Genomic DNA, 72,089 nt, shown 5'->3' on the forward strand with positions numbered 1-72,089 from the left:
ATCTTGCCCTTTATATATATATATATATATATATATATGTTTTGATATCATGTGCTATCTTCAGGACATTCAGTAGTTATTTTCTTTGTTTCTTCATTGTAGATTTGTTTGTTTCATCCTGGTTTTTTGCTTTATTTGGTTATGTCTGAGCAGGCAGGCTGTCCATTTTTGTTGTTTGCTCATCTGTGGGCATGATACTTTTTACCTTCTGGTCCAATGGGCAGGAGCTGTCACTCAGCTATGGTGCAGCAGGACAGGTCCAGCCAAAGAGGAGGGGCTGTTATGAGTTTTTTTGTGGCACATACTAGGGCCAATAGGGTAGGCTGGGAATCAGTGCTGGGCAGGTTCCAGTAGGCCATGTCTGTACTGCTCTGGGGTGTGATGTTCAGCACATGGTGCACATAGGCAAGAAAGAGGGGAGATTTTGTGATGTGTGGTGCTAAGATGGGTATGGGAAAGGAGAGAGTGAGGAGAGGGATACAGGAACCAGAAACAAACAAACAAAAAAGAAACAAACAAACACAAAAAAATGAGTGCTGTGTGAGCTTGCCATTGGAGTGGAGAGATGAGAAACTGAGAAATGGGGAAAAACAAATAGGAAAAGGAAATGGAAAAAAAAATAAGAATTAGAAAAAAGAAAAGACCCAAGGGATCTCACCTGTTGGCTGAGAAGACCAGGGAAGTGGCTTCTAGCCCTGGCTGGAATGGGCTCCCAAGCCGAGAAAAGAAAAACAAACAAACAGAACAAAAAGTCCCTGGGGATCCCATAAGCGTGGTGGTGTGGTTTGGGCAAGCAGTTTCCCAGTGAAGTGGCCCTTCACAGCCTCTCAAGAAGAAGCAAAGCTGGCAGTGGAGCCATATGTTCAAGAGAAAGAAGAGGAAGGAGGTGAGAGGTGGGGAAGAAACCAAAAGAAGCTTAAAAAAAGCAACACAAGCAACAAACAAATAGTACTGATGGAGCTGGCCAATGTGAACAAGGCAAATCCAAGTGGCACGGACCCTGCAGTTCCTGGCTGCCTGAGTGATCACAGCCAGCTAGGAAGCTGCAGGGGCTGAGCAGGGGTGAGAAGGATGGGGGCTAGGAAAACGTGTATCACTGGTTACCGGGTGCTCTGTCTCCTGCTAGGAGCTCTGTGAAACTGCATGCCTGTCTGCTGATCTCTGACAGTAGTCCAAGATGGTGAATCTGTGTTGCATTAGCTGATAGGGGACCTCCTCATGTATCTCTCCTCACTTTCGCTTCTCTGCCAATTTCTTATTCCATTTGGTCCTTGGCTGAGTTCTTAATCTCTTCATTTGATGATTAGGGTTCCAGGATTGATGCTTGACTCTATTTTACTTAGTTTTTCAGGTCTTTGCTATGGAGTGATGATGTGTTGATTCTGTCTATAGCACCATGTTGGTTTCACCTCAAGCTCCATGTATTTTTGTTTGTTTTATGGGCCTGCCTAATCTTTGGCTGAAGGGTGTACCTCAAGAGTGACTTCAGTACTGAGTTAAAAAGTTGTCTGGGACCATATTGTCAAGGTTACTCCAGTCTCTGTCAGACCAGTAAGTCTGGTCTGTTTTTGTGAGTTAGAATTTTGTTCTACATTTTTCTCCAGCTCTGCCTGAGACCCTCTATTGCGATAGTGGTGGCAGCCAGGCACCGTCTAGTTGTGCTGGACTTAGTCTGGTGGAGGCTGTGGTAGTTGTAATCCATTAGTCCTTTGGACTGGTATTTCCCTTGTGTCTTTGGTTTCTTTCATTCTCCTTGCTCCTGTCAGGATGGGACAAGTGGAGTATTTTAGAAGGCTGCTCAGTTTTTAAGACCCCAGACACTACACACCAAAGTAGGATGTAGAACATTTTCTTTATAAACCATGTTATGACAATGGACTAGATATCCTGCTTGATCATGGTCCCCAGCAGCCAACCTACTAATTAGATCCCTCAAGGAGTTTGGATGTGTCTATGAAGCTTTTATGTACTGTACTGTGTAGTCTTACCCTTCCCCAAAGTTTCTACTTATCTACTGTGCAGTGTTTTTCCCTCCCCACCACTCTTATCCTTGTAAACATCAAAGTTTTTTTTTTTCTGTGTGTAAATCTTTTCATGTATTTTATAGTAATGACCTCATACAGTATTTTCTCTTTTCTGATTATTTCACTCAGCATAATGCCCTTCAGATTCATCTGTATTCTGTGATGTTTTACAGATTCATCATTTTTCTTTATCATTGTATAGTATTCTATTGTGTGTATGTAACATAATTTGTTTATCAACTTATCAGTCGGTGGGCATTTAGGTTGTTTTCATCTTTTTGCTATTGTGAATAACGCTGCAATGAACATGGGTGTGCATATGTCTATTTGTGAGATGGCTCCTATTTCTGTAGGATGTAATCCTAGGAGTAAGATTGCTAGATCTATGGTATTTCAATTTCTAGCTTTTTAAGGAAGTGCTGTGTATTAGGGCCTCTAGCAATGACCTTTTTTTTTTTTTTTTTTTCCTGTGATCTTTATAGTTTTGGGTTTTATATTTAGGCCTTTGATCCATTCTGAATTAGTTTTTGTGTATGGTGTGAGGTATGGGTCCTGTTTCCTTTTTTTACAGACAGGCATCCAGTTTTGCCAGCATCATTTGTAAAATAGACTGTCTTTTCCCCATTCAATGACTTTGAGCCTTTGTTGAAGATCAGGTAACCTTAGATGGATAGATTTACATCTGGGTTCTTGAGTTTCTTCTATTGGTCATTGTGTCTGTCATTTTAGCAGTACCAGGCTGTTTTGACTACCACAGATGCATAGTAGGTTCTGAGGTAAAGTAAGGCGAGTCCTCCTACTTTATTCTTCTTCTTCAAGAGGCCACTTTCCTTTGCATATAAAGTTAGTTACCAGTTTGTCCATCTCATTAAAGAATTTTGTTGATATTTGAATCAGGATTGCATTGTATTTGTAGAATACTTCAGGTAGAATTGACATTTTCACAATATTGAGTCTATCTATACATGAGCAGAACAAGGGATATCATTGCTGATGTCATATGGATCATGGTTGAAAACAGAGAATACAAGACAGGTGTTTATCTGTGTTTTAGTGACTAGGCAAAGACATTTCACTGTATGGGTCATAATGAATTATGGATGATGTTGCAAAGAGAGGGAATTACAAAACATTTAATTGTGCACATGCAGAAATTGTACTTAGACAAAGAGGCAGTCTTTCAAAGAGAACAATGGTATACTGTGTAATTTAAAGTCAGGAAAATGTGCATCAGGGTTGTATCCTTTCACCACACTTATTCAATCTGTATGCTGAAAAAATAACCTGAGAAGCTAGACTATATGAATAAGAAAGTGGTATCAGGATTTGAGGAAGACTCATTAACAGCCTGCGATATGCAGATTACACAACCTTGCTTGCTGAAAGTGAAAAAGACTTGAAGCACTTACCGATGAAGATCAAAGACCACAGCCTTTAGTACAGATTACACCTCAATACAAAAAAAAAATCCTCACAATTGGACCAAAAAACAACATCATGATAAATGGAGATAAGATTGAAGTTGTCGAGGATTTCATTTTACTAGGATCTGCAATCAATGCCCATGGAAACAGCAGTCAAGAAATCAAACCACACATTGCATTGGGCAAATCGCCTGCAAAAGACATCTTTAAAGTGTTAAAAAACAAAGATGTTGCTTCAAGGAATAGAGTGTGCCTGACCCGAGTCATGGTGTTTTCAATAACCTCATATGCATGTGAAAGAGGGACAATAAGTAAGACATATCAAAGAAGAATTGATGCTTTTAAATGGTGGTGTTGGTGAAGAATATTGAACATACCATGGAGTGCCAGAAGAACAAACAAATTTGTCTGGGAAGAAGTACAGCCAGAATGCCCCTTAGAAGCAAGGATGATGAGACTTCATCTCACATACTTTGAAGCTGTTATCAGATCAGTGAAAAAGAGGAAGGCCCTTAATAAAGTGGGTCAACACAGGGACTGCAACCATAATAGGCTCAAGCCTAACAAGGGTCTTGAGGGTGGCACAGGACCGGTCAGTGTTTTATTCTGTTTTACTTAAGGCCCCTATGAGTCAGAACCGACTCAACAGCACCTAAAAACAACAGCATCCATGAGGATGGTACGTTTTTCCATTTATGTAGGTCTCTTTTGATTCCTTGCAGTAATGTTTTGTAGTTTTCTTTGTACAGGACTTTTACATCCCTGGTTAGATTTATTTTTGAGTATTTTATTTTTTTTACGGGCTATTATAAATGGTATTGCTTTCCTGATTTCCTTTTTTTTTTATTAACTTTTATTAAGCTTCAAGTGAACGTTTACAAATCCAATCAGTCTGTCACATATAAGTTTACATACATCGCACTCCCTACTCCCACTTGCTCTCCCCTTCTTGAGTCAGCCCTTTCAGTCTCTCCTCTCGTGACAATTTTGCCAGCTTCTCTCTCTCTCTATCCTCCCATCCCCCCTCCAGACAAGAGTTGCCAACACAATCTCAAGTGTCCACCTGATATAATTAGCTCACTCTTCATCAGCGTCTCTCTCCCACCCGCTGACCAGTCCCTTTCATGTCTGATGAGTTGTCTTCGGGGATGGTTCCTGTCCTGTGCCAACAGAAGGTCTGGGGACCATGGCCGCCGGGATTCCTCTAGTCTCAGTCAGACCATTAAGTTTGGTCTTTTTATGAGAATTTGGGGTCTGTATCCCACTGATCTCCTGCTCCTTCAGGGGTACTCTGCTGAGCTCCCTGTCAGGGCAGTCATCGATTGTGGCCAGGCACCAACTAGTTCTTCTGGTCTCAGGATGATGTAGGTCTCTGGTTCATGTGGCCCTTTCTGTCTCTTGGGCTCTTAGTTGTCGTGTGGCCTTGGTGTTCTTCATTTTCCTTTGCTCCAGGTGGGTTGAGACCAATTGATGCATCTTAGATGGCCGCTTGTTAGCATTTAAGACCCCAGACGCCACATTTCAAAGTGGGATGCAGAATGATTTCATAATAGAATTATTTTGCCAATTGACTTAGCAGTCCCCGCGAACCATGTTCCACAGACCCCCGCCCTTGCTCCGCTGACCTTTGAAGTTTTCATTTTATCCCGGAAACTTCTTTGCTTTTGGTCCAGTCCAATTGAGCTGACCTTCCATGTATTGAGTGTTGTCTTTCCCTTCACCTAAAGCATTTCTTATCTACTGATTAATCAATAAAAAACCCTCTCCCACCTTCCCTCCCTCCCCCCTCGTAACCACAAAAGTATGTGTTCTTCTCAGGTTTACTATCACTCAAGATCTTATAATGGTAGTCTTATACAATATTTGTCCTTTTGCCTCTGACTAATTTCGCTCAGCATAATGCCTTCCAGGTTCCTCCATGTTATGAAATGTTTCAGAGATTCGTCACTGTTCTTTATCGATGCGTAGTATTCCATTGTGTGAATATACCACAATTTATTTACCCATTCATCCGTTGATGGACACCTTGGTTGCTTCCAACTTTTTGCTATTGTAAACAGAGCTGCAATAAACATGGGAGTACATACATCTGTTTGTATGAAGGCTCTTGTATCTCTAGGGTATATTCCCAGGAGTGGGATTTCTGGGTTGTATGGTAGTTCTCTTTCTAACTGTTTAAGATAACGCCAGATAGATTTCCAAAGTGGCTGTACCATTTTACATTCCCACCAGCAGTGTGTAAGAGTTCCAATCTCTCCACAGCCTCTCCAACATTTATTATTTTGTGTTTTTTGGATTAATGCCAGCCTTGCTGGTGTGAGATGGAATCTCATCGTAGTTTTAATTTGCATTTCTCTAATGGCTAATGATCGTGAGCATTTTCTCATGTATCTGTTGGCTGTCTGAATATCTTCTTTAGTGAAATGTGTGTTCATATCCTTTGCCCACTTTTTGATTGGGTTGTTTGTCTTTTTGTGGTTGAGTTTTGACAGAATCATGTAGATTTTAGAGATCAGGCGCTGGTCGGAGATGTCATAGCTGAAAACTCTTTCCCAGTCTGTAGGTGGTCTTTTTACTCTTTTGGTGAAGTCTTTAGATGAGCATAGGTGTTTGATTTTTAGGAGCTCCCAGTTGTCGGGTTTCTCTTCATCATTTTTGGTAATGTTTTGTATTGTGTTTATGCCTTGTATTAGGGCTCCTAGGGTTGTCCCTATTTTTTCTTCCATGATCTTTATTGTTTTAGTCTTTATGTTTAGGTCTTTGATCCACTTGGAGTTAGTTTTTGTGCATGGTGTGAGGTATGGGTCCTGTTTCATTTTATTGCAAATGAATATCCAGTTATGCCAGCACCATTTGTTAAAAAGGCTTTCTTTTCCCCAATTATTTGACACTGGTCCTTTATCAAATATCAGCTGCTCAGACGTGGATGGATCTATGTCTGGGTTCTCAATTCTGTTCCATTGGTCTATGTGCCTGTTGTTGTACCAGTACCAGGCTGTTTTGACTACTGTAGCTGTATAATAGGTTCTGAAATCAGGTGAAGTGAGGCCTCCCACTTTCTTCTTCTTTTTCAGTAGTGCTTTGCTTATCCGGGGCTTCTTTCCCTTCCATATGAGATTAGTGATTTGTTTCTCTATCCCCTTAAAATATGACATTGGAATTTGGATCGGAAGTGCGTTAAATGTATAGATGGCTTTTGGTAGAATAGACATTTTTACTATGTTAAGTCTTCCTATCCATGAGCAAGGTATGTTTTTCCACTTAAGTATGTCCTTTTGAATTTCTTGTAGTAGAGCTTTGTAGTTTTCTTTGTATAGGTCTTTTACATCCTTGGTAAGATTTATTCCTAAGTATCTTATCTTCTTGGGGGCTACTGTGAATGGTATTGATTTGGTGATTTCCTCTTCGGTGTTCTTTTTGTTGATGTAGAGGAATCCAAGTGATTTGTGTATGTTTATTTTATAACCTGAGACTCTGCCAAACTCTTCTATTAGTTTCAGTAGTTTTCTGGAGGATTCCTTAGGGTTTTCTGTGTATAAGATCATGTCATCTGCAAATAGGGATAATTTTACTTCTTCCTTGCCAATCCGGATGCCTTTTATTTCTTTGTCTAGCTTAATTGCCCTGGCTAGGACTTCAAGCAAGATGTTGAATAAGAGTGGTGATAAAGGGCATCCTTGTCTGGTTCCCGTTCTCAAGGGAAATGTTTTCAGGTTCTCTCCATTTAGAGTGATATTGGCTGTTGGCTTTGCATAGATGCCCTTTATTATGTTGAGGAATTTTTCTTCAATTCCTATTTTGGTAAGAGTTTTTATCATAAATGGGTGTTGGACTTTGTCAAATGCCTTTTCTGCATCAATTGATAAGATCATGTGGTTTTTGTCTTTTGTTTTATTTATGTGATGGATTACATTAATGGTTTTTCTGATATTAAACCAGCCTTACATACCTGGTATAAATCCCACTTGATCAGGGTGAATTATTTTTTTGATGTGTTGTTGGATTCTATTGGCTAGAATTTTGTTGAGGATTTTTGCATCTATGTTCATGAGGGATATAGGTCTATAATTTTCTTTTTTTGTAATGTCTTTACCTAGTTTTGGTATCAGGGAGACGGTAGCTTCATAGAATGAGTTGGGTAGTATTCCGTCATTTTCTATGCTTTGGAATACCTTTAGTAGTAGTGGTGTTAACTCTTCTCTGAAAGTTTGGTAGAACTCTGCAGTGAAGCCGTCCGGGCCAGGGCTTTTTTTTGTTGGGAGTTTTTTGATTACCGTTTCAATCTCTTTTTTTGTTATGGGTCTATTTAGTTGTTCTACTTCTGAATGTGTTAGTTTAGGTAGGTAGTGTTTTTCTAGGAATTCATCCATTTCTTCTAGGTTTTCAAATTTGTTAGAGTACAATTTTTCGTAGTAATCTGAAATGATTCTTTTAATTTCATTTGGTTCTGTTGTGATGTGGTCCTTCTCGTTTCTTATTCGGGTTATTTGTTTCCTTTCCTGTATTTCTTTAGTCAGTCTAGCCAATGGTTTATCAATTTTGTTAATTTTTTCAAAGAACCAGCTTTTGGCTTTGTTAATTCTTTCAATTGTTTTTCTGTTCTCTAATTCATTTAGTTCAGCTCTAATTTTTATTATTTGTTTTCTTCTGGTGCCTGATGGGTTCTTTTGTTGCTCACTTTCTATTTGTTCAAGTTGTCGGGACAGTTCTCTGATTTTGGCTCTTTCTTCTTTTTGTATGTGTGCATTTATCGATATAAATTGGCCTCTGAGCACTGCTTTTGCTGTGTCCCAGAGGTTTTGATAGGAAGTATTTTCATTCTCGTTGCTTTCTATGAATTTCCTTATTCCCTCCTTGTTGTCTTCTATAACCCAGTCTTTTTTCAGGAGGGTATTGTTCAGTTTCCAAGTATTTGATTTCTTTTCCCTAGTTTTTCTGTTATTGATCTCTAGTTTTATTGCCTTGTGGTCTGAGAAGATGCTTTGTAATATTTCAATGTTTTGGATTCTGCAAAGGTTTGTTTTATGACCTAATATGTGGTCTATTCTAGAGAATGTTCCATGTGCGCTAGAAAAAAAAGTATATTTTGCAGCAGTTGGGTGGAGTGTTCTGTATAAGTCTATGAGGTCAAGTTGGTTGATTGTTGTAATTAGATCTTCCGTGTCTCTATTGAGTTTCTTACTGGATGTCCTGTCCTTCTCCGAAAGTGGTGTGTTGAAGTCTCCTACTATAATTGTGGAGGTGTCTATCTCACTTTTCAGTTCTGTTAAAATTTGATTTATGTATCTTGCAGCCCTGTCATTGGGCACATAAATATTTAATATGGTTATGTCTTCCTGATCAGTTGTCCCTTTTATCATTATATAGTGTCCTTCTTTATCCTTTGTGGTGGATTTAAGTCTAAAGCCTATTTTGTCAGAAATTAATATTGCTACTCCTCTTCTTTTTTGCTTATTGTTTGCTTGATATATTTTTTCCATCCTTTGAGTTTTAGTTTGTTTGTGTCTCTAAGTCTAAGATGTGTCTCTTGTAGGCAGCATATAGGTGGATCGTGTTTCTTTATCCAGTCTGTGACTCTCTGTCTCTTTATTGGTGCATTTAGTCCATTTACATTCAGCGTAATTATAGATAAATAAGTTTTTAGTGCTGTCATTTTGATGCCTTTTTATGTGTGTTGTTGACAATTTCATTTTTCCACTTACTTTTTTGTGCTGAGGCATTTTTCTTAGTAAATTGTGAGATCCTCATTTTCATAGTGTTTGACTTTATGTTAGTTGAGTCGTTACGTTTTTCTTGGCTTTTATCTTGAGTTATAGAGTTGTTATACCTTTTTGTGGTTACCTTATTATTTACCCCTATTTTTCTAAGTAAAAACCTAACTTGTATTGTTCTATATCGCCTTGTATCACTCTCCATAAGGCAGTTCAATGCCTCCTGTATTTAGTCCCTCTTTTTGATTATTGTGATCTTTTACCTATTGACTTCCATGATTCCCTGTTATGTGTATTTTTTTTAAATTAATCTTAATTTGTTTTTGTGATTTCCCTATTTGAGTTGATATCAGGACGTTCTGTTTTGTGACCTTGTGTTGTGCTGATATCTGATATTATTGGTTCTCTGACCAAACAATATCCTTTAGTATTTCTTGTAGCTTTGGTTTGGTTTTTGCAAATTCTCTAAACTTGTGTTTATCTGTAAATATCTTAATTTCGCCTTCATATTTCAGAGAGAGTTTTGTTGGATATATGATCCTTGGCTAGCAGTTTTTCTCCTTCAGTGTTCTGAATATGTTGTCCCATTCCCTTCTTGCCTGCATAGTTTCTGCTGAGTAGTCTGAACTTATTCTTATTGATTCTCCCTTGAAGGAAACCTTTCTTTTCTCCCTGGCTGCTTTTAAAATTTTCTGTTTATCTTTGGTTTTGGCGAGTTTGATGATAATATGTCTTGGTGTTTTTCTTTTTGGATCAATCTTAAATGGGGTTCGATGAGCATCTTGGATAGATATCCTTTCGTCTTTCATGATGTCAGGGAAGTTTTCTGTCAGGAGTTCTTCAACTATTTTCTCTGTGTTTTCTGTCCCCTCTCCCTGTTCTGGGACTCCAATCACCCGCAGGTTATCCTTCTTGATAGAGTCCCACATGATTCTTAGGGTTTCTTCATTTTTTTTAATTCTTTTATCTGATTTTTTTTTCAGCTATGTTGGTGTTGATTCCCTGGTCCTCCAGATGTCCCAGTCTGCATTCTAATTGCTCGAGTCTGCTCCTCTGACTTCCTATTGCATTGTCTAATTCTGTAATTTTATTGTTAATCTTTTGGATTTCTACATGCTGTCTCTCTATGAATTCTTGCAACTTATTAATTTTTGCACTATGTTCTTGAATAATCTTTTTGAGTTCTTCAACAGTTTTATCAGTGTGTTCCTTGGCTTTTTCTGCAGTTTGCCTTATTTCATTTGTGATGTCTTGCAGCATTCTGTATATTAGTTTTTTATATTCTGTACCTGATAATTCCAGGATTGTATCTTCATTTGGGAAAGATTTTGATTCTTTTGTTTGGGGGGTTGGAGAAGCTGTCATGGTCTGCTTCTTTAAGTGGTTTGATATGGATTGTTGTCTCCGAGCCATCACTGGGAAACTAGTTTTTCCAGAAAATCCGCTAAACAAAAATGCAGTCAGATCCCTATCAGAGTTCTCCCTCTGGCTCAGGCTATTCAGATGTTAATGAAGCCGCCTGGGGAGGGTGGGGGAGGGATCAGAGAGATAGGAGAGTAGCACCTCAGAATATAGCCAGAGTTGCTTGTCTTGCTTGGAATGACTATTATATCTGAGATTCCCACGGGGCGTGTCGCCTGTGTGTGCTGGCTGTGTGGAGATTGCCCCCAGGGGGTCTGGCTGGCTGGAGTCAAGGTCAGATCCTCCGCTTCCAGCCCCACGCCCAGCATCAAGGCTCCCCTACTGGGACGATGCACTCTCGACTCCAAAATCAGTCGCTGCCTCCCAGGGACTTCTCGTCCCTCTAGCTGCGTTGCCTTGCCGCCTCTGAGAACCAGTTGGGCCGCCTCCCGGGGTTAGTTCAGGTGGGTGGAGCAGCTCCCCGTGCTTGTGCCATGACCGAGTGTCCTGGCTGGGATGCTGTTCTCCCCACTCCAATACCAGTCGCTGCCTCCCGGGGACTTCTCCTACCGGCTGCGTCCCACGCCGCCCGCGCGACCCAACTGGGCCCCCTCCCGGGGTTAGTTCAGCGGGGTGGAGCAGCTCTCCTTGTTTATGCCATACATGCGTCCAGTCCAAATCGCGGCGGGATGGTTCCCTGGCTGGGACTCTGCTCTCCCCGTTCCAAGACCAGTCACTGCCTCCCGGGGACTTCTCCCATCGGCTGCGTCCCACGCCGCCCGCGGAACCGGCTGGTCCCCCTCCTGGGGTTAGTTCGGGGGGGTGGAGCAGCTCTCTGTGCTTGTGCCGTACCTGACTGGTACGCTGGCTCCAGGCTCTGAAAACAATTGCTGCTTCCCCGTATTAGTTCGTTCTCCGTCTCTAAATCTGTGTTTGTTGTTCAGGGTTCGTAGATTGTTATGTATGTGATCGATTCACTTGTTTTTCCGTGTCTTTGTTGTAAGAGGGATCCGAGGTAGCGTCTGCCTAGTCCGCCATCTTGGCTCCACCCTCTCCTGATTTCCTTTTCATCATTCACTTTATTGGTGTATAGGAATCCAACTATTTTTTGTATGTTTATCTTGTATCCAACTAATCTGCTAAATCTTTCCATTAGTTCCAGTAGTTTTCTTGTGGAGTCTTTTGGATTCTCTATGCATAGTAGCATATCATCTGCAAAATAGGGATGGTTTTACTTTTTATCAATTTGGATGTCCTTTATTTATCTTTCTTACCTTATTGCTGTAGTTAGGACTTCTAGCACAATGTTCAATAGAAGTGGTGATTAAGGAGTCAAATGTTTTCAGCCTCCCTCCATTGAGAATGATGTTGGCTTTTGGTTTTGTATAGATGTCCTTTAATTTGTTGAAGAACTCCCCTTCTATTCTTGTCTTATTGAGAGTTTTTATCAGAAATGGGTGTTGGACTTTATTGAATGTCTTTTCTGCATTGATTGAGATGATCATGTGATTCTTTTGTTCTGTTTAATGGTGGATTATGTTGATTGATTTTCTAATGTTGAATCATCGTTGCATCCAAAAAAACCAAAGCCAGTGCCGTCGACTCAATTCTGACTCATAGCAACCCTATAGGTCAGAGTAGAACTGCCCTATAGAGTTTCCAAGGAGTGCCTGGTGGATTCGAACTGCTGACCTTTTGGTTAGCAGCCATAGTACTTAACCACTAAGCCACCAGTGTTTCCCATCCTTGCATACCTAGTGTGAATTCCACTTGGTCATGGTGTATTTTTTTTTAATATGATGCTGAATTCTATCGGCTAGAATTTTGTTAAGAATTTTCATCTATGCTCATGAGACATATAGTTGTGTAACCTTTTTTTGTGTGATGTTTTTGCCTGTTTTTGGTATCAGGGTGATGCTGGCTTCCTAGAATGAGTTCGGAAGTATCCCATCTTTTTCTATGTAGTGAAATAGTTTGAGTACTTGTGGTATGAGCTCTTCTCTGAATGTTTGGTAGAATTCTCGTGAAGCCATCTGGGCCAGGAATTTTGTAGTTGTTGATGGGAGTTTTTTTTTTTTTTTTTTTTTAACTTTTCAATCTTTCTCTTGTTATGGGTCTGTTCAGATTTTCTACTTTAGTTAGTTTAAGTAGGTAGTGTGTTTCTAGAAGTTTGTTTATTCCCTCTAGGCTTTCAACTTTGTTAGAGTGTAGTTTTTCGTAATACTCTGTTATGGTCCATTTTACTTCAGTTGAGTCTGTTGTAATATCCCCCACGTCATTTCTTATTTGGTTTATTTGCTTCCTCTCCTTATTTTCTTTTGTCAGTTTTCAAAGAACAAGAACCAATTTTTAGTTTAGCTGATTCTTTCTATTGTTTTTCTATTCTTTATTTCATTTATTTCTGCTCTGACCTTTATTGTTTCCTTTCTTCTGGTAGCTGTGGGCATCTTTTTACCATCCTCCTTCTGTTTGTTGGAGTAGTATAGTTAACATTTGATTTTGTCCATCCCTTCTTTTTTGATGTGTGACTCTATTGCTATAACTGACCTCTGAGTACTGCCTTTTCTGTGTCCCAGAGGTTTTTCTATGATGTATTTTCAATCTCGTTTGATTCTAGGAATTTTTTAAATTTCATCTTTCATTTCTTCTATTATCCAGTGGTTTTTAAGAAAGGTAGTATTGTTTCCATGGTTTTCATTGCTTTTCCTATTATTGATTTCTACTTTGATGGCATTGTGATCAGAGAAAATGATTTGTATTATCTCAATGTTTTGGATTTTATTGAGGATGGCTTTGTGGCTTAAGATATGGCTTATTTTGGAGAATGTATCCTGTGCGTTGGAAAAGAACGTATACTTTGCTGCTGTTGGGTGCAGTATACTATCTATGTCTATGAGGTCATGTTGGTTGATTGTGGCCTTTAGATATTATGTGTCATTGTTGAGTTTCTTTCTAGGTTATCTTTCCTTTACCAAGGGTGCTGTGTTAAAGTCTCCTACTATGTTGTGAAACTGTCAATTTCTTTCTTCAGTACTGTTAGAGGTTATTTATTTATTTATTTTTAATACATTTTATAGCTCAATCATTGGGTATGTAGATATTGATTATGGTTATGTCCTCATGGTGGATTGTGCAATTAATCATTATATAATGCCCTTCCTTGTCTTTTACAGAGAGTTTTGTTTTGAAGCCTGTTTTATCAGAGATCAGTATTGCCGCTCCTGTTCTTTTTTGGTTGATGTATGCTTGATACATTTTTCCAACCTTTGATTTTTAATAGATTCATGTCTTTATTTCTAACTTGTGTCTTGTAGACAGCATATTAATAGATCCTGTTTTTTAAATTTGTTCTGTCACTGTCTGTCTCTTTATGGGTGCATTTAAGCCCTTTACATTCAGCGTGATTATTAACAGGCGTGAGTTTATTTTTGTCATTTTGTAGTGCTTTTTTGGGGGGTAGGAAGATGGAGGGCTGATGTTTTCTTTGTTCCTCTTACTCTCCTGTGCTGAATTCTTTATGTTTGTGGGTTCTTTTTGTTTGTTTGTTTTATTCAATTTTGTAAATTTTGTTTTTATTGAGGCCTTACATTTCTCTTCCTTATATTTGATGATTAAGTTTGTTAACTTTCTTTGTGATTACCTTGAAATTTACCTCTATCTTCCTAAGTTTAAACCAGTATTTTATAACTTACTATATCCTTGACTTCTCTATTTGAAAGTTTTATACTTACACCATTTTTTCCCTCTTTTGTTGTTCTGATGTCCTTTAAAGATTGATATCTCTGGTTTCCTATTGTAAATCTTTTAGTTTTGTTTTATCCCTGAGTGTTCATTACCTAGGTCAGTGTCTGGCTGATGCTATCCTTTCTAATAGATTCAGGATGTTGTCTGATGTTATTTGTTCTCTGACCTAAGGAGTCCCTTTAGTAATTTTTGTAAATTTGGTTTGGTTTTTATATACCCCCTTAATTTCTGTTTATCTGAAAATGTCCTAATAACTCCATCTTATTTGAGCCAGAGTTTTGCAAGATATATTATTCTTGGTTGGCAATTTTTTGTCTTTCAATGTTTTACATATGTCATTCCATTGCCTTCTTGCCCGCATGTTTTCTGTTGAGTAATCAGAGCTTAGTCTTATTGTTTCCACTTAGTGCATGTCTTTTTGTTTTTCTTGAAATGCTCTCAAGATTTTTCTTTTTCTATAGTTTTGGCAAATGTGATTATAATATCTTGGTGACTTTTTTGAGGGGTCTATCCTATATGGGGTTCATTGAGCTTCTTGGATGGACATATTTTCATCTTTCATGATATTAGAGAAGTGTTCTGTCAGCAAATCTTCAATGATTCTCTCTGTTTTCCGTTTTTCTCCCCATGTTCTAGAGTTTCAATCACACAATGTTTTGCTCTTGATTGTATCTGACATCATTTTCAGCTTTTCTTCATTCTTTTCTCTCTGATTTTTCCTCAAAGTGGTATCCAAAGCCCATCGAGAAGAAAGAGGTCAGCTTATGGGGACACCTGGGCAGGAGAAAGGAACAGAATGAAGGCAGATAGGGAGAGGAAACAAACAACAGCAACAACAAAATGATGCTGAAGGGGCCAACCAGTGACGGTGGTGCAGACCTGGGGAGGCCGTATACCAGTGGCTCTATATACAAGCAGTACAGCATGGCTAATTGAGGAGGGGCAGGGGCAACACTTGGGGCTGGGTGGGTGAGAGAAGGAAAGGAACAAAGGGAGAGAGAGAGAGAAGAAAAAATAAAAAATATGTGATGCTGAAGGAGCTGGCTGGTGAGGGTGGCATGGACCCAGGGAGGCCTCATGCTGGTGGCTTTCTGCCCAAGTGATGTGGCACAGCCCATTGGGGTGAGGACAACACGTGGGGCTAGGTGGGAGGCAGACAGCAAAGGAAGGAAGGGAGAGAGAGAGAAGAAACAGTTAAAAAAAAATACTAAGGGGAATAAAATAAACAACCAGACCATCCCATACTATTTTCAAATAGCTGTACTGTGATTTGGGACAGTTCTGTGGACTGAAAAGAAAAAGTATCTACTCCTTTCTATCTATACACACCTACTTGTATTTAGTGATAAGTCATCCCACTTCTATCAATGTGTATGTATGCATGAATATACCAGAAAGATGTTTACCTGTGGTTTATTGACCATGCAAAGGCATTCAACTGTGTAGATCATAACAAATTATGGATAAAATTGCAAAAAAATGAGAATTCCAGGACAGTTTATGTGCTCAAGAGGAACCTGTGCGTAGATCAAGAGGGAGCTGTATGAACAGAACAAGAGGATACTGCCCGGTTCAAAATCAGGAAAGGTGTGTATCAGGGTTGCATTCTTTCTTCATACCTATTCAATCCGTACACTGAACAAATAATCTGAGAAGCTGGACTATATGAAGAAGAACATGGCATCAGGATTGGAGGAAGATTCATTAACAACCTGCAATATGCAGATTGCACAACCTTACTTGCTGAAGGTGAGGAGGGCTTAAAACACTTACTGAAGATAATCAAAGACTATAACCTTCAAAATAAAGAAAACAAAAATCCCCACAACTAGGCCAATAAGCAACCTCATGATAAACAGAGAAAAGATTTAAGTCCTCAAGGATTTCATTTTACTTGGATTCACAATCAACACCCATGGAAGAAGCAGCCAAGAAATCAAACAACAGATGAGGAGCCAACATGGCACTATAGACAGAAGCACCATGCCAACCCTCCACAGCAAAGACCCAGAAAACTAAGTAAAACATACAAACATCAATCCTGGAAATGTCATCAAATGAAGAGATAAAGAACTCAACCAAGCACTGAATGGAATGAGAAACTGACAAAGAATCAGAAGAACTATGGAGTGGAAGCCCCAATCAGTTAATGTGGCACAGAGTAGCCATCTTGGACCCCTCAGCCACCAGGAACAGCAGACAGGGAGTAAAGGAAGGCAGAAATTAAGGGAATATGTAAAGACCAAACCAAACTTCCAAGAATTATTAAAAGGAGTCCTTTGGTTAGAGAACCAACAACATCACACAACAGCCTGAATCTAGGATGTAAGACCACATCAGCCAGATACTGACCTAGGTAATAAACTCTCAAGGATAAAACAGAACTCAAAGATTTACAACACGGAACCAGAGAGATTAATCTGTAAATGACAACCATATCAGAACAAAAAGGAGGAACTAAATGGTGTGGGTATAGGACTTTCAAATGAAAAGGAAGTCACAGCAATACCAAGTAATAAAAGACTGGTACAAACTTAGGAAGATAGGGGTAAATTTCAAGGAAACCACAAAGTTAACAAACCTACTTATCAAAATAAAAAAAAGAAATCATAAAGTGGAATTCGGTAAACATAAAATCTACAAAATCAAAAGAAATGAAAAAAAAATCCACAAAGTAAAGGAATTCAACTCAGGAGAGTAAGAGGAGCAAAGACAATGTCAGCACCACACAAAAAAAGCATGACAAAATGACAGCAATAAACTCACAACTGTCAATAATCACACAGAATGTAAATGGCTTAAACGCACCATAAAGAGACAGAGTAACAAAACAGGTAAAAAACAAGATCCATCAATATGCTGTCTACAAGAGACACAGCTTAGAGCACAAAGACATAAATTTATTAAAAACCAAAGAATGGCAAAATAAATAAACCAAGCAAACAGCTACAAAAAAGAACAGGAATAGCAGCACTGATATCAGAAAAAAAAAAGACTTTAAAACAAAATCCACCCATAAAAGACAAAGAAGGGCATTGTGTAATGATTAAAGGGCTAATCCATAATAAGGACGTAGTCATAATAAATATATACGCACCCAATGACAGGGCTCCAAAATACATAAAACAAACTCTAAAAGCACTGAAAAGAGAAAGTGACTTCCACAATAGGGGAAGACTTCAACACACCACTCCCAGTAAAGGACAAAACATCTAGAAAGAAACTCAACAAAGATGCAGAAGGTCTGAAGGCCACAAACAGTTAGACATCATAGATCTATATAGAACACTAACCCCAATGGCAGTAAAGTACACATTTTTCTCCAATGCACATGGAACTTTCTCCAGAATAGACCACATTTTAGGCCACAGAGGAACCGTCAACAAAATCCAAAACACTGAGAGAATACAAAGTATCATCTCTGATCACAACACCATTAAAGTATAAATTAATAAGCAAGGAAAAAATACTAAAATATGGAAGCTGAATGCCATCTGCCTAAAAACCACTGGGTAATAGAAGAAATCAAAGATGGAATAAAAAAAATTTCCGAGAATGAAAACACATTATAGCAAAAGCACTGGGACACAGCAAAGGCAGTGCTCGGAGGTCGATTTATAGCAATAGATGCACACATCAAAAAAGAAAGAAGGGACTAAATCAAAACACTAGCTACATAAAAAAAAAAAAAAAGACATCAGTTAGAAATTATGGTGGCTTGGACTAAAGGAGTGGCAGTGAGGATGAAGAGAGGCTGAGGGAGTAAAAGTAGAATCAATAGGTTGTAGGGATGAATTAAATGTGGGAGGTGAGGGAGATGGAGGAACATATTGTTTGGAATAATTTGGAAAAGGACAGTGAGAACAGCTGAACAACTTGAAGAATGTTAACTAAGGTCACTGAATTGTCCATGTAGAAATTGTTAAAATGGTGTATCTTTAGAAATGCATATTTTCGCCAAAAAAATAAAACTTAAAAAGCCAGTCACAGAACAATGTATGCATTCATTTATGAAAAAGATATATTTGTTAATAAAGTTCTCAAAAGATATACAGTCTGAATTTGATAAATTTTGACTGTGAGAGAAAAACCCCAAATGACCACAGTATACAAAAGTATGAGTATTTCTCTCCTGTATGCACATAAGGGGTTGGAACAGGGGCTCTAAGATCGTCAGAGACTCAGACCCTCTCTACCTATGGCTTTGCCCTCTTTAGTATGCAGCTCCTGCTTTGTGGTCCCAAGTAGCTGCTCTGGCTCCAACCATTGAGCAGCATTCTAGCTAGTAGAAAGAGAAAATGAGAAGGGAAGGGTGTGTTCCTTTGCTTTGTAAGGTTGTCCCTGAAGTTGCACACACCAAATCTACTTCTCGGCTATGAGCCAGAAGTCAGTCACAGGACTGTACAGGGCTGCAAGGGAGGGAAATGCAATCTTACTTCTGGGTGGCTAGACTAAAGAAGGTAAAAGGGAGAAAAAATATTGGGGAGCAACCTGCATTCTCTGCTCCACATTCCCAACTGCTGGAACAAATAGAAAGAGAAAAGCAAGAAGCTCACAGCTACCAGAAGAAAGGAAACAATAAGATTACAGGAGAAATAAATAGAGAATAGAAAAAAAATAGAATCAACAAAACCAAAACTTAGTTCTTTGAAAGGATCAACAAAATTAACAAACCACTGGCCAAATTCACAAAAGAAAAACAGGCGAGGATGCAAATAACCTAAATAAGAAATGAAATGGGAGACATTACAACAGACCCAACTGAAATAAAAAGGATCATAACAAAGTACTATGAAAAATTATACCCAAACAAATTTGAAAACAAAAAGTAAATGGACAAATTTCTAGAAACACACTACCTACCCAAACTAATGCAAACTGATATTGAAAAGCTGAACAGACCCATAATAAGAGGTTGAAAAGGTAAAAAAAAAAAAAAAAGAAATCCCAGGCCCAGGTCGCTTCACTGGAGAATTCTACCAAACATTTAGGGAAGAGCTTACATCAGTACTACTCAAACTATTTTAGAACACATAAAAGGAAGGGATACTTACAAATTCATTGTATGAAGCCAGCATAACCCTTATACCAAAACCAGGCAGACACCACAAAAAAAGAAAATTACAGACAGATACCTTTCATGAATATAGATGCAAAAATTTTCAACAGAATTTGGCATCATGTGAAAAAATTATACACCCTGACCAAGTAGGATTCATACCAGGTATGCAAGGATGGTTCAACATTACAGAATCAATCAATGTAATCCACCACAGAAATAAATTAAAAGGATCACATGAGCATCTCAATGGATGCAAAAAGGCATTCAACAAAGTCCAACACCTGTTACTGATAAAAACTTTCAGTAAAATAGGTATAGAAGGGAGAGTCCTCAACATAATAACAGCATCCATACAGACAGCATCATTCTTAATGGAGAGAGGCTGAAAACTTTCCTCTTGAGAACAGGAACAGGACAAGGATGCCCTTTATCACCACTCCTATTTAACATTGTGCTGGAAGTCCTAGCTAGAACAGTAAGGCAAGAAAACAAAATAAAGGGCATTCAAATTGATAATGAAGAAGTAAAATTGTCCCTATTTGCAGATGATATGATACTATACATAAAAAAAAAAAAAACCCATTACTGTCAAGTTGATTTCAACTCATAGCTACTCTATAGGACAGAGAACTGCCCTAAAGAGTTTCCAAGAAGCGGCTGGTGGATTCAAACTGCCAGCCTTTGGTTAGCAGCCATATGCTTGACCACTGTGCCACCAGAGCCACATATTATACATAGAAAACCCAAAAGACTCTACGAGAAAACTACTGAAACTAATAGATTCAGCAGAGTAGCAGGGTATAAGATAAACACACAAAAATCACTTGGATTCCTATACACCAATTAAGAGAAGTAAGAAAAGGAAATCAAGAAAACCATACCATTTATAATATTCCCTAAAAAATAAAATATACTTAGGGGTAAATCTAGCTGTGGATGTAAAAGATCTACCCAAAAAATACTACAAAACTCTACTGCAAGAAATCAAAAAGAGACCTACATAAATGGAAAAATATACCATGCTCATGGACAGGTAGAATCAACATTCTTAAAATGTGAATCCTACCCAAAACAATCCAAAAATACATTGCAATCCTGATTCAAATACAAACAGCATTTTATAAAGAGATGGAAAAACTAATCATTAACTTTACATGAAAAAAGAAGAGGCTCTGGATAAGTAAAGCACTACTGAGAAGAAGAATTAAGTAGGAGGGCTCATACTACCTGAACTCAGAACCTACTATACAGCTAAAAAAAAAAAAGGCCTTGTACTGGTACAACATTAGACACATTGACCAGTGGAGCAAAATTGAGAACCCAGATGGAAATCCATCCACCTATGGTCTTTTTTTTTTTTTTTGTGGTCACCTGATCTTTTTCAAAGTCCCAAAGTCCATATAATGGGGAACAGCCTTTTTAACAAAAGGTTCTGACAAAACTAGATGTCCATCTGCAAAAAAATGAAATGGGATCCATACTTCACACCATACAGAAAAACTATTCAAAACGGATCGAAGACCTAAATATAAAACGAAAAACTATAAAGATCATGGAAGAAAAAATAGGGTCAATGCTATTGCCAACATACGGCATCAACAGGATACAAACCATAACTAACAATATACAAACATCAGAAGATAACCTAGGTAACTGAGATCTTATAAAAATTAAACACTTTGCTCATCAAAAGACTTCACCAAAAGAGTAAAAAGAGAACCTACAGACTGGGAAAAGATTTTGGCTATTACAAATCAGAGAAAGGTCTAATCTCTAATGTCTACAGGAAAATCCAACACCTCCACACCAAAAAGACAAATAATCCAATTAAAAAAGGGGCAAAGGATATGAACAGACACTTCACCAAAGAAGATAGTCAAGCAGCTAACAAACACATGAGGAAATGCTATCTATAACTAGCCAGTAGAGAAATGCATACCGAAACCACAATGAGCTACTATCTCAACCTGACATTACTGGAACAAATCAAAAAAACAGAAAATGACAAATGTTGGAAAGGTTTTGGGGATATTGGAACTCTTATGCACTGCTTGTGGGAATGCAAAATGGTTCAATAATTTTGGAAAGAGATATAGCACTTCCTTAAAAAAACTAGAAATTGAAATTCTATATGATCCAGCAATCCCATTCCTAAGAATATATCCTAGAGAAATAAGAGGTGTCCCACAAATAGACATATGCACACCCATATCCATTGCAGCATTGTTCACAATAGCAAAATGATGGAAACAACCTAGGTGCCCATCAACAGATAAATGGATAAACAAACTATGGTACAAACACACAATAGGATACTATGCAACAATAAAGAACAATGAATCTGGGAAGCACCTCACAACACAGATGAATCTGGAGGGCATTATGCTGAGTTATATAAGTCAATCACAAAAGGACAAATATTATATGAGGCCACTACTATAAAAAATCATGAGAAGATTTACACATAAACAGAAACAATCTTTGATGGTTATGAGGGAGGGGAACACGCAAGAGGGAAAAACACTAAATAGACAATAGATAAGTGGTAACTCTGGTGGAGGGTAAGACAGTACAGAATACTGGAAAACCAGCATGTCTTGTCCAGGGCTAGGTCCATAGGCACATCCAAACTCCCTGAGGGACTAAATTACTGGGCTGATGACTATCGGGACCATGGTCTCAGGGAACATGTAGCTCAACTGGCATAACATATTTTTAAAGAAAATGTATATTTTACTTTTGTGAGCAGTGTCTGGAGTCTTAAAATCTTGTGAACAGCCATCTAAGATACTCCACAAGTCTCACCCTGTCTGGAGTAAGGGAGAATGAAGAAAACCAAAGACACAAGGGAAAGATTAGTCCAAAGGACCAATGGACCACAAGTACCACAGCCTCCACCAGACTGAGTCCAGCACAACTAGATGGTATCCGGTTACCACCACTGACTACTCTGACAGGGATCATAATAGTGGGTCCTGGACAGGGATGGAGAAAAACGTAGAACAAAATTCTAACTCACAAAAAAAAAGACCAGAATTTCTGGTCTGGCAGAGACTGGAGAAACCCAGAGAGTATGGCCCACAGATACCTTTTTAGCTCAGTAATGAAGTCACTCCTGAGGTTCAACCTTCAGCCAAAGATTAGGCCAGCCCATAAAACAAAATGAGACTAAATGGGCATACCAGTCCAGTGACAAGAACAAGAAGGCAGGAGGGGACTGTAAAGCTGGTAACGAGAAACCTAAGATGGAGAAGGAGTGTTGACATGCCATAGGATTGGTAACCAATATCACAAAACAATATGTGTATTAATTATTTAATGTGACTCTAGTTCTGTAAACCTTCATCTAAAGCACAATTTAAAAAAAGCAAAAATGAGAAGATAAGGGGACAAAAAGCAAAAATGAGAAGATAAAGGGGCAGAAATACTAGAGTACTGGAAATGGAGCAATTAAAGAGAATGAACACAATTAAAGAGAATGTTAACACATTGTGATACATGTAACTAATGGCAATGAAAAGTTTGTGTGAAAATTGTCAAACGGGAACCAATTTGCTATGTAAACTTTCACCAAAAACTAAATAAAATATTAAAAAAAAAGTACCTGTTCCTCCTCCCCAACCTTGTCCTCCTTCTCATTCATCTCCTTCTGCAAGATAGGATAGCCTGAGTTCTGAACTGTACTTATGTCTACTTGAAAAATGTTTACCCATAATTTGATTAACTTATGGCACTGATTTAATGCTCTCAAATTTATTGGGCTCTATTATAAAAAAAAAAAAAATTTTTTTTTTATTATCAAAAGAATTTTGTGCTATTATTCTAGGCTTCATTTACTCAACATGTATTTATTGGGCATCTACTATGTGTCAAACACTATGTACTTGATCAGAATTCAACAGTGAATGATCCTATTGCTTCATGGAGTTTATTTTCATAGTCATTCTTTCATATTCCATATGACTTCCTCTTTGATCTATGGATGACTTACAAATGTATTTCCAGGCATCCAAAAAATTTCTGGTCACTTTTTTGTTATTGATTTATAGCTTAATTCCATTGTGGTCAGATGATCTACCCTCTATGATTTTAATGTTTTAGAGATTAATGTGATTCATCCCAAGTATGACTGAATATTTGTCATGCCATTGTATTGAGCAATGTTTTATATTTTTCCATCAGGTCAAGTTTATGAACATTGTTGTTCAAATTTTCTACATCTTTTTATTGTTTTTAATTTTTCTGCCTACTCAATAGGTTACTGAGTTAAAAAACCAAAAACCAAACCCACTGCCATCGAGTTGATTCTGACTCATAGCAACCCTACAGGACAGAGTAGAACTGCACCATAGAGTTTCCAAAGAGCACCTGGTGGATTCGAACTGCCGACCTCTTGGTTAGCAGCCATAGCACTTAACCACTACACCACCAGGGTTGCTGTATTACGCATACTAATTTCTCTCCCCCAATTAATGTAATTTCTCCTTGAGATTCTATTATTTTTTTCTTTATTTAGTATGACAAGCTGCTATTGCTGCTGTTGGGCGTCATCGAGTCTCCTCTGACTGATAGCCACCTATGTAAAACACAACAAAATGCTACCAGATGCTGTGTCATCCTCACAATCGTTAATATGTTTGTGCCCAGAATCTGTTATTAGATCTATACAAATGTAGAATTATAGGCCTTCTAGTGAATTTAATATTTTATTGTTATAAAGCATCCTTCTTTATTAATACTAATGTCTTTTGAATAAAGTCTACTTGACCTGACATGCTTTAGGCTAATGGTTGGTATATTTGTAAAATCTGGGAAAACTGAAACCTGTGTAAGGTGGAAACTTGTCAGAGAAGGGGAACTCAAATATTTTCCACTAATAGAGAGTGGTAGAAAAGTGGTAAGTCTGCACCCTGTCAGAGGCAAATAATGTGCAAGACCTGGAAAAACAAGGCAGTCCTGTCGAGTTCCAGCTTTCACTGTATATATATATGTATATATATATATATATATAATGATAATAGAGCCAAATAATGGGTATTAGATAATTGGTAATAGAGCCCATAGGTATGAGAGCTTTAAGTGAGTGCCATAAGGTAATCAATATTGGGTAAATATTTTCAAGTAGACATAGAGTTTGGAATTAGAGTTATCATATTTTGCAGAAGAAAGATGAAGAGGAGGATAAGGTGGAGGAGGAAGAAGAGGTACTATCTTTCTTTATCAGTCTCGGGACAAGTACAGCCTGAACGCTCCTTAGAAGTGAGGATGGTGAGACTTCGTCTCACATACTATGGACATGTTATCAAGAGAACTAGTCCCTGAAGAAGGACATCATGCTTGGTAAAGTAGAGGGTCAGTGAAAAAGACTCTCAACCAAATGGATTGACAGTGATTGCAACAACAGGCTAAAACATAGAAATGATTGTGAGGATGGTACAGGACTGGGTGGTGTTTTGTTCTGTTGTACACAGGGTTGCTATGAATCAGAACCAACTGGACGTCACCTAACAACATACATATGTGTGTGTGTGTGTTTATGTGTCTGTTTTTTTATATATGTACATGTGAAGATTACAGCCTAGAAAATGCTATGGGGTTGTTCTACTCTGTCCTGTAGGGTTTCTATGAGTTGGAATCAACTCAACAGCACATAACAACATACATGTATATGTTTTTGTGTGTGTGTGTATTCCCGTGGCCATTGAGTTGATTCATAGAAACCCTACAGGACAGAGTAGAAATGCCCCATTGGGTTTCCAAGAAGCAGCTGCTGGATATATACATACATACACACACATATATATGTGTATGTATGTATATATATATACATATATATATACCCATTACCATCAAGTGGATTTGACTCATAGCAACCCTATAGCATAATGTAGTTGAATTTTCTTTAAATTCAAACTTTCCTTATTTTTAATTGATTAGCCCATTTGCATTTGGTGCAATTACCAATGTATTTGGGTTTAAATGCACCACTTTACGATCTTTCTCTAGATTTATTTCTTGAGCTATGTTTCTCTTTCTCTCCTTTCTTGCCTTCTTTTATATTGATTAAATTTTATTATCCCCCTTTTCCCTTTCTTTGCTTGACATCTATTCATTTTCCTTCCTGCTATTTTATAGTCATCCTAGAGATTACATTACAGTTTATGATTTATCAACTTTTTATATACATTAGTACTTTGGTGATCATTTTGTAATTATTTTAAGCATTTGACATCTTAACATCCTAAAATAATATGTTGTTATATATATATAGGCATTTTACTCTGCTTCAGGTATATTTTAGGAAATTTGTTGGAGACTATATGTTAATATATGTGTTGGTTTCTTAGGACTACTGTAAGAAATTACTATAGACTAAGTGGCTTAATAAAGTAGAAATTTATTCTCTCACAGCTCTGGAGACTAGGAATCTGAAACCAATATGTCAGTAGGACCATGCTTTCTCTGAAGGCCTCTTTCTAGCTTCCTAGCTTTTGGTGGTTGCTTGCAATTCTTGGCATCCCTTGACTTGTAGGTGCCTTACTGCAGCCTCTACCTCTATCTCCCTGTATTATCTTTGTCTCTGTGCACAAATTTCCTTCTTCTCTCAAGGACATCAGTTATACTAGATTTAAGCCCCACCTACTCTAGGAGTCCCTGGGTGGCACAAATTGTTAAGCACTGGATTACTACCTGAAAGGTTGGTGGTAGAACCAACCTCTGGGTTCTGCCCAGAGGTGCCTTGGAAGGCAGCCCTGTTGATCTGCTTCCAAAATGTCACAGCCTTGAAAACCCTATGGAGCTGTTCAACTCTGCCCACATGAGATCATCATAGGTCAGAATAGACTTGATCAAAACTAATAACGACTAACCCATTATGACCTTGATTGCATCTGCAAAGACCCTATTACCAAATAATGTCACATTCTCAAATTCCAGGTGAACATACATTTTGGAAGGACCCTATTCATCCCGGTTAAATGTGTATGTAATGCAGGTATTATTTTAGTGTAAAATGTTTGAGTGTTAGGAATGGGTTATTGAGTTTAAGCATGAGATACCTATATTTCAGAATAAATTGTCATGAAAGCCAGGATTTGATCTACTTTTTATTTGTCTCTTGGCATGGCACTGTGAGTTCTCTTTAATAATTGTCAAATATTCAAAACCTGACTTTATTTTTATTTTTCATATGGATGTTTAGTATGTCGACCACACTTCCAATAAAAACAAGAAGCAACCCTAATGTGATTTAAAATTCAATAAAAGGAATATGATTACACTCTCTAAGATTATAATAGAAAAAAATTATCTGGTCATAAATAATTATTTTTTAAATGTGTCCATAGTTTAAAAGGGAGTAGTAATGGTTCAGTCACAGAATTTTCACTTTCCACGCAGAAAACTCAGATTTGGTTCCCAGCCAGTGCACCTCAAGCACAGGAACCACCCATCTGTCAGTTGAGGTTTACAGAGCTTCCAGATTGAGAGAGATTAGGAAGAAAGGTATGGCAATCTATGTACAAAAATCAGCTAATGAAAACCGTATGGATCACAACATTCTGATCTGCAGTCGATCATGGGGATGGCACAGAATCGGGCAGTGTTTCATGTAATTGTGCATGGAACTACCGTGAGGCAGGGGCCAACTTGACGGCAGTTAACAACAATAACAAAGTAGTCTAAAACAAAACAAAACAAAAAGTATTGATTGGTAAGAATTTGATTAGTAACTCAGTAGCTTTCAACTAGTCTGATAATAGGAAATTTCTAGAAATATCAATACTAGAGTGAAGTCGATGGCATAATTCTTTTTTTTTACCCCAAATTATTATCTTTATAAACCTTTTTTTTTAATTTGTAGAGAACAGCAACACCATAATGTAGCAAACACCTGAGTCCTCTCTGTCTTATCATTTTAGGACATTTCTGGAGAATTTCAATGGCTAACGTCTGAATCTCTCTGCCTGATGGTGAGTCTGTACCACTGGAGATAAAATTGCCTCTGTACATGACAGACTTCATGCCCCAGAGAATCAATGATCCAACAAAAAAGTCATTAGCCAATAACTGATAGAAGTTGGTGTATAAATACCCCAACTCCTTTATCCTTCTGGGGAGATATCTTTGAGGTTTCCCCATGTGATTTAAGCTGCATTTGTCCACAAGATAACTTGCTTGATGACACACCTTTTTTGGTTCTTTTACTTCTCCATATCACTGTCTGGTCCTACTCTTGGTATTTGCTGAAATACCTTGCAAACAAACTACTGGCACTTGCATTTTTATTTGCTTCTGTGGGAACCCAAATTAAGACAAGTGGTAGTGAAATTAGTTTTAGAAAGCAGATCCTCAGAATAAAACTCTGAAATTAGATCACTCATTGGCCAGGTGCTTCTAGGATAGCATTAATGGTGGGGTAATGATAAATTCTAAAATCCTATAGCATTGTGATATTTGTGATGAATTGGGACAGGATACAATGGAATGATGCAATGGAATGCAATGGCTTATGCAACAGAGGTATGGAAACAACATACATTTATTTCACCGTTTCTGTTGATCAGCAGTCTAAGCATAGCTTAGCTGCGTCCTCTACTTTGGGGTCACAAATCTGCTATAAAGGTGTCAGCCAGGGCTTCAGTCTCAGCTGAGGTTCAACTGGGGAAGTACCTGCTTCCAAGTTCATATATTTGTTGGCAGCATTCATTTTTTTGTGGGTTAAAGGACCATGGTCTCCTAAGAATTTTTCTAAATTTATGTAATAAACACAAATACAAAATGAAACTTAAAATCAGGTGAACGAAAGCCTCATGTTAGCCTCCACAATGCAAAATAATAACTGTACACTGATTTTCAGATCTGAGCCTATTCTCAGACCCATTGTATATTGAAGAAGAGGTTACTTCTACTTGAGGAAGGACTTCTGTGGTGTGAATGATTGTTGTGTGGTCTTTCTCACCATGGCCTTGTAACTCTTACCCAATTAATTGGGTGGGACTGTGCAAATAGGGTAATTGTGGCCCACCAAAGGGATTGGCTAGTTTCACCATCCTGCTGGACTTGAAATGAGCCAACCCAGGGGCAGCAAAGAGAGGATCCTACCACCACAAAGGAAGAACAACCAGGAGCAAAGATTTTGTCCTTTGGACCCAGGATCCCTGCACTGAGAAGCTCTTGGAACCAGGAGACCTACAGAAAGAGAGGCTATGACCCTGAAGATGGCAAGAAGCGGTGGCAAGAGAGACGGGCAAGAAACCACTCAGAGGTCTTCCTGGCCCACAGATAGAGAAAGCTGAGGGTCTTTGGGCTGAGGCTTATTGGTGGAGTGGGGTGCCTCTGGGCACTTACTGGCAGAGCTAAAATTGTTTCGTAACACTTGCCTGAGCAGGGCAGAGGCCTAGGGCCAAAGAAAGGTGTGCCTGCAAGCACAGCTGAAAAGAGGCTGTCCTGATGGAAGAATTGTATCCTGAGTGTTCCTGAACTTGAATAGTAACCTATTACTTCTCTAATAAACCCCATAATTATGAATATTGTCTGAGTTCTGTGTGTGGTCATTATCAAAACCAGGCAGGGAAGTAGAGTGCCATGGGAGGGACAGTTATTGTCAGAATTGGTAAAGATGGCAGAAAGAGGAGGTATGTCTGACTTCTGCCTCATAGGAATCAGTCCACATTAGTAAATCCCCCAATCTTTCCCCAAAGGAACCTAAAGAAATTTACCAGAGTAACTGTACGCTAGGGAAAGGGCTTATTTCTATCTTTTGAGAGCTTTTGGATACAGTGTCTGAGTTGACACTGTACCAGGAAGAAAAATGTCATTATATTCTTTCAGTCAGAGTGAAAGCATGTGGAGACCAGAGGATACATGGGATACTGGATTAAGTCATCGCATATTGTTCAATAATTCCAGAGATTCTCCCCTAACCCCTGCTTTCTGGGGTTCTGAAGTGCATAATAGGGATGTATATACTTAATTGGCAGAAGCTTCATACTTGAAATCTGACCTATGGAGGAGTGCAATAATGGAAGGAAAGATCAAATATAAGGCTCTGAAACATGTCCGTTCCAGATAAGTTAGTAAATTAAGAGAAATATTGCATCCCAGGTAGAATAGTAGGATAGCAGAGACCTAAAGGATGCAGTGGTTTGTGGTGTGTGTGTTTCTGCTTTTTCTTAACTCTGTTTAATACATCAGTCTGCATATACCCTCCAAAAAAAAAAAAAAATTGGAGTGTGGCAAATAATAGTAGAACAGGTTAAACCTAACCAGGTGTTATTTCCAATTGCAGCTGCTATGCCAGATGTGTAACTTTACTAGAACAGATCGATACAACCTTGAGCATTTGATATGCAGTTATTGATCTGGTGAATGTGCTCTTTTCAATGCTAATCAGGAAGGAGTGCTAGCATCAGTTCACATTCACTTTCAGTGGATGGCAATATACACTCATAGCCTTGCCTCAAAGCAACATTAACTCTATAGCTCCTAACCAAGTATGACAAGGAATCTTGGTCACTTGGTCATTGCATATGGCTGGTCAATCATATTAATGTCATCATATTAATTGAGTAAGGATTGCCAAGGACTCTGGGTGCCGTATGATCCAGAGAGTGGGAGAAACATCCTATGAAGATTTACAAAACTTCCAAATGAGGGAAATTTTTAGGGATGAAGTAAACTAAAGAATATTAGAATATTTCCTTTAAATTGAAAGGCGGGTTTTCTACCTAAAACCTCCTGTAATTATCAAAATGTCATTACTCTTCACAGGTCTGTTTAGATTTTAGAGACAGCATATATTTTCTTGGTAACACTACTCTAATACATTTATTACGTGACTCAGAAATCTGTTCAGTTTGATGGGCCCAGAGAAAGACAGGATTTTGCAGAAGTTTCAGGCTGCCATATTAACAGCCCTGCCATTTTGTCTATAAGGCCAAGCTGATTCCATGGTGTTGGTTCCTAGAAAAGAGAGTCATCTAGAATCTCTGTGATATAAGAGAGTTTGCAGCAGAGAATTATTCCTCATTAGAAAATCAGTTCCTGGTATTTACTGGGTTTTTGGAATAGAGACTGTCCACCACCCATCTGTCAGTTTTTTTGTACTGTGGTATCTTGTATGTTGCTTTGATGCTAGAAGTTATGTCACTGGTATTTCAAATACCAGTAGGGTTACCCATGGTGGACTAGTTTAAGTGGAGCTGCTAGACTAAGACAGACTAGGAAGTAAGGTCTGTTATCTAATTCTGAAAATTAGCCAATGTAAACCCTAGAGATCACAGAATATTGTCTGAGACTTTGACTCACTTACTTTGGAGATGTCTTCAGGGGAACAATTGCCAGAAAAGGACATCACATTTGGTAAAGTGGAGGGCCAGCAAAGGCAAGGGAAACCCTCAATGAAATGGACTGACACATTGGCCGCAGCAATGGACTTAAACATACAAACATTCATGAAGATGACTAGGACCAGGCAAAGTCTCAATCTGTTATATGTGGGGTGGCCTTTACTCTGTGCTGACTTGACAGCAATTCATAAATTCCTGACAGCAACTACCAAAAATAAAGAACAAGAGCCTATTCACAAGGCATCAGGTGACTACTCATCATGAGCTGAGTATCATCAGACCTACCAAGTAAAAAAGTTGTGTAGGTACAGCATAAATCCATCATGATAGAAATGACACTCAGGATCATGTGTGAAGTGATACAGAGGGCAAAATAATTTACACAAACAGGTAGTGCAGACTCTATGTTACCTGATTCCATTATTTTAGTTCCTCTCCCTCAGCTCACACCTATGGCTTGGCATGGAAGCCCTATATTAAGCTCGTGGAGGAGGATAAATTTTATCCTGATTCATAGAGAGGTTAGTTGTTGAGAGCTATTACATTGCTGTTAGCCAAAAATAGACTGTCACAGAGGTGGCCTTAAAAGAGAGCAGCAAAGGGAGATCTTCCTTATATGCAGAGGTTTGAGCAATGCTCCTGGTCATTGATATGTTGGCGAAACAGAAGGTGCTTGAGATAAGAAGATTCATAAATTCCTGGACAGAGGCAAATGACCTGCGTTGCTTGTCAAATACCTGAAAAGTGCAAGATTGGAAGGGCAGAGATCTGAAGAAAAGCATGCAGATTGCCTTATGAGAAAGAGCACAAAGTGTGGTGATATTTGTTCCTCATGTCAGTGCCCACCAAGAGCATCCTTCACAGAGAAAGTATTGAATAACTAGGCAAATGGAATGACTCATCCAGTGGTGGTCAGTCATCCTTAGATGAGTTTTTGCAAAATAAGCCCATGAATGGAGTAGTAGAGTAAGAGAAAGAGAGGCTATGCATAGGACTTGTACCATGCATGGGCTCAAAACTGATCTAGCTACTGCTGCTACTGAATGATTGATGAATCAGCAGCTTAGGCCAATGCTGAAGCCTTGACAACATATTGGTTATCAGTTCATTGTCCCTCAGCTCCTATTCTGGAGCCCTGGTGGTACAGTGGTTAAGAGCTTGGCTGCTAACCAAAAGGTGCAGTTTAAATTCACCAACTGCTCCTTGGAAACCCTATGGGACAGTTCTACTCAGTCCTGTAGGGTTGATATGAGTTGGAATCTACCTGATGGCAACGTGTTTCAACTCCTATTCTACCTTTCTTAAGCCTGCTCTATGATACTGTAATTTGACCTTATGAATGTCCTTCCTTTGCCAGCTGGCTAATGGTAGGCTTTGTCAACAGGGGGTGCTGAAAAAACGCTTTAAGGTCATAGCAAGAGGAAGTGGCTTCTCTTCCTGGTTCTGGTGTGTTTTTATTTTCCTATGATCTTGCTAAGGAACCCTAGAGGGGCAGTGGTTAAACAGTTGGCTACTAACCCTAGGACTGTCAGTTCAAACCCTCCAGGCTCTCCATGGGAGAAAGATGTGGTAGTCTATTTATGGAAAGATTTACAGCCTTGGAAATGCTATAGGGCAGTTCTACTGTATTCTGTAGGGTTGCTGTGAGTCTGAATCAATTCGATGGCAAAGGTTTTTATTTTTTATTGTTTTTATTTTATGATGTTGCTGCCAGGAAATTGGTGGGCAAGCACACCCTCTCCAGTGAATATCTTGGCCACTCATAGGTAGAACAGTTCCAGCCCACACCCTCTAGCAAATTTCTTCCCCACTGATCATCTGCATATTTGTATGGTAGCCACACTGTCTCCAATAAATTATGAATCTCAGCCTTGGGGAAACAGAGGTCTCTTCTAAGATCCTAGTTCCTCCTTTGTTTACTCTCTCAGCTCTAAATGTAGGAGATCCTTTCTGCAATTGTTTTTTTTTTCTGTATTCTTCAAAGTCCTCTTCTGCTCCTTTTAGTAGTTAATTATCTTTTACTAGTTAATAATACTTTACATTAAATGTTTCCTGTTTAAGTTACTAATATGATTTCTGTGTCATGACTGGCTCCAGATTAATACACATACCGTCCGTCAAAGAAATAAAGCAGCTGTTCTACAGTTAACCTATTACATTTGCCACCTTCCATGGTGGAAAAACAATGATTCATCCTTATTGGGATTCTTACATTTTCCAGGGGGAGGTTTACATTTCCTTTTAGCAGTAACTTGGACTATCTATGGGCTCACAGAGTGTCTGATTTACTGTCACTGTATCTCATAATATAACCTTAAATAAAAGATCACAGTATATAGCAAAGGAGATGAACAATGGGCACATGAACAAGGTATCCACTGGTCCTACATATATTCATAACTTAGAAGCTGCAAGTCTAATAGAATGTTAGAATGGCCTCTTAAATGCATAAGTGAGACACCAGCTTGGGGATGAAGCCCTTTAAGGTTGGGTGCTCCTAAAATGTGGATAGAATAAATAGATCTAAGAAATGAAGGGCAGAAACAGTGGTCCTCCTCACCGCACTTCCAGAGACCCACTTCGGGAATTTGTATCTCTTGTGCCTATAACTTTAAGCTCTGCTGGACTAGAGATACTGGTTCCCAGGGGAAGAAGTTAAAGTAAAAATGCCCCAGTTCCCTTTGCCCTTAAAGGAGACATCTCTGAGTTCCATAATCTACAATGTTTTTCAAATTTCTAGTTGTCTACAACAGCAACTTGCTTAATAAAACACCCCTTATGTTTTCCTTTATTTTCTACCCCTCAATTAGTGTATTAGGAATCACTTCCCAATATACTACTGGAAATGGAATCTTTATTTCAAGTTCTTCTGGGATAACCTAAATTAAAAAACATGGACTTTGGTGTCAAACTGATTGGGGTTCTACATGTGATTTAAAAACATCCCTTTGTAAAGCCCATTTCCCCATTCTCCCTCCTTCTCATCTTTCCCTATCTTCATTTTGCAAACAAAATTTATGTGCCAGAGCACAACATATTGGTATTATTTGATAATGATAAATTTGTTACATCTTATTAGTAAGAGAAAAATTTGAATTAGTTACTTAATGTTTCATATCCTTAGTTTCCCCATCTGCAAAATGAAGGTAATAATATCCACTTTATAGAATATTTATCATTAATAGATAAAGAACTTAAAGTACCTAGTTCTGTTTCTGCCTGGCATATATTAGCTACTGTCTTTATAGTCCCGTATTATCTTGCTTGAATAAATAGAAGTCTACAAATAAATGAATTATTTTACCTGAATAACAGATACAGTTAACATTAATTGTATAGTTTTAGGTAATAATTCACATAATATATGCAAAAAGTAGTTGTTAGAGTACTAAAAGACAAGTATTTGAATGTTCATAACAGTGTAATTTGTAACTACACCAAATTGAAACTACCCAAATGGCCAACAAGAGTAGAGTTACTCAGTGGAATATATGCAGCAATAAAAGCTAACAATCTACACCTATTTGAAACAATATGGATGATTATCACACACATAATGTTGAGTAAAAGAAGTGAGAGACAAATAAGTGCATTAACATAAAATTCAAAAACCAGCAAAATAATCTAAGACGTGAGCAGTCACGATGATAATTATCCTTGGGGGCAGGTGGGGATAGAATGGGAGCATGATGATGTAAACATGGTATGTTTACAATGTTCTCCTTTTTTAATCTGGGTATTGGTTGCCCAGGGGTGTTCCATTTGTAAAAAATTGATGAGTTTTACACTTATGTACATTTTTTTTATATGTGTCTGTGCATGTGTTTGTGTGTGTATTGATAAAAAGCTAAGAAAAACTAGACGGAGTTAAAATCAGAACTAGTGTTCTTGAAGTTATCTGGCATAACCAGATTTTACAAACAGTAGAGTTCATTATTGAAATTCATCAAATTATTTCCTTTGACATTCATCATGATTTCAGCTGAAACACTTTATTACTGCCAGGTAATTTATTTCTATTTTATCATTTCTTTGGTAGTCATGTGGTATTTGAAAATTTAATGTCCATACACTATGAATTAGAATACTTTTTTAACTCAGTTAAAATTCATGACAGGCTTGACAGATTCCGATTCCAAACATTAAATGTATCCTTCAAATTAATTTCCATGATATTATTTTGAAATGCTTTAAAATTGGCTTTCAACTTTTTAACTTCATTACATAAATCATAACAGGCAGTCAATATGTCTTGGATACTTACCAAAAAAAAAACAAACCAAACCCACTGCCGTTGAGTTGATTCCAACTCGTAGCGACCCTATAGGACAGAGTAGAACTGCCCTGTGGAGTTTCCAAGGAGCACCTGGCAGATTTGAACTGCAAACTGCACTTAACCACTACACCACCAATATTCTCATTATATCCCTATTTCTTTTTTTCTTCTTTTGACCTTTTTCTTGTAAATCAAGGAAGTTTTTCTTATTTTTGTATCTGACATCAAATGATAAACTTCATTTTATTTAATATCCTGCCTTGTTAGAGATCTGAGAGACTACAATAATGGGGAGAGGTGGTAGTTGTACAGAATGAAAGATAATTATTTTACTTTAATATCAAGACCACTCTGGTATTATGAAATTTGGTTGCATAAAGAAAACAGTTTATGTTTTTAAAATCTATTTTGATGAACCAATCTGCTCATTCAACATTTACTGAAGAACTGCCTTATTACAACCAAGTAATTTGAACCTGCTCTCAAAGAGTTCATTGCCTAGTGGGATGGATAGATAGTAAAGTAAGATACACCATGTCTTCATTGTCCTACTAGATGTGGTAGGAGAGGTTTTCAAAGAGTTTCTGGTGGGGAACTGTTAACCCTTTCTGAGGAAGTGAGTGGTACAGGTGTTATATTAGTTTTTACTAGGTATTTTAGCCAAATTTTATTGATTAAGGGTAATTTCTACAATGTAATCTATTTTTTAGTTCATTCATTCACTCATTTTTTATGCTTCAGGGTTTCTTCTCCTTTTAAAGTAAACTCCAGGAGCACTTTTCTTCTACCTGCAGAAGGTGACAAGTATCTTCTTGCTGCTTTTCTTTACCTCATAAACCAGCCACAACAGGATCAAAAATACTTCCTTCATTAACGTAACAAAAAATTTTTGACCTCTCTAATGTTCTAAATGATGTTTCAGGCACGGGTGAAAAAAGATCAAGAGAAACAAGCAAGCAAACACCTTCCAAGTGAGGTGATAGGAGCTAAAGCTTGGCTATGTGCAAAGGCGTTTGAAGGAGTAAGTGCTGGATGGCAGAGTAGAGGGGAAGGTGATGCTGGGGAAAAGGACCTGGAAAATTTTCAGTGACCTTATAAACTCCCCGGGTACAGCCAATGTAACATAGAGGTGTACAGGGTGACCTCATATGCCACTTGGTCATTAATGCTCGAAGTGATGAACTGTGCTTTGCAGCATAGATTACTTACAATCTTTTACATTCCATCAAATTGATATGTCACCCTTGGAACCTAGCTATCATGTTATTAGGAAACATAGGGCACATGGAGAGGCCACCAGTAGATGTTCTGGCCAACAGGCTTGACTAAGGTCTCAGTCAACAGCCAGGATCATCCACAAGATATGTGAGTGAGAAAACCTTCAGATAATTCTAGAGCCCAGACCTCCAGCTGCCCCAGCTAATATAAGTGGAGAACTGAGGAGCTATCACCACTGAGCCCTGTCCAAACTGACTGATGATGAGTAGCGAAAAAAAAAAAAAAAAATGTTTTTGTTGTTTTAAGCCACTAAATTTCTTTTTTTTTTTTTTTTAAATCTGGCCATAGTAACTGGAACAATCAACATGACTATGTGAGAGAAGGTAACTCGGAAATGAAACTAAAATATCTCTCCAAGGAGTTTGCAGATTAGGAAAGCAATATACGACAAGCACAAGAATATCTACAACACAGGACAGAATATTAAAAAAAAAAAAAATTTTGCTTAAACTGGTACACCAGTGAAGGAGGTTTTTAGGGTGAGAGAGAAAATGCATCAATTTGGGAGTTAGGAAATACTTCATGGAGGGGGTAGCATTTGCGATGTGCCTTGCATCACTTATTTTCAGGAAAATATGTTTTTGTACTGATACAAAATTTATACTTTGATGACAATTTAATTCTTTAGGGTTCTAACATAAGTCTGACAAAAGTATTTAAATTTCTTTTTTCCTACTCACAGTCAATACTGTGTCCACATATGCAGATTAAATGTAAGTGTACAATAAGATTTCCTAGATATAGCTCCAGGGTAAAATCTGTAGAATATGCAAAGGGATAAGTAAGATGTACTTCCTTCACATCTTTCACTAGGGCTTAGGAGATTCCTGGGGTACCTGAAAGTGCATGTGCAATTGGATTGGAATCGTGTTAGAACAATTAGCTGCGCAGTTATTATGGCCACCAGGATAACCAAAATAAAGTTGCAAGTATAACTTAAGGATTTAACTTTCTTGTATGAAATTTCCTCTGTCATAGCAATTTGTGAACTGACTAGTTAAGAAAGGGTAGAAATCAAAGCTGTTGAGAGTTAGAAGTATAGATTTTATTATTTTCCTATTGATCTTCCAGGTAAGCACTTCTCAGTTGCTGGTGAATGCCCCAGTGTGAATGCATCTAAGAGAATTATCTTCTGACTGCCAAACCAAAGTCATTATTTGAATATCCATATACTTGCTAATATATTTGAATTCTCATCTAGGGTTTTCAAAATGGTAAATAGTCCCAAGGTTAGTCAGAACACAGATGGTATGTTTCAGAAGTCAAGTATTTCTCAAAAACATCACAAACTCAAAACCTGAGATCTATAGGGAAAGTGTAATGTCTTTTTAGGCCAAATTATCCCAAAACATTTTCACTGGGTTCAAATTCATCAGATATTTGTTCATTTTCAAAACTGAGTAAAAAAAGAATTGACATATGTAATGAATAGTTTTAATACTCTAAAAGGCAAGTATGACTAGGCTATGTGACTCAATCAGTTTCTTATTCAGTGTATTTGTTTTCTCACCAGCCCCCATTCTAATATCAAAACACTATGAAATTTGTTGCGAAATTGTTGGTCTAATTTGTTCTGTCATGGTATTTGTTTCCACTTTTGCAACTAAATTGGCTCAACCACACTAAAACCACATTAGTCGCTCTGTTATTATGAAAGCTAAAACCGATGCATTGACCCACTGAGTCCAATTCAGTGTAGATTTTCCTAAAGCCCATATTGGTTAGCAGTTGTATGACCATGTAGACAATTTTTCCCTCTGGATGGTACCTTAATATAAATTAGCACTGTGATATTTTGTAAAAAATTAAGAGAATATGTGACTATATGCCATATTTGTTCTTAATATATTAAAAGTTAAATATGCTTCCGGATAGTGTAAATGGTTAACATGCTAGGATGCTAACCAAAAGGTTGGAGGTTTCAGTCAATCCAAAGGCACTTGGTGATCTACTTCTGAAAAATCAGATCTTGAAAATCCTATGGAGCACAGTTCTACGCTGACACACAGAGTCACCATAAGTCCGAGTTGATTCCAGGGCAACAAGTTTTTATATTCCCAGTGGTTCTCAACTGAGGCAATTTTGTCCGTCATAGGCCAAGGAACCTGCTAAACATCCTACGGTATAAGGACAGTCCTCCACAACGAGGAACTATTTGGTCCAAAATGTCAATAGTACCAAGGTTAGATACTCTGCCATATAAAGACATATAGCTCTTGTTATTTTATTTTTATTTTTGGATTATAAAAATCCAAGTGACAATTCATGTATCTGTTGCTTATACTTTCAATTTTGAAAGGTATATTATTTTATTTAAGAAAATGCAGAGTATTAAATTTGAATAAAGTTATTTCTTAAAGAATATTTATTGAACAATGGAAATTAAAAATGGCATTTGAAAAAGCAGATCAGTTTAGGTGAACAGAGATGAGTGCTACTTATGTCTGAAGCTTTTCTAGACTATGGTCTAGGCATAAAACTAACTGGAAGGATATTGAGAAGATTAATATGATATGCTTTGTAAAGTGGTTTGAGCTTTAACTCCTCTTGGTGGTATGGAAGCAACTACCTAAAATAAGAAGGCATCAAGTGGTGATGATCAGCACTGTTGATACAATGGCACTGTCCATGCATCACTTTTCCCTTCAGACAGAGATTCTTGCTTAAGTGAAAGCATCTGCTTGGTTTCTATTCTCATCATTTCAGCCATCAAATTAAGAATCCACTTGAAGAAGCAATCTAACGACTTGATAGAATTGCAAAAACCAGAAAGGAAAGAAAAAAAGGAAGGGAGGTAGAGAGAAAGGGAAGGGGAGAGGGAGAGAGAAATAGGAGGCTTACAAAAATATATGTTTAAAATAAATTGACTGCAGAGGTTCTTAGTGATTGTATTTGAGAAATCCTCATTACGGCTGTAGTTTAATTTTGTATTCTGCACTTGCTTCTCTCTCCTCTATGACTTAAATGAACTAACCTTGAAGACAGATAAGTCTTTTGTATTAAAGACTAGAAAATGGATTGGAAAAGAAAGTTGTAAATAAATACTTAATTTAAAAAAGGCAGTTACTTAACATTTTCACAATAATGCAAAATGGCTCTCTTCACAGTTCTTGAATTCTAAGTATTTTGAATACTGAGAGCTCATTTTATAATTTAAGGTGCACAATATAGCTTTGTATTTTAAATGTAATTTTAATAGAATTGATAACTCCTGCATAACTATTCCTTTAAACTCTGTAAAGATTTTTACTTTCTTCTGCAACTCTGTAACAGAATGAATACAGGTCCCCAGGACCTACTTTACTTGCTATACCTGTCTCATTTACAAGTCAATTAACTTACATTTTCAGTATTTCAATTACAGGGCTCCATTAATGCCTCCAAATAATCTATAGTAGATAGCTTCCCAAATTTAAACTATTCTGAAACTATAAAATTACGACTTTTCTGTCATGTGGTATAAACCAAAAAGTGCATGCTAATAGGATATATGACATTAGCGCAAATATGTACTATTATATGGATTTTTATAATCCAAATGAAACAGTATATTATTATCAAGTCACACAATTAATGTTAGATTTTTGAACCCTCAAAAAACACAATATTCACAGTTATGTGCCAGTGTCTGGAACACTGTCTTACCCATTAAAAAAAAAAAAAAATCCCAAACTTGTTACCATTGAGTAGATTCCAACTCATAGAGACCCCATACGACGGAGTAGAACTGCCCCATAGTGTTTCCAAGGAGTGGCTGGTGGATTCAAACTACTGACCTTTTGGTTATCAGCCAAGCTGTTAACCAATGTACCACCAGGCCTCTGCCTTACCCATAGGTGCTTAATATACAAGCTCTATTCTGAAGGGGCAGATTGTCACCTGTTCTCCAAACCATATTCCTCTTCTTAAGTACATGGCTAGACCATGAGTGTGGCCATGTAATGGAGATCTTACCTAATGAAATATGAGCAAAAGGGCATTGTCAACTTCCAGGCCTGACCCATGACAACTGTTCCAGGCATGATTCTCCTTGTTTATTTGTTTTCCTTCCAGTTGGTTGGAGTAGGGTTGAACCCAAGGTCACCTGAGTCTTAGAATCTCTACCTAGAGGGGAGCTAGCTGACCAAGAGCACCTGCTTTGGTCATTAAATGAGTGAGAAATAATTCACAGTGAACAAGTAATGAAACTTGAGGGTTTACAAGTAAAAGCAGCTCACTTTGTGAGGCAAAAACCAAAAGTAAATATTTTTGACATATGGAATCATGGAAAGAAGTTGCCTGGGAAATATACCTGTAGATATATTTTATTTATGTATTTATTTTGTATTTAATTTTTTATTGTGCTTTAGGTGAAAGTTTACAGCTCAAGTTAATTTCTCATACAAAAAATTATACACATATTATTGTGTGACATTAGTTGCAACCCCCAAACTGTGACAGCACACTCCTCTTTCCACCCCGGTTTCTTGTGTCCATTCAACCTGTTCCTGTTCCTTCCTGACTTATTTGGTCTTGTGTATCTGATTGAATGAAGAAGCAAACTCCCCACAAGTATCATTCTTTGCTCCATAGTCCAATTTAATCTTTGAAGAGTGGACTTAGGGAATGGTTCTACATCTGGGTTAACAGAACATCCAGGAGCTATAGTTTCTGGGGTGTCTCCAGCCTCTGACTGACCATTAAGTCTGGTCTTTTACAAGAATTTGAGTTCTGCTCCACACTTTTCTCCTGCTCTGTTCTGGGCCCTCTATTGTGTTCCCTGTCAGGGAACTCTTGGTGGTAGCCAGGCACCATCTAGTTCTTCTGGACTCAGGCTGATAGAGTCTCTGGATTTTTGTGACCCTTTTTTCTCTTGTGCTAATATCTCAGCTCTTGGATGCTTGGATCGTGGATGGCCACTTGCAAACTTTTAAGACTCTGGGTGCCACATACCAAAGTGGGACGCAGAACATTTTCTTAATAAACTTTTTTGCACCAAGTTACCTAGATGTACCCTGAAACTATGGTCTTCAGGCCCCAGTCCCAGATACTCTGTCCCTCAAAGTGTTTGGTGGAGTTCAGGAAACTTCGTAGCTTTTGCTTTGGTCCAGTTGTGCTGACTTCTACTGTATCGTGTGTTGTCTTTCCCTTCACCTAAGATGATTCTTGATCTAGGTAGTGAAGTCCCCTCTCCCTCCCTCCCAGCCCTCATAACCATCAAAGAATACTTTTTTTCTGTGTTTAAACCTTTTTTCTTTTTTTTAATTTATTGTGCTTTAAGTGAAAGTTTACAAATCAAGTCAATCTCTCATATAAAAACTTATACACACCTTGTTATACAACCCTAGCTGCTCTTCCCTTAATGTGACAGCACACACCTCCTCTCCACCCTGTATTCTCCATGTCCATTCAACCAGCTCCTGTCCTCCTCTGCCTTCTCATCTTGCCTCCAGACAGGAGCTGCCTGTGTAGTTTCATGTGTCTACTTGAGCCAAGAACCTCACTCCTCATCAGTAACATTTTCTGTCTTAAAGTCCAGTCTGATCTCTGTCTGAAGAGTTGGCTTTGGGAATGGTTCCAGTCTTTGACTAACAGCGGGTCTGGGGGCCATGACCTCTGGAGTCCCTCCAGTCTCAGTCAGACCATTAAGTCTGGTCTTTTTATGAGAATTTGAGGTCTGCATCCCACTGTTCTCCCACTCCATCAGGGATTCTCTGTTGTGTTCTCTGGCAGGGCCATCATCAGAAGTGGATACTATCTAGTTCTTCCAGTCCCTGGCTGATGTAATTTCTAGTTTTTGTGACCATTTCTGTCTCTTGGGCTCATATTTACCTTGTGATTTTGGTGTTCTTCATTCTCCTTTGTTTCAGCTGGCTTGAGACCAATTGATGCATCTTAGATGGCCACTTGCAAAGTTTAAAACCAGACACCACTCACCAAAGTGGGATGCAGAAGTTATTCTTAATACATTTTATTATGCCAGTTGACATAGATGTTGCCTAAAACCATGGTCCCCAGACCCTTGTCCCTGCTACTCTGGCCTTCAAAGAATTTGGTAGTATGCAGAAAACTTCTTTGCTTTTGGTTTATTCCTGTTGTCCTGACCTCCCCTATATTGTGTGTTGTCTTTCTCTTCACCTAAAATAGATCTTGTCTACTATCTAATTAGTGAATATCCCTCTCCCTCCCTCCTCACCTTCATAAATATCAAAGAATATTTTCTTCTGGCCTCACTATACCTGATTTTAGAACCTATTATACCTCCACAAGGACACCCTGCTGGTGTAGTGGTTAAGTGCTGCAGCTGCTAGCCAAAAGGTTGGCAGTTCAAATCCACCAGGTGCTACTTGGAAACTCTACGGGGCACTTCTACTCTGTCCTATAGGGTCACTATGAGTTGGACCCGATTCGACGGCAATGGGATTGGTTTTTGGTTTGTTTTTTATGCCTCCACAGTAGTCAGAACAGCCTGGTATTGGTACAACAACAGATACATAGACCAATGGAACAGAATTGAGAATCCAGATATAAATCCATCCACGTGCAAGCAGCTGATATTTGGCAAAGGCTCAAAGTCTGTTAAATGGGGAAAAGACAGTCTGTTTAACAAATGGTGCTGGCATAACTGGATATCCATCTGCAAAAAAAAAAAAAAAAAAAAAGAAACAAGAACCATACCTCACACTATGCACAAATATTAACTCAAAATAGGTCAAAGGCCTAAATATAAAATCTAAAATGATAAAGATTAGGGAAAAAAAATAGGGACAATGCTAGGAGACCCAATATGTGGCATAAACAGAATACAAAACATTACTAACAATGCAGAAGAAAAACTAGGTAACTGGGAGCTCCTAAAAATCAAACTCCTATGCTCATCCAAAGATTTCACCAAAAGAGTGAAAAAATTATGTACAGACTGGGAAAAATTTTTGGCTATGACATTTCCAATCAGCGTCTGATCTCTAAAATATACATGATGCTGCAAAAACTCAAATACAAAAAGACAACCCAATTAAAAAATGGACAAAGGATACGAACAGGCACTTCACTAAAGATGACATTCAGTTAGCTAACAGATACATGAAGGAATGCTCAAGATCATTACCCATTAGAGAAATGCAAATCAAAACTACAATGAGATCCCATCTCACTCTAACAAGACTGGCATTAATTCAAAAAACACAAAATAATAAACGTTGGAGAGCTTGTAGAGAGACTGGAACATTTATACGCTGTTGGTGGGAATGTAAAATGGTACAACAACTTTGGAAATATATTTGGTGCTTCCTTAAAAAGCTAGAAATAGAACTACCATATGACCCAGCAATCCCACTCCTTGGAACATTACCTAGAGAAATAAGAGCCTTTACAGGAACAGATATATGCACACCCATGTTCATTGCAGGATTGTTTACAATGGCAAAAAGATGGAAGCAACCAAGGTGCCCATCAACAGAGGAATGGATAAATAAATTAAGGTATATTCAAACAATGGAATATTACGCATTGATAAAGAACAACAGTGAATCTGTGAAACATTTCATAACATGGAGGAATCTGGAAGGCTTTATGCTGAGTGAAATTAGTCAGTTGCAAAAGGACAAATATTGTAAGAGACCACTATTATAAGAACTCAAAAAATAATTTAAAAAGAGAAGAAAATATTCTTTGAATGGTTACAAGAGTAGGGAGGGAGGGAAGGGAAGGAGGGAGAGTGGTTTTAACTAATTAGATAGTAGATAAGGTGAGGGGAAAGACAACACGCAATAGAATTCAGCAGAACTGGACTAAACCAAAAGCAGTTTCCTGAGTAAACTAAATGCTTTGAAGGCCAGCATAGCAGGGCCAGGGGTTTGGGGACCATGGCTTCAGGGGACATCTAAGTCAATTAGCATAATAAAATCTATTAAGAAAACACTCTGCATCCCACTTTGGTGAGTGGCGTCTGGGGTCTTAGCAAATGGCCATCTAAGATGCATTAATTGATCTCAACCCACCTGGAGCAAAGGAGAATGAAGAACACCAAAGACACAAGGTAATTATGATCCCAAGAGACAGAAAGGTCCAGATAAACCAAAGACTACATCAGCCTGAGACCAGAAGAACTAGATGGTGCCTCGCTACAACAGATGACTGCCCTGACAGGAAATACAACAGAGAACCCCTGAGTGATCAGGAGAGCAGTGGGATGCAGACCCCAAATTCTCATAAAAAGACCATAATGGTCTGACTGAGACTAGAAGGACCCCAGGGGCCATGGCCCCCAGACCTTCTGTTAGCCCAGGACAGGAACCATTCCCAAAGCCAACTCTTCAGACAGGGATTGGACTGGACTCTGGGATAGAAAATGATGCTGGTGAAGAGTGAGTTTCTTGGATCAAGTAGACACATGAAACTATGTGAGCAGCTCCTGTCTGGAGAGAAGATGAGAGGGGAGAGGGGGTCACAAGCTGGTGGAATGGACACGAAAATAGAAAGTGGAGGGAAGGAGTGTGCTGTCTCATTAGAGGGAGAACAACTAGGAGTATATAGCAAGGTGTATGTAAGTTTTTGTATGACAGACTGACTTGGTTTGTAAACTTAAAGCCCAATAAAAGTTAAAAAAATTTCTTGTATGTTTAAACTTTGTCTTGCGTTCTTATAATAGCAGTCTCATATAATATCTATCCTTTTGCCACTAATTTCACTCAACATAATGCATTCTCGATTCCTCCATGTTATGAGACGCTTTAAGGATTCGTCATCGTTCTTTATTGCTGTATAGCATTCCCTTGTGTGAATATACCATAATTTGTTTATCCATTCATCCATTGATGGGCACCTTGGTTGTTTCCACCTTTTTGCTATTGTAAACAGTATTGCAGTGAACATGGGTATGCATATATCTGTTCATGTAAAGACTCTTATTTCTCTAGGATATATTCCAAGAAGTGGGATTGCTGGATTGTATGGTTGCTCTATTTCCAGCTTCTTAACCAAACCAAACCCAGTGCCGTTGAGTCGATTCCGACTTATAGGACCATATAAGAAAGCGCCAAATCGATTTCCAAAGTGGTTGTACCATTTTAAATTCTCACCAGCAGTGTATAATGTTTTAGTCTCTCCACACATCTCCAACATTTATTACTTTGTGTTTTTTGGATTAATGCCAACCTTGTTGGGGTAGGTGGTATCTCATTGTAGTTTTGATTTGCATTTCTCTGATGGCTAATTATCGTGAGCATGTCCTCATATATATTTTAGCTGCCTGAATGTCTTCTTTGGTGAAGTTCCTGTTCACATCCTTTGCCCATTTTTAAATTGGGTTATTTGTCTCTTACTTGTTGAGGTTTTGCATTATCTTGTAGATTTTACAGATTAGATGCTGATCAAATTTGTCATAGCCAAAAACTTTTTCCCAGTCTGTAGGCAGTTTGTTTACTCTTTTGGTGAAGGCTTTGGGTGACCGAAAGTGTTTGACTTTTAGGAGCTCCCATTATTTAGTTTCTTTTCTGTTGTTTGTGCATTGTTAGTAATGTTTTGTATATTATTTATTCCATGTGTTAGGGCTCCTAGCATTGTCCCTATTCTTTCTTCCATAATCTTTATCATTTTGGATTTTATATCTAGGTCTTTGATCCATTTCGAGTTACTTTTTGTGCATGGTGTGAGGTATAGATCTTGTTTCTTCTTTTTTTTTGTAGATGGTTATCCAGTTTTGCCAGCACCTTCTGTTAAGCAGGCTGTCTTTTCCCCGTTTAACAGACTTTGGGCCTTTGTCAAATATCTGCTTCTCATATGTGAATGGAATTATGTCTGGATTCTCAATTCCATCGGTCTGTTATCTGTTGATGTACCAGCACCAGGCTGTTTTGACTACTGTGCTGGTATAATAAGTTCTAAAGTCAGGTAGTGTGAGGCCTCCTACTTTGTGCTTCTTTTTCAGCAATGTTTTACTTATTCAGGGGCTCTTCCCCTTCCATATGAAGCTAGTAATATGTTTCTCCTTCTAATTAAAAAATGTCATTGGTATTTGGATCTGGATTGCATTATATCTATAGATCACTTTGGGTAGAATAGACATTTTCACAATGTTGAGTCTTCCTATCCATTAGCAAGAGATGTTTTTCCACTTATGTAGGTCTCTTGGATTCTTGCAGTAGCATCTTGTAGTTTTCTTTATATAGGTCTTTTGTGTCTCTGATTAGATTTATTCCTAAGTGTTTTATCTTCTTAGGGGTATTGTAAATAGTATGGATTTGGTGATTTCCTCTTTGACATTCTCTTTGTTGGCACAGAAGAATCCAACTGATCTTTGTATGCTCATCTTGTATTCTGATACTCTGCTGAACTCTTCTATTATTTTCAGGAGTTTTCTTGTGAATTCTTTAGGGTTTTCTGTGTATAAAATCAGGTCATCTGCAAATAGAGATACTTTTACTCCTTCCTTGCAAATTTGGATGACCCTTATTTCTTTTCTAGCCTAATTATTCTGGATAGGACCTCCAGCAAAACGTTGAATGAGAGTGGTGATGAAGGGCATCCTTGTCTGATTCCTGTTCTCACAGGGAATGGTTTCAAACTCTCTCCATTTCAGATGATGTTGGCTGTTGGCTTGATATAAATGCCCTTTACTATGTTGAGGAATTTCCCTCTACTCCCATTTAGCTGAGAGTTTTTTATCATGAATGAGTATTGGACTTTGTCAAATGCCTTTTCTGCATCAATTGATAAGATCATGTGGTTCTTGTCTTTTGTTTCATTTAAATGATTGATTACATTAATTGTTTTTCTAATGTTAAACCATCCCTGAATACCAGGTATGAATCCCACTTGGTCATGGTGAATTATTTTTTTGATATGTTGTTGAGTTTTATTGACAAGAATTTTGTTGAAGGTTTTTCCTTTTAAGTTCCTGAGAGATGTAGGTCTGTAATTTTCTTTTTTTGTGGTATCTTTACCTGGTTTTGTTATCAGAGATATGCTGGCTTCATGGAATGAGTTTGGGAGTATTCCAACCTTTTCTATGCTCTGAAATACCTTTAGTAGCAGTGGTGGTAACTCTTCTCTGTACGTTTTATAGAATTCTTCAGTGAAGCCATCAGGGCCAGACTTTTTGTTGTTGTTTGGAGTTTTTTTAATTACCTTTTCAATCTCTTCTTTTGTTTTGGATTTATTTAGTTGTTCTACTTCTGTTTGTGTTAGTTTAGGTAGGTATTGTGTTTCCAGGAATTTGTTCATTTCCTCTAGGTTTTCAAATTTGTTAGAGTGCATTTTTTTCATAGTAGTCTGATATGATTCTTTTAATTTCAGTTGGGTCTGTTATGATATCACCCATCTCATTTCTTATTCAAGTTATTTGCTTCCTTTCCTTCTTTCTATTGTCAGATTGACAAATGGTTTATTGATTTTGTTCATCTTTTCAAAGACCTAGCATTTGGTCTTGGTAACTATTTCAACTGTTTTTTCTGTTCTCTATTTCATTTAATTCTCCTGTAATTTTTATTATTTGCTTTCTTCTGATATCCCAGGGTTTCTTTTGTAGATCTCTATTTGTTCAAGGTGTAGAGATAATTCTTTAATTTTGGGCCTTTCTTCTTTTTGGATGTGTGCATTTATTACTATAAATTAACACCTGAGCACTGCTTTAGCTACATCCCAAAGGTTCTGATAGAAAGTGTTTTCATTCTCATTGGAGCCTATGAATTTCTTTATTCTGTCCTTAATTTCATCTATAACCCTATGCTTTTTGAGCAGTGTTGTTCAGTTTCCATATGTTTGATTTGTTTTCCCTGTCTTTTCTGTTATTGATTTCTATTTTTATGGTTTTATGATCCAAGAAGATGCTTTGTAATATTTCGATGTTTTGGATCCTGTTAAGGCTTGCTTTATGACCTAATATGTGGCCTATTCTGGAGACTGTTCTATGTGCACTGGAAAAGAAATTATACTTGGCTGCTATTGGGTGCAGTGTTCTCTATATGTCTACGAGGTCAAGTTGGTTGATTGTGACATTTAGATTTTCTGTGTTTTTATTGACCTTCTTTCTGGATGTTTTGTCTTTCACCAGAAGTGGTGTGTTGATATCTCCTACTATTATTGTGGAGCTGCCTATCTTGCTTTTCAGTGCTATTAGAGGTTTGTTTTTTTTTTTTTTTACGGATCTTGAAGCCCTGTCTTTGGATACGTAAATATTTATTATGGTTATATCCTCCTGGTATATTGTCCCTTTAATCATTACATAGTACCCTTCCTTATGCTTTGTGCTGGCTTTATCTTTAAAGTCTATTTTGTCGAAATTAATATCACCACTCTTGCTCTATTTTGAATGTTGTTTGCTTGATATATATTTTTCTCATCTTTTGAGTTTTAGTTTGTTTGTGTCTTTAAGCCTACTCTGTGTCTCTTTTAGGCAATGGATAGGTGGACTTTTTTTTTTTTTTAATCCATTCTGGCACTCTCTGTCTCTTGATTACTGCATTTAGTCCATTTACATTCAGCGCAGATTTGGATAGGTTTGAGTTTTGTGTAGTCATTTTGATGTCTTTTTTTTGTGTGTTGTTGACAGTTTCTTTTTTCCACTTAATTTTTTGTGCTGAGTAGTTTTTCTTTATGTATTGTCTTTTCATCTTTTTCATTGTTGCTCAGTCTTTATGTTTTTGTTCTATTTTATTTTAATGTGTAAGATTGTTAATCTCCTTCATGGTTACCTTAATATTTACCCCTGTTTTCTAAGTCAAAACAAACTTTTATTTCTTTATATTACCTTGACTTCCTCTCCATATGAAAGATATATGACTATATTTTTTAGTCCCTCTTTATTGATTTAGTGTTGTCATCTTTTACATAATGACATCTCTGTTTCCCTGTTTTGAGCTTTTTTTTAATCTTAAGTTATTTTTGTGACTCCCCTATCTGGGTTGATATCTGCTTGCTCTGTCCTGTGTTCTAGTTCTGGGTTGTTATCTGATTTTAGTGATTTTCTAACCAGAGGATTCCCTTTAGTATTTCTTGTAGTTTTTTTTTTTTTTGTTTTTTTGGTTTTTGCAAATTCCCTAAACTTCTGTTCCTCTGGAAATGTCTTAATTTTTCCTTCATATTTCCAAGACAGTTTTGCTAGACTTGTTTTTTGGCTCGCAATTTTTTTCCGTCAAGGCTTTATATATATCATTCCATTGCCCTTTTGCCTGCATGTTTTCTGCTGAGTTGTCCGAGCTAATTTTTATTGACTCTCCTTTGTAGGTGACTTTTCATTTATCCCTAGCTGCTCTTAAAATCCTCTTTATCTTTTGTTTTGGCAAGTTTTATTGTAACAGGACGTGGTGACTTTCTTTTGGGATCTACTTTCTATGGGGTTCAATGAGCAGTTGGATAGATATCTTCTTGTCTTTCAAGATTTCAGGGACATTTTCTGCAAACAAATCTTCAACAATTCTCTCTGCATTTTCTGTTCTCCCTCCCTGTCTTGGTACTCCAATCCCTCATAGGTTATTTCTGTTGATAAAGTGCCAACTGATTCTTAGAGTTTCTTAATTTTTTAAGTTCTGTTATCTGATTTTTCTTCAAATATATTGGTGCCAAGAGTTTTATCTTCAATCTCACTAATTCTGTCTTCCAGTTGCTCAATTCTGCTCCTCTAACTTTCTATTGATTTGTCTAATTCTGAGATTTTATTTTTAATCTTGTGAATTTCTGGTTGCTGTCTGTATATATTCTTGCAGCCTATTAAACTTGTTATTATGCTCTTAAATAGCCTTCTTAATTTACTCCACTGCTTTATCTGTGTTCCTTGGCTTGTTCTGTGTGTTGCTTGGTCTCCTTCCTGATCTCTTGAAGAGTTCTGTATATTAATCTTTTGTATTCTTCCTCTTGTAATTCCAGGAAGATCTATTCATCTGGAAGATTCCTTTATGCTTTGTTTTGGGAGCTTGTTGAAGAGATCATGGTCTGCTTCTTTATGTGACTTGATTTTTACTGTTGTCTCCAAACCTTCTATAAGTTATTGTATTCATTTGTGTTTGCTTACTTTGTGCTAGCTTCTTGCTTTGTTTTGTTTTGATATGCCCAAAAAGGCTGCTCAAGTGAGCTAGCTTTGTCATTGGTGCCTTCGAAGTTCTAACTTCCTGTCACCAGATGGCTAGATCTCTTATGAGCTATATGAGCCCAGGAGTCCATTCACTTTTCTTATATTGATTCAAACTCAGGTGTCCAGGTATTCAGTCACCTAGTGTGTGGTGCAGGCTCTCACCTACAGTCTTAGAGGAGCAGGGGTGATTGGTGTAGGCACAGGTGTCTGGCTTCAGCAGGGAGTCAAGCTCTGAGAAAGCAGAGGGCTGACAACTGTTCCCCCCAGTGTCTGTAAGGAAAGTGTGTCCCTATTCCCTAGTGCACACAGGTGGATGGGGTCTGCAGCCTCACCCTGGGCACCCAATGCTTTTGGCTGCAAGGACCGGGAGGTACCACTTATCCTTGGACACCTGTTGTAGGTGGCTAGGTGGCATGGGTGGAGCCACCAGTCCTCAGGCCCATGATGTGGGTAGGTGAGGACCCTGCTTAATAGGCAGAGGACCATCAAATGTAAAAAAAAAAAAAACCCTCCTCTCCACCACAGAGTTGAAACAGTTGACCTCAGGCACATGCACCATTGTACTGTGCCAACGAGGTCCTAAGCTGTTGAAATGGGCCCACACAGGTCCATGCAGGGGTGAAAGGCATTCAAAGCCCGTGGACCTCTTGTGCTTCTACCCAGGTAAATGAGCCGTTTCTGCCCTGAGTTCCCAGTTTAGCAGAACCTGCAGATTTTTTTTTTTCTCATTTGTTAATTTGTTCCTTCTCCAAAGCCAGGAGAATGGCTCAAGGAATGTAGCAGGATCTATCTCAGGCCCAGGGAAAGCAACCACCACTGAATCCAGCTCAAGGGATGGAGCAGAGGGAGGAGGGATCAGATAAATTGGAGAAGGTTCTTTTTGAAATTTGTGGTTTTTGGTCCATGTGAAAAATTAGACACAAGTACTTATCTTTTGCTGAGAGCACAGTTCTTCACTGTTTCTGGAGGCATGAGTAGACTATATACACTTGCTCTATGCTGGTGAAGAAACTTCTTCCCAAATACTACCACCATCACCACCACAGTTGTGCCAGCGGATCAGACCAGTGGGGGACGGGTTCCTACCAAGTCAGGTCCGGCAACCCCTCGCTGCTTCTGAACTATCTCTCCCTCCCCCAACCGCTCAGTCAGATTTCTTTACTTCACCTTTGATGTTCAGGTCTCCCAGCTTGTTCACTTGTTTTTTTTTTTTTGTCTTTGTTGTAACAGGGACCACAGGAATTGTCTGACTACTCTACGGTCTTGGCCCTGCCTCTAAACCTTTTCTTTAGTTCTTACAATAGTGTCCTCATGCAATATTTGTCTGTGATTGAATAATTTCGCTCAGCATAATGCCCTCCAGATTCATCCCTGTGGTGAGTTGTTTGGCAGATTCATCATTGTTCTTTATCATTGCACAGCATTCCATTGTGTATATGCACCATAATTTGTTTATTCGTTCATCTGTTGATGGGCACCTAGGATATTTCTATCTTTTTGCTATTGCAAACAGTGCTGCAATGAACACAGGTGGGTGCATATATACATTTATGTGATGGTTCTCATTTCTCTAGGATACATTGCAAGGAGTGGGATTGCTGGATCATATGGTACTTTTATTTCTAGATTTTTAAGGAAGTACCAAATCGTTTCCCAAAGTGGTTGTACCATTTTACATTCCAATCAGCAGTACATAATTGTTCCAGTCTCTCCACAACTTCTCTAACATTAATTATATTGTATTTTTTGGATTAGTGCCACCCTTATTGCAGTGAGATGGTATCTCATTGTAGTATTGATTTGCATTTCTCTAATGGCTAATGACCATGAGCTTTTTCTCATGTATCTGATAGCCATCTGAATGGCTACTTAGGTGAAGTGTCTGTTCATATCCTTTGCCCATTTTTAATTGGATTATTTGTCTTTTTGTTGTTGAAGTATTGTAGTATATTGTAGATTTTAGAGATTAGACCCTAATGTATATGTCATAACCAAAATTTTTTTCCCAATCTGTAGGTGCTCATTTTACTCTTTTGGTGAAGTCTTTTGATGGGCATAAATATTTGATTTTTAGAAGTTCCCAGTTATCTAGTTTCTCTTCTAGTGTTTGTGCCTTGTTAGTTAACAGTTTGTATACCATTTATGAGATGTATTAGGGCTCTTAGAGTTGTCTAAATTTTTTTTTCCATGATCTGTATCGTTTCAGATTTTATATTTAGGCCTTTGATCCATTTTGAGTTAGTTTTTTGTACATAGTGTGAGATATGGGTCTTGTTTCATTTTTTTGCAGATGGATATCAAATTATGCCAGCACCATTTATTAAAGAGACTGTCTTTTCCCCATTTAATGGGTTTTGGTCCTTTGTCATATATCAGTTGATCATAACTGGATGGATTTGTGTCTGGGTTCTCAATTTTGTTCCACTGGTCTACGTGTTTGTTGTTGTACCAATACCAGGCTGTTTTGACTTCCATGGCAGTATAGTAGTTTCCAAAATCAGGTAGTGTGAGGCCTCCCATTTTGTTCTTCTCCTTTAGTAACGCTATGCTTTTCCATATGAAGCTGGTGATTTGTTTCTCCATCTCATTAAAAATATGTCACTGGAATTTGGATAGGGATAGCATTGTATCTGTAGTTCGCTTTGGGAAGAATTGACATTTTCACAATGTTGAGTCTTCCTATTCATGAGCATGGTATATTTATCCACTTATGTAGGTCTCTTTTGCTTTCTTGCAGTAGAGTCTTATCATTTTCTTTGTATAGGTCTTGTACATATCTGGTTAGGTTTATTTCTAAGTATCTTCTTCAGGGCTATTGTAAATGATATTTGTTTGGTGATTTCCTTTTTGAAGTGCTGTTTGTGTAGAGGAATCTGACAGATTTTTGTGTATTTATCTTGTATCCTGATACTCTGCTGAACTCTTCTATTAGTTCCAGTAGTTTTCTTATGGATTCTTTGGAGCTTTCTATGTGAAAGATCATATCATCTGAGAACAGGGATGCCTTCTTTACCAACGTGGACACACTGTTTCTTTTTCTTGCCTTATTATTCTAGCTAGGACCTCTAGGGCAATGTTGAATAAGAGTGGTGATAAAGAACATCTTTGTCTTGTTCCCATTCTCAAGGGGAATGCTTTCAGACTCTCTCTGTTTAAAATGTTCTTGGCTGATGGTTTTATATAAATTTTTTTTTTTTTTTTTTTTTTATAGATGGTCTTTATTATGTCAAGGGATTGCTCTTCTATTCCTACTTTGCTGAGAGTTTTCATCAGGAATGGGTGTTAGACTTTGTCAAATGCCTTTTCTGGGTCAATTGATAAGATCTTGTGGTTCTTATCTTTTATTTATGTGATGGATTACATTGATTGTTTTTCTAATGTTGAATCATTCCTGTATACCTGGCATGAATCCCACTTGGTCATGATGAATTTATTTTTGATATGTTGTTGAATTCTTTTTGCTAGAACCTTTTGAGGATTTTTGTGTCTATATTCATGAGGGATATTGGTCTGTAATTTTCTTTTTTTTGTGGTGTCTTTACCTGGCTTTGGTATCAGGGTTAGGTCACCTTCATAGAATGAGTTAGGGAATAGTCCTTCATTTTCCATGCTCTGAAATACTTTGGTAGTAGTGGTGTTAACTCTTCTCTGAAAGTTTGGTAGAATTTTCCAGTGAAGCTCACAGGGCCAGGTGTTTTTTTTTTTTTTTTTTTGAGGGGGGATAGGGAGTCTTTTTTATTGCCTCTTCAATCTCTTTTGTTATAAGTTTATTTAGTTTTTTTGTTTTTTTTTTTTTACCTTGGTTTGTATTAGTTTAGCTAGGTAATGTGTTTCTAGAAATTTGTCCATTTCCTCTAGGTTTTCAAATTTGTCAGAGTACAGTTTTTCATAGTATCCTCTCATTTTTCTTTGTATTTCATTTGGGTCTACTGTGATATCACTCATGTCGTTTCTTATTCAGGTTTTTTTCTTCCTCTCCTGTATTTCTTTTGTCAGTTTGGTCAATGGTTTATCAGCTTTGTTGATCTTCTCAAAGAACCAAGTTTTGGTCTTGACTCTTTTTCTTTGTTTTTCTATTCTCTGTTTCATTTATTTATGTTCTAATCTTTAGTATTTCCTTCTTCTGGTGCCTAAGGACTACTTTTGCCAATCTCTTTATATTTGTTCAAGTTGTAGGGTTACTGTTTTGATTTTGGTGCTTTCTTCTTTTTGGATGTGTGTATCTATTGCTAAAAATTGACCACTGAGCTCTGCTTTGCTGTGTCCCAATGGTTCTATTAAGGTGTGTTTTCACTCTCCTTTGATTCTTTGAATTTCTTTATTCTGCCCTTGATTTCTTCTATAACTCAGTAGGGTTTGAGCCAACTGTTGTTCAGTTTCCCAGTATTTGGTTTTATTTTTCCTTGCTTTTTCTGTTATTGATTTCACTTTTGTGGCTTTATGGTCAGAAAAAAATGCTTTGTAATATTTCAGAGTTTTCGATTTTGTTAAGACTTGCTTTGTGTCCTAATATGTGGCCTGTTCTGGAGAATGCTCCATGTGCATTGTAAAAGAATGTATACTTAGCTGCTATTGGGTGATGTGGTCTGTATATGTGTATGAGGTCAAGTTGATTCATTGTGGCATTTACATCTTCTGTGTCTTTATTGAGTTTCTTTCTAGATGTTCTGTCCTTCACTAAAAGTGGTGTGTTCAAATCTATTTCTCTTTTCATTCAGTTAGAGTTTGTTTTATGTATTTGGAGCCCTGTCATTAGGTGCATATATATTTATTATGGTTATGTCCTCCTGGTGTTTTGGCCCTTTAATCATTGTATAGTGTCCTTCCTTACCCTTTTTGGTGGATTGTACCTTAAAGTCTATTTTGTCAGGTATTAGTATTGCCACTTCTGCTCTTTTTTGGCTGTTCCTTGCTTGATACATTTTTTTCCATCCTTCGAGTTTTGGTTTGTTTATTATGTCTTTGAGTTCAATGTGTGTCTCTTTTAGGCAGCATATATGGATGAATCGTTTTTGTTTTTTTGTATGTTTTTAGTCCATTCTGCCATTCTCTGTCTCTTTATTGGTGTATTTAGTCCATTTACTTTCAGTGTAATTGTTGATAGGTATGAGTTTACTGCTGTCATTTCTAGATATATATATATATATATACATATATATATTTGTGTGTTTGGTGTTGACAGTTTCTTTGTTCCACTTAATTTTCTGTGCTGAGTCATGCTTCTTTATGTATTTTCATTATTGTTGATTTTGTGTTTGCTGAGTCTTTATGTTTTCCTTTTTTTTCTATTTTGATGGGTAGATGTGTTAATTTCTTTTGTTCTTACCTTTAAATTTACCTCTATTTTTCTATGTATAAACCAATGTTTTGCTTGTGTGTGATATTAATGATATTGTTCTATAATTTCCACATTTGGTTGGATCACCTTTCTTGGGAATAGGCATAAATATGGATCTCTTCCAGTCAGTTGGCCAGGAAGCTGACTTCCATATTTCTTGGCATAGACGAGTGAGCACCTGAAGTGCTGCATCTGTTTGTTGAAACATCTCAATTGATATTCCATCAATTCCTGGAGCCTTGTTTTTTGCCAATGCCTTCAGAGCAGCTTGGACTTCTTCCTTCAGTACCATTGGTTCCTGATCATATGCCACCTCTTGAAATGGTTGAACATCGACTAATTCTTTTTGGTATAATGACTCTGTGTATTCCTTCCATATTCTTTTGATGTTTCCTGCGTTGTTTAATATTTTCCCTATGGAATTCTTCACTCTTGAAACTCGAGGCTTGAATTTTTTCTTCAGTTCTTTCAGCTTGAGAAATGCTGAGTGCGTTCTTCCCTTTTGGTTTTCCACATCCAGCTCTTTGCACAAGTCATTATAATAATTTACTTTGTCTTCTTGAGAGGCCCTTTGAAATCTTCTGTTCAGTTCTTTTACTTCATCAATTCTTCCTTTTGCTTTAGCTGCTTGATGCTCAAGAGCAAGTTTCAGAATCTACTCTGACATCCGTCTTGGTCTTTTCTTTCTTTCCCGTCTTTTCAATGACCTCTTGCTTTCTTCATGGATGATGTCCTTGATGTCATTCCACAACTCATATATCACACGCAAGCAAAATTTTGCTGAAGATCATTCAAAAATGTCTGCAGCAGTATGTCGACAGGGCACTGCCAGAAATTCAGGCTGGTTTCAGAAGAGGACGTGGAACCAGGGATATCATTGCTGATGTCAGATGGATCCTGGCTGAAAGAAGGCATTCGACTGTGTGGATCATAACAAACTACGGATAATACTGCGAAGAATGGGAATTCCAAAACACTTAATTGTGCTCATGAGGAACCTTTACATAGATCAAGAGGCAGTTGTTCAGACAGAACAAGGGGATACTGATTGATTTAAAGTCAGGAAAGCTGTGCATCAGGGTAGTATTCTTTCACCATACCTATTTAATTTGTATGCTGAACAAATAATCCAAGAAGTTGGACTATATGAAGAAGAACAGGGCATGAGGATTGGAGGAAGACTCATTAACAATCTGCGTTATGCAGGTGACACAACCTTGCTTGCTGAAACTGAAGAGGACTTGAAGTACTTACTAATGAAGATCAAAGAAAACAGCCTTCAGTATGGACTACGCCTCAATGTAAAGAAAACAAAAATCCTCACAACTGGACCAATGAGCAACATCATGATAAACGGAGAAAAGGTTGAAGTTGTCAAAGATTTCATTTTACTTGGATCCATAATCAACAGCCATGGAAGCAGCAGTCAAGAAATCAAAAGACGCATTGCATTGGGCAAATCTGCTGCAAAGGACCTCTTCAAAGTGCTGAAAAGCAAAGATGTCTCCCTGAAGACTAAGGTGCACCTGACCCAAGCCATGGTGTTTTCAATCACATCATATGCATGTGAAAGCTGGACAACAAATAAGGAAGACCGAAGAAGAGTTGACGCCTTTGAATTGTGGTGTTGGCGAAGAACACTGAATATACCCATGGACTGGCAAAAGAACGAACAAATCTGTCTTGGACGAAGTGCAGCCAGAATGCTCCTTAGAGGCAAGGATGGTGAGACTGCGTGTTACATACTTTGGACATGTTGTCAGGAGGGATCAGTCCCTGGAGAAGGACATGATGCTTGGCAGAGTACAGGGTAAGTGTAAAAGAGGAAGACCCTCAATGAGGTGGATTGACACAGTGGCTGCAACAATGAGCTGAAGCATAACAGCGATTGTAAGGATGGTGCAGGACCGGGCAGTGTTTTGTTCTGTTGTGCATAGGGTTGCTATGAGTTGGAACCAACTTGAGGGCACCTAACAACAACAACAAACCAATATTTTATTTCTTGATATTGCCTTAACTTCCTCTCTATATGAAAGTACTATGACTGCACTATTTAGTCCTTTTTTGTTTTAATGTTGTCACCTTTTACTTATTGATGTCTCTGTTTCCCTATTTCCAGTCTTTTAGATTTGACTTATTTTTTCAACTTCCCTATCTGGTTTGATATGGTAGTTCTGTCCTGCGTTCTAGTGTTGGATTGTTGTCTATTTTTGGTTCTTTAGCTAAAGGACTCCCTTTAATATTTGTTGTAATTTTTTTTTTTTTTCCAATTCCCTTAATTTCTGTTTATCTGGAAATGCCCTAACTTCCCCTTCATTTTTGAGAGACAGTTTTGATGAATATATATTTCTTGGCTGGCAACTTTTTTTTTCCTTCAAGGCTTTATGTATGTCTTTCTGTGGCATTCTTGCCTGCATCATTTCTGCTGAGTAGTCAGAGTTTAGTCTTATTGACTCACCTTCGTAGGTGACTTTTCATTTATCTCTAGTCACTCTTAAGATTCTATCTTTATCCTTGGCTTTGACAAGTTTGATTATAATATGCCTCGGTGACTTTCTCTTGGGATATACTCTGTGTGGGGTTCAATAAACTTATTGGATATATATCTTCTCATCTTTCACAGTATCAGGGAAGTTTTCTTCAGCGAAATCTTCAGCAATTCTCTTTGTATTTTCTTTTAGTTCTTCTTCCCACCTCCCATTCTAGTACTCTAATCATTTGTAGGTTTTTCCTCTTGAAAGCATCCCACATAATTTTTAGAGCTTCTTCTTTTAAAAAAAATTCTTTTACCTGATGTTTCCTCAAATAAATTGGTGTCAAGGGATTTATCTTTAATCTCACTAATTCTGACTTCCATTGCCTCAATTCTGCTCTTATGACCTTCCATTGAGTTGTCTAATTTGGAAATTCTACTGGATTTCTATTTGCTGTCTCTCTGTGGTTCCTAGCAGCCTGTTAAATTTGTTGTTCTACTCTTGTATCATTTTCCTGAATTCCTATACCACTTTGTGTGTTCATTGGCTTAGTCTGAGTTTTGCTTGATCTCCTTCCCGATCTCTTGAAAAGCTCTGTATATTAATCTTTTGAATTCTAACTCCAGTAATTCCAAGAGCTTCCCTTCCTTTGGAAAGTTTCCTGGTTTTTTTGTTTTGGTCACTTGCTGGAGCCATCTTGACCTGCTTCTTTCTTTATGTGATTTGATATTAACTGTTGTCTCTGAGTCATCAATAAATTATGTTTATTTACTGTATATTTGCTTACTGTGTCCCAGCTTTTTGTTTTGTTTTGATATGCCCAAGTATGCTGGGCGTGTGAGCTACTTTGGCTATTGGTGTCTTTGAACCTCTCACATCCTGTCACCAGGTAGTTAGAGCTACTACTAGGTGTGTGAGGCCAGTAGTCTTCACTTTTCTAGTGCTGATTCAGCTTAGGTGTCCGGGTTGTCAATCACCAAGTGTGTGCTGCAGACTCTCACATAGAGTCTGACAGAGGCAGGAATGCATAGGGGTGATTGGAGCAGGCATAGGTATCTATCTGTAGTAGGGGGCTATGTGTGAGCAAGGCAGGGGGCTGATGGCTACCCCTGAGTGCCTGGGTAGAAGGTGTGTCCCTGTTCCCTAGAACATGTAGGTGGGTGGTTTTTGCAATGGGACTTCTGGCACTCAATGGTGTTGTCTGTAAGGACTGGGAGGCACCACTTATTCTTGGAACACTGTCATTGATTGCTAGGTGGAATGGGTGAAAGCATCAGCCCTCAAGCCCCTGATGTGTGTGGGTGAGGACATTGCTTAATGGCAGGGTGAGGTCGAATGTCACGAATCTGCAACTTCCCCTTGCTGGCTGCAGTTGAAAATAGGCTTCAGGTATATACTCTGTTCTTCTATGCTAATGAGGGCCTATGCTGTTGAATTGGCCCACACAGATCTAGGCAGGAGTGAAGAGCATTAGAAGTCTGTGGACACCCTATGCCAGTGCCAAGGCAAAGGAGCAGTTCCTGCTCTGAATTCCTGGCTTAGGGCACGTGGTGACTTTTTAAAGCTACAAGATTGGTTCTGGTGTGGATAGCCCTGAGTTCCTGGCTTAGGCAGCTTGGCATTAATGAGGGCCTGAAGTTTTGAATCAGGCCACACAGGTCTAGACGGGGTAAAGGGCATTATAAGTTTGTGGACTCCTTATGCCAATGCCTAGGCAAAGGGGCATTGCCTGTCCTGAGTTCCTGGCTTAGGGGGTGTCTTAGTTATCTAGTGCTGATATACCAGAAATATCACAAGTGGGTGACTTTAACAAAAAGAAGTTTATTCTCTCACAGTCCAGTTAGCTAGAAGTCCAAATTCAGGGCACCGACACCTGGGGAAGGCTTTCTTTCTCTGTTTGCTCTGAAGGAAAGTTCTCATCATCAGTCTTCCATTGGCCTGGGAGCATTTTGGTGCAGGAACCTCAGGTCCAAAGGATGCACTCTGCTCCAGGCACTGCTTTCTTCGTGGTATGAGGTCCCCATGTCTCTCTTCTCTTTTATATCACAAAAGAGATTAGCTTAAGACACTATCTAATCTTGTAGAGCTCATCAATATAACTGCTGCTATTCCATCTTATTACAAGATGGGATTTACAACCATAGAGAAATCACATCAGATGATAAAATGGTAGACCATCATACAAGGGAATCATAATCTAGCCAAGTTGGCAGACGTTTTTAGGGGACGCAATTCAATCCATGACAGGGGGCGTGGTGATTTTTTTGAAGCTGGGAGACTGGTTTGGGCGTGATAGATAGCCCTTAGTTTCAGCTTAGGGGGAGTGGTAATATTTGAGCACTTCTGTACTAGTGTCAGAAGGGAGTGCGGAGTGGGGTGGTGAGGGGAAAATGTCACTTCTCCACTGCAGAAATCCTAGAGGGAAAGGGATTATTTTGACCTTGCACAGTAGGTTAGACCTTTGCACTTAACTTTCACAGATCCAACACCTCTTCCCCTGACTCTGGAGGCTTCTGCAGACTCTCTACTCCCTGGTCTTTCCTGAAACTGTGAAACATCTCCTGAGCACTACTGCTCACCTCAGCTTGTGGGTACTGGCCAACCTAGCCCAGAGGGTGCTGGCTACCTCCCAACTGGTGCTTCTTCACTGCTTCCGAACTGTGTCTCCCTCCTCCTGCTGCTCAGTCCAACTGCTCAACTTTGTCTTTGATGATCAGTGCTCCTCGATTGTCATATATAATCAATTCATTTGTTTTTTGGATCTTTGTTGTAAAAAGGGACCATAAGTCTATTCTGCCACCTTGGCCCCGCCCTCCTCTGTTGATATATTTTAACACACACACATCCAAGTATCAAAACATACATATGTTTTGATAAGTTTCTTCAATAAATTGTTCTTTTTTATGAAATTTATTATTGCCACTTATGAGAAATTTTAATAAATCTTAATTCAACAAGCTCAAGGATTAGACAAGAGCATTGGTGGTTCAGTGGTAGAATTCTCATCTATCATGTGGGAGACCTGGATTTGATTCTTGCCCAACGCTTCTCATGTGCAGCCACCACCCGTCAGTGGAAGCTTGTGTGTTGCTATGATGCTGAACAGGTTTTAGCAGAGCTTCCAGACTAACACACATTAGGAAGAAAGACCTGGTGGTCTACTTCAGAAAATCAGCCAATAAAAACCCTGTGGATCACAATGGTCTGAATCTCAACCCATCATGGGAATGGCACAGGAACCGGGCAATGTTCTGTTCTGTTGTGCACAGGTCCGTCGCTATGAGTTGTGGTGACTCCATAGAAGCTAACAACAACAACAACTGGATTAGAAGCTGCTTCTACTGTGTTGGTGTCCTTCCTCAGAGGAGCTCTCAAATACTGTTGTTCAGATAAATCTTGTGCTGCGGTAGGGAGCAGAGCTTCCTGAATGACCATTACACTGTTCTCTCTGCTCTGATTTTCTTTCATTCTTAATGACTCAATATCAATCAGTTCCACTTGGTTTCACTTTTTATTTCAACTTTGTCTTCGCTGCGCTCGAATTTTCTACCATTAGTATTCCAGAATCAGAAAACCTTTACCCCAAAAGTACTAAGTATTTGACTTATTCTAAACATTACATAAACCTGAATCATATTCATTTTGAATGTTCTCTATTTATTAGATCAATAGGCAATATTTCAGAGACTACTAACATGAAGTCCACTTTTATAGGGAACCTTTCTTTTTTTTGTTACAAGCAGTTTAACTGTACAAAATGATTGCGTCTTTCTTTTATTGTCACTGAACTGTTAACCCAAGTAGAGTATATAAAAATATAGGTAAGAATTTCAAAATTATATGCATCTGATGACATTTCTGTTCATGCTGTGAGCACTGCTGCATGTTCTTTTCCACTATGATAGCTTTTACAAGGTACACCATGTCATTGGCCTTTTATTTCACTGAGAAGCTTGCCGTGTTCACAAAAGGCTGACAGCTCTACTCTATCTGGTGATATTTCAGAGGAGATGGTGACAGTATGGCTGAACTAGGCCTCACAATGGGTCATCTTTGCAGTGTTAACATGAAAAGTCAGGGAGCAAAAAGGAGTGTGAATAGAGTGCCAGATAAAAGGGATATATAAAGACCTAAGGACTGGTCATATAACACTTATTTTTCTGAGTAAAAGTAACTGAGATATAAAAAAGAATAATGGCTTTTAAGTCAGAAAGACCTAGTTGCATATTTTAACCTCTCTCAGCTTTTGTTGCTTTACCTTAAAAAAAAGGGAGAAAAAATATCTATGTAATAGAGTCATTACGAAGATTAAGTGAAAATCATGTAAACATTCCAGCTCTGTGTCTGTCACCCCTGGTGACATAGTGGTTAAATGCTACGGCTGCTACGCAAAAGGTCAGCAGTTTGAATCTGCCAGGCACTCCTTGGAAACTCTACAGGGCAGTTCTAATCTGTCCTATAGGGTCGCTATGACTCAGAATTGACTTGACGGCAGTGGGTTCTTTGGTATCTGTCACCCAGAAGTACTGTTTGTTGAACACTTTTATGTGCCAAGCATTGTTCTAGGCACATGGACAAAAATTTCTTTCTCCCTTGGATCAGCTAGTGGGTTCAAACCAAAGACATTTCAAAAGCTGAGCACTTTAACCACTGCACTACCAGTGATCCTTGAAAGGATCTCACCTCTGACTGCTGTTTTGAGAATAGATAGAGAGGAGACAAATGGAGAAGCAAATACCAAAACCAGAAAACCAAACCCAGTGCCATCAAGTCGATTCCAACTCACGATGATGATGAAGCAGGTAGGCCAATTAAAAACCCTTTGTATTAATCTGATAAAAGATGAGGGTCCCTTGGCACATACTGGTAGCCTACAGGTGACTATATAGAAAATTTGAGAAACAACATTGTCTCTGCCACTGGTAACTTACCCAGCATTTTTAACTTCTAACCCCTAAAAAAAGAATTAAAGTACTTCATCTCACTAAGTATATAGCGAGTAAGTATATAGCCCTTTAATATTGTAGTACAAGCAGTCCTCAGGTTACGAACAAGATTCATTCCTAAGTCTGTCTTTAAGTAAAATTTGTAGGTAGGTCAGAACAAGTACATATGGTTCTTATTTAGCATCAATAAAATGTTTCATTCTGTTGTACCTAGGGTCACTATGAGCTGGAACTGACTTGACAGCACCTAACAACAACAGTCAAATGTTTGTCTTAGTACGGTATATGGTATATATATTTTACTTTTCTATGCATAGAAAACACTTAAAAAATACTTCCAAACTGTGCAATGTTTTCACAAAGTAATGCATGTGTCCAGTATTATGAACCATTATATTTAACTCAAAGTTTTGATGTAATAGGCTTTATAGTAGTCCTTTCTTAAGTATGAGTTGTCCGGAAGTCAGAGTTTTGTAACTTGGGGACTGCCTGTAATGTGGATTATATAAACAATTAGGAATTATTTGTTATTAATTAGCCTGTGGGCAACTAACTCCCTGAGCTCCTGACACTCAAAGACATCCACCAATTCTATTTTATTTTATATTGTATTATTTTATTTTAATTTTGTTAAATTTTTCCTTGGGCCTCACATTCAAAGGGAAAATTTATCTCCCTTACCATGTAACAGATAGGGTGCATTAAAACAACGGACCACAAAGAGCTGAACTCTACCATCAGGGTGCCTGAATTTTTACTTTTCTTAATAACAGCTTCTCATTGAGAGATAGTGACATACTATAAAATCCACTAGTTTAAATTGTAAAATTCAGCACTTTTTAGCATATTTACAGAGTTGTGCAACTATCACCGCTATTTTTGTCACCCCAAAACGAAACTCTCTATCATTAGTAGTTATCCATATTCTTTCTTCCCCTACCACTGACAACCACTAATCTACTCTCTGTCTCTATGGGTTTGCCTATTTTGGACATTGCCTATAAATAGAATCACACAATATATGACCTTTTGGGTTTGGCTTCTTAACTTAGCACAATGTTTCCACATTGTATGTAGCATGTATCAGTGCTTCATTCCCTTCTAAGGTCAAATAATATTCCATCATATAGATACACCACATTTTGTTTATACATTCATCAGTTGAGAACGTTTTGGTTGCTTCCAATTTTTTGACTATTATGAATAATACTGCTATGGACATTAATGTACAAACTTATGCAGAGACATGTTTTCAATTCTCTTGGATATATGCTGAGAAGTGGAATTAGTAAGTTATATAGGGTCGCTATGAATTAGAATCGACTCGACGACACTGGGTTGTTTGGGGTTTTATGGCATTTCTATGCAATATTTTGAAGAACCACCTGTTTTTCAAAGTGGCAGCACCATATTGTATACCTTTTAGGAATATACACTACCACTGGTTGTAGTTAGATGCCATGGAGTTACCCTGGACCCTCCTGATAACATGCTAAAAGTTTTTAAGACAAAATCTCACCATTCTCCCTTCTAAGGAGCATTCTGGCTATAATTTTTTCCAAGACAGATTTGGACACCAACACCAAAATTCCAACACCAAAATTCAAAAGCATCAGTTCTTCTCCGGTCTTCCTTATTCACTGTCCATCTTTCGCATGCATATGAGGCTACTGAAAATACCATGACTTGGGTCAACTGCACCTTAGTCCTCAAAATAGCATTTTGTTTTTTTAACACTTTAAAGAGGATTTTCACAGATTTTCCCAAAGCAATACCTCATTTGGTTTCTTGTCTGCTACTTCCATGGGTGTTGATTGTGGATAAAAGTACATTTAAATCTTTGACGGTTTCAATATTTTTCCATTTATCATGATATTGCGTATTGGTGCATCCGTGAGGATGTTTGCTTTCTTTATGTTGAGGTGTAATCCATACCAAAGGCTGTAGTCTTTGGTCTTCATCAGTAAGTTTATCAAGTCCTCTTCACTTTCAGCAAGCAAGGTTGAGTCATCTGTGTATCACAGGTTGTTAGTGAGTCTTCCTCCAATCCTGATGCCCCATTCTTCTTCATGTAGTCCAGCTTCTTGGATTATTTGATCAGCAAAGAGAATGAATAAGTATGGTGAAAGGATACAACCCTGACACACCTTTCCTGATTTTCAGCCTTGCAATATACCCTTGCTCTGCTTGAATGACTGTCTTTTGGTCTATGTACAGGTTCCCCACGAACACGAGTAAGTGTTCGTGAATTCACATTCTTTGAAAAATGTTATCCATAGTTTGTTATGATCCACACAGTTGAATACCTTTGCATAGTCAATAAAACACATGTAAACATCTTTTAAATATCTTTCTGGTATACTCTGCTTTCAGTCAAGATACATCTGACATCACCAATGATATCTCTTATTCCACCTTCTCTTCTGAATCTGGCTTGAATTTCTGGCAGTTTCTTGCTGATGTACTGCCGCAACCATTTTTGGATTGTCTTCAGCCAAATGTTAATTGTGTGTGCTATTAATGATATTGTTCTATAATTTCTGCATTTTGTTGGATCACCTTTCTTTGGAATGGGCACAAATATGGATCTCTTCCTGTCTTCCAAATTTCTTGGCACAGGCAAGTGAGTGCTTCCAGTGTTGCATTTGTTTGTTGAAACATCTCAGTTGGTATTCTGTCGATTCCTGGAGCCTTGTTTCCAGCCAATGCCTTCAGTGCTGCTTGGACTTCTTCCTTCAATACTATCAGTTCTTGATTGTATGCTACCTCCTGAAATGGCTGAACTTCAACCAATTCTTCTTAGTACAATAACTCTGTGTATTCCTTTCATCTGCTTTTGATGCTTCTTGGGTTGTTCAATATTTTGCCCACAGAATCCTTCAATATTGCAACTTGAGGCTTCAGGTTTTTTTTCTGCAGTTCTTTTAGCTTGAGAAATGCTGCACATGTTCTTCCCTTTTCATTTTCTAACTCTAGATATTTGCACATTTTATTATAATACTTTACTTTGTCTTCTTGAGCTGCCCTTTAAAATCTTCTGTTCAACCACAGACACAAGGTAATTATGAGCCCAAGAGACAGAAAGTGCCACATAAATCAGAGACTATGTTAGCCTGAGACCAGAAGAACTAGATGGTGTGCAGCTATAACTGATGACTGCCCTGATAGGGAACACAACAGAGAAGCCCTGAGCGAGCAGGAGAGCAGTGGGATGCAGACCTCAAATTCTTGTAAAAAGACCAGACTTAATGATCTGACTGTGACTAGAAGGACCTCAGAGGTCATTGTCCCCAGACCTTCTTTTAAGAATGGTTCCAAGACAGGAACCATTCCCAAAGCCAACTCTTCAGACAGGGATTGGACTGGACTGTAAGATAGAAAATGATACTGGTGAGCAGTGAGCTTCTTGGATCAAGTAGACACATGAGACTATGTGGACAGCTCCTGTCTGGAGGGGAGATGAGAAGGCAGAGGGGGACAGAAGCCGGCTGAATGGACACAGAAATAGAGGGTGGAGAGAAGGAGTGCGCTGTCTCATTAGGTGGAGGGCAGCTAGGAGTATATAAAAAGGTGTATATAAGTTTTTGTATGAGGGGCTGACTTGATTTGTAAACTTTCACTTAAAGCACAATAAAAATTTTTTAAAAAAGAGAAAAAATAGGTGATTTTCCTTTTAATCCCCCCAAAATCTTCTGTTCAGCTCTTTTAATTCATCATTTCTTCCATTCGCTCTAGCTACTCTAAGTTCAAGACGAGGGTCTCTTCTGACATCCTTTTTTTTCCCCCTATTTTCTGTCTTTTTAATGATCTTTTGCTTTCTTTGTGCATGATGTTATTGATGTCATCTTACAACTTTTCTGGTCTTTGGTCGTTAGTTATTTATGCATCAAATCTATCCTTAAGATGGTCTCAAAATTCAGGTGAAATATTAAAGAATGTCGTACTTTGACTCTCTTGGACTTTATTTTTCTCAGCTTCAACTAGAACTTGCATAGAAACAATTGATGGCCTGTTCCCCAGTCTTCCACTGGCCTTGTGATTGATGATATTGAGGTTCTCCATCATTTCTTTCTACAGATGTATTAAATTTGATCCCTGTGTATTCCATCCAGCAAGGTCCATATGTATAGTCACCATTGCTGAAAAAAGTTATTTCTAATGAATATGTTCTTGGTCCTGCAAAATTCTATTATGCATTCTCTGATGTTGTTCTCATCATCAAGTCCATATTTTCCAACTACTGATCCCTCTTCTTTGCTTTTAACTTTATATTCCAATCATCAGTAGTTATCAATGTATCTTGATTGCATGTTTGATCGATTTCAGGCTGTGGAAGTTGGTAAAAATCTTCAATTTTTTCATCTTTGGCATTAGTGGTTGGTATGTAAATGTGAACAATGGTTTTATTAACTGTTATAGATTAAATTGTGTCCTCCAAAAATGTGTGTTAACCTGGCTAGGCTATGATTCCCAATATTGTGTGGTTGTCCATCAATTCACGATCTCAAGTGACTATACTATGCGTTGTAAATCCTAACCTCTATAATGTTAATGAGGCAGGATTAGAGACAGTTATGTTAATGAAGCAGGACTCAACCTACAGGATTAAGTTATATCTTTAGTCAATCTCTTTTGAGACATAAAAGATAGAATGGAGCAGAAAGAAGGACCTCATGCCACCAAGAAAGAAGTGCCTCCAGGAACAGAGCATGCCCCTTGGACCCGGGTTCCCTGTGCTGAGAAGCTCCTAGACCAGGGGAAGATTGATGACTAGGACCTTCCCCCAGAGCCAACAGAGATAGAAAGTCTTCCCATGGTGCTGAAACCCTGAATTTGGACTTCTAGCTTCCTAAACTATGAAAGAACAAATTTTAGTTTGTGAAAGCCATCCACTTGTGGTATTTGTGCTATAGCAGCACTAGATTACTAAGACAGAATTTGGTACCCAGAGTGGAGTGCTGCTCTAACAGGTACCAAAAATGTTTAAGATGTTTTGAAACTGTGAACGGTTAGAGGCAGGAAGAGTTTTAAGGTGACTAATAGAAAAATCCTAGACTGTTGGTGGAATTATGGACAACAAACACAATTCTGGTGAGGACTCAGAAGGAAGTGAGGAGAGGTATAATGTCAGAGATGGCACAGACAGCAAGAAGCAGCAGCAGAGAAATGGCAGCAGGAGAACCAGGAGACCGGCCTGAGATGGCATAGAAGCTGACCCATGAAACAAGAGAGGGCTGAGTGCCTGTGCACAGGAGGCTTCTGGGGAAGCAGGGTACCTCCGGGCACTTATCGGTGAAGCTAGGTTGGCCACCTATGGAGCAAGAGTGCTGAGTGCCTTCCAGCCGAGGTTTATTGGCAGTGCGGGGTGTGTCCAGGCACTTCTTGGTAGAGCTAAAGAGTTTTGGAACATTTGCCTGAGCAGGGTAGAGGCTGGTCTGGCCCAAGAGGCTCGAGAGAGAGAGAGAGGCCTAGGAACCAGGAAGCAGAAGCTGAAGAGACAAGGAACACAGGAAGAAGAACTACTTCATCCTCAAAGGGTAGGGCCACGAACTCTGGAGTCTGAAACAGTGGAGTCATAGCCTCTGGACTTTCAAAGGATGGCACCACAGCCTCCTAGGTTTCAAAGAGTCAGATATTCACCAACTCAGTCCTGGTGTGTGAGGCTGCCTTTCACAAGTACCAGGAGGGTGGGGCCAGATCTGCTGCCCAAAGCTGAGGGATCAGGGCTGCCATACGCAAGGGGCAGAAGAACAGGGACATCCAGGGCCGAGGGGGTAGGATTGGACTCAGATGGACTAGGAGAATGAGGCCACCCAAATGTGAGAGAGCAGAATTGGTGTTCCAGTGGACCTGGAAAGTACAGGTGAAGCCCAGGGCCAAGAGGGCTCTATCTAGAATCCGAAGACTATTGCCAATGCCCAGTGCCTGGAGGGCAGGTCCATTGTGTAAATCGTCTCAGAAAACACAGGATTATTTTCAAGGCTTGAGAACTAATGTAATGTGTTCTGCTCATTTGCTTGTTGCCTGTTATTCCTTCTTTCTCTCCAGTTTGTCCCATTTGAAATGGAAATGTCTAGCTTGTTCCACCATTGACCTTGTTCTAAAGATTTCACAGATGAACAGGAAATTTGTAGGTGAGATTTTGGACTTGGAGTTGATTTAAGACTTATGAAATAATATAATGGATGAATGTGTTTTACATGTGGCAAGAACATGATTTTTGGGGGGCAAAAAGGTGAAATATTATAGATTGAGTTGGGAGACCTAAAAATGTGTATCAAACTATCTAGGCCATGATTCCTAGTATTGTGTGGTTTTCCACAATTTTGTGATCTCATGTGATTATCCTATGTGTTGTAAATCCTAGCCTCTGTGATGTTAATTAGGCAGGATTATAAGCATTTATGTTTTTGAGGCAGGACTCAATCTACATGATTAAGTTGTATTTTGAGTCAATCTCTGTTGAGATATAAAAGACAGAATCTTACAGAGAGGAGAGGAAACTCATGCCACCAAGAAAGAAGTGCCAGGAGTGGACAGTGTCCTTTGGACCCAGGGTTCCTGTGCTGAGAAGCTCCTAGACCAGGGGAATATTGATGACAATGACCTTCCCCTAGAGCTGACAGACACAGAAAGACTTTCCCTGAAGTTGGAACCCTGAATTTGGACTTCTAGCCTCCTAAACTGTGAGGAAATACATTTCTCTTTTTAAAGCCATCCACTTGTGTTATTTCTGTCATAGCAGCACTAGTTAACTAAGACAGAGTATGAATATTATACTATCACTGATAGCATAGTACTTCAGGAAATATCTTGAAATGTTCTTTTTGACTATGAGTGCAAGCAGTTCCTCTTCAATTTGTCATTCCCTAAATAGTAGACGATGTTACTCATATTATTGTTTGATTCAAAATGGCTAATACCAGTCAATTTCAGCTCCCTATTGCCTAGGATATTTATCTTCAAGTGTTCCATTTCATTTTTGACAGCATCTAATTTTCCTAGATTCATACTTCTTGCATTCCATGTTCTGATTACTAATGGATGTTTGCAGCTGTTTCTTCTAATTATGAGTCATACCTCATCAGGAAATAAATGTCCTGACAGCTTTACTCTATCCACATCATTATGGTTGTCTCTACTTTAAGGAGGCAACCCTTCCCCAGTCACATTTGGAGTGCCTTCCAATCTGAGCAGCTCATCTTCCCGCACTATTTCATACAATGTTCTGCTGCTATTCATCAGGCTTTCACTGGCCAGTTTTTTCAGAAGTAAATCCCCAGGTCCTCCTTCCTAGTCTGTCTTAGTCTGGAAGTTTCACTGAAACCTGTCCAACATGGGTGACCCTGCTGGAATTTGAAATACCAGTAACATAGATTCCACCATCACAGTAACAAGCAAGCCACCACAGTATAACAAACTGACAGACCATTGGTGGTAGGAATATATATGAGTTCCAATTTACCCACCTTCTCACTAATACATTTTAATGCCTGTCTTTTTGAGTATAGCCATCTTAAGGATGTGAAATGATTTGTCACTGTGGTATTGATTTGTATATCCCTGAAAACTAATGATGTTGAGCATCTTTTCTTATGTTTATTCGCTGTTTATATATATTCTTTGTAGAAAAGTCTTTTCACATACTTTGCCCATTTTTGGGGAGGGAGTTATTTGTCTTTATTGTGGAGTTGCAAAATTTATACCTTCTGCATAGTAGACCCTGAATCAGATATATAATCTTCAAATATTTTCTCTCAATATGTAGATTGTATTTTCACTTTCTTGATAGTGTCCTTTGAAGTATAAAATCACTAATTTTGATGATGTCTATCTTTTTTCTTTCATTGCATATTCTTTTAGTGTAATATCTAAGAAATGTAAAAGACATTAGGAATTACTCCTTTGTTTTCTTCTATGAGTTTTATAGTTTTAGATTTTATGCTATGGTCTATTATTGGCTTTGTGTTAATTTTTGTGTATGGTGTGAGGTTGGATCCAACTTCAGTCTTTTGAGTGTGTATATTTAGTTGTCCCATGAACATTTGTTGAAAACAATATTCTTTCCTATTGAATAGTCTTGGAACCTTTGTTAAAAATGAATTAACCATAAATGTGAGGACTTATTTCCATGCTTAATTCTATTTCTCCATCTGTATACCTATCTTTATGCCAGTACCACACTGTCTTGATTACTGTAACTTTGCAATGTTTCTAAATCAGGAAGTGTGAGTCCTCCAACTTAATTCTTATTTTTCAAGATTGTTTGACTCCTCTGTGTCTCTTAGGTTTCCTTATGAAGTTTAGGATAAGTTTTTCCATTTCTGCAAAAAAAGGTACCTTAGATTTTGATAAGGATGACCTAAAATCTGAAGATTAATTTGTAGAGCATTGCCATCTCAATAATATCGAGTCTTCCAATCCATAAACATGGGATGTTTGCCCATTTACTTAGGTCTGTTTTAATATCTTTCAGTGATGTTTTGGAATTTTCAGTGTACAAGTTTTGCATTTCTTTTGGTAAATGTATTCCTAAATACTTCATTTATTTTTATAAATGGACTTGTTTATTTTAATTTTCAGATTCTTTATTGCTAGTGTATAGAAATACAATTAATTTTTGTATTGATCTATGTCTTACAAATTTTTTAACTTATTTATTATGTCAAATAGATTTTTGTGTGAATTTCTTAAGATTATCTCATCTGTGAATACAGATAATTTTACTTTTTTCTTTTCATCCTGAATATTTTTATTTATTTTTTCTTTTTTACTTTCCTCATTGTCTTGGCTAGTACTCCCAGGACAATCAATGCTCAGTAGAAGTTGCAAAAGCAGATATCCTTGACTTTTTCCTCATCTTGGGGAGGCAGTCTTTTGCCATTAAGTATGACGCTAGCTGCAGATTTTTTTTTGTATATGAGTAAGTTCTCTTCCATTCCTAGTTTCTTGAGTGTTTTCATTATAAAAAGATATTACATTTTGTCAAATGCTTTTTTGTATCTATTGACATGGC

This window comes from Elephas maximus, chromosome 26 (assembly GCF_024166365.1).
Source record: "Elephas maximus indicus isolate mEleMax1 chromosome 26, mEleMax1 primary haplotype, whole genome shotgun sequence".
In the NCBI taxonomy this organism is placed as follows: Eukaryota; Metazoa; Chordata; class Mammalia; order Proboscidea; family Elephantidae; genus Elephas; species Elephas maximus.